The 52,219-nt window shown below is 30.7% G+C and overlaps 4 protein-coding genes across 6 annotated transcripts; 1 reads left to right on the top strand and 3 right to left on the bottom strand.

The window, feature by feature from the left end:
* The first annotated feature begins 2,361 nt into the window (after positions 1-2,361).
* On the top strand, positions 2,362-18,980 carry LOC129914594 (serine protease easter-like). 2 transcript variants are annotated; one of them, XM_055993915.1, is made up of 4 exons: positions 2,362-2,531; positions 13,883-14,661; positions 17,025-17,187; positions 17,273-18,980. In XM_055993915.1, exons 1-4 carry the CDS (start codon positions 2,471-2,473, stop codon positions 17,992-17,994), a joined length of 1,725 nt encoding a protein of 574 aa, XP_055849890.1. In that variant the 5' UTR covers positions 2,362-2,470; the 3' UTR covers positions 17,995-18,980. The 2 variants fall into 2 exon arrangements, with proteins under 2 accessions (XP_055849890.1, XP_055849889.1); XM_055993914.1 differs by lacking the exon at positions 2,362-2,531 and adding an exon at positions 11,880-12,115 and having other exon boundaries at positions 17,273-18,977.
* A 571-nt stretch (positions 18,981-19,551) lies between these two features.
* Positions 19,552-21,807, bottom strand: LOC129916033 (poly(ADP-ribose) glycohydrolase). Its single transcript, XM_055995794.1, has one exon. It carries the CDS (start codon positions 21,712-21,714, stop codon positions 19,714-19,716), a length of 2,001 nt encoding a protein of 666 aa, XP_055851769.1. The 5' UTR covers positions 21,715-21,807; the 3' UTR covers positions 19,552-19,713.
* Positions 21,808-24,635: 2,828 nt separating this feature from the next.
* Positions 24,636-34,979, bottom strand: LOC129913118 (serine protease easter-like). Of its 2 annotated transcripts, none has more exons than XM_055991624.1 (4): positions 34,729-34,979; positions 25,746-25,948; positions 25,501-25,687; positions 24,636-25,429 (listed from the first exon to the last, which is right to left on the bottom strand). In XM_055991624.1, exons 1-4 carry the CDS (start codon positions 34,799-34,801, stop codon positions 24,702-24,704), a joined length of 1,191 nt encoding a protein of 396 aa, XP_055847599.1. In that variant the 5' UTR covers positions 34,802-34,979; the 3' UTR covers positions 24,636-24,701. The 2 variants fall into 2 exon arrangements, with proteins under 2 accessions (XP_055847599.1, XP_055847600.1); XM_055991625.1 differs by having other exon boundaries at positions 25,746-25,918; positions 34,729-34,978.
* Positions 34,980-35,122: 143 nt separating this feature from the next.
* On the bottom strand, positions 35,123-45,050 carry LOC129914911 (uncharacterized). The gene is made up of 9 exons (XM_055994361.1): positions 44,845-45,050; positions 42,251-42,423; positions 42,012-42,180; positions 41,232-41,951; positions 38,112-38,297; positions 36,889-37,061; positions 36,643-36,826; positions 35,871-36,577; positions 35,123-35,256 (listed from the first exon to the last, which is right to left on the bottom strand). Exons 1-9 carry the CDS (start codon positions 44,906-44,908, stop codon positions 35,158-35,160), a joined length of 2,475 nt encoding a protein of 824 aa, XP_055850336.1. The 5' UTR covers positions 44,909-45,050; the 3' UTR covers positions 35,123-35,157.
* Between the last annotated feature and the right edge of the window lie 7,169 nt (positions 45,051-52,219).

Genomic DNA, 52,219 nt, shown 5'->3' with positions numbered 1-52,219 from the left:
CACACAAATTCTTTGGCACGCCACAAAAATTGATTTCCAACATCAAAATGCGTTGTTGATTATACTACTCCATATAAGTACTTTTATTCAGTGGTTTTTCTGTAGTTAAAAAAGTACTGGTAAAATAAAGAAAGAGATAGCTGCTTCACGTATTTTTATATACAGAAAGTATATAACTGAGTTTTTTCCCGAGCTCCTATCTTTTTTCAGTGGAAAAGAATTACTTCTTGTACCAGCGTTGCCACAAAGTGCCCGATCGGGCCATTTGGCCCCCTATTTTATAATTTGGCCCTTTGCCCGGGCCAATCAGAAATGGCCCACGAATCCAAATTTTAGTAGATTTATCTTCATATCGTGCTTAGTAATAATTAGAAGGCTTTACAAAATTAAATATAAATCATCACTATGCATCGAAACTACAATATGTTTCCACTACAAATAAATATTTATGTATTTGTATACTGTATTAATTTATCTCCTTTAGTAATTTGATTTTTCTCACGCATAGGAGTATTTCGATCACAAACCTGGACAAAATTATTTTTTAAAGTAAAACAATTTATTTTTGCTAAAAATTATTATTTATGCAATGAAATGATTTTTTTCCAGCAAAACTTTAAGAACGCTTGTGATAAGAAAAACTGAAAAAATAGTATGAAATTTCATACACCCAAAATGTGAAAAATTAAAATATTTAAAGTATTAGAGCTTCTAGAAAGGAACCATTGTGATTTTTAGGCTTAGTGAATCCAAATGCAATAAGTTCAATTAAAAAATTTCTTAAAAATGTTAATAACCAGTAAATAAAAACGTAGGGCGTATGAGTGATTTTTACTAAAAGTGAAAATTTCATTTGCAAATTATTTTGTTAATCGCAAAAATTCGCACCCGAATTTTGATATTAAATTAAATAAATTGCACGACTGGGGTCGCACGTACTTGCTCTTATGCTTAAAGTAACTATAATGTTAAAGCTTTTTATTCAAGAAATTTAAAATTTGATATTTTGAAGAAATTTCATAAGTAGTATAAAAAAATTAAATCTGTTTTTATAATTAATAAAACTCCGTTTTAAAATATCTTAAAAAAAAAAACAAATATGCCATTTTATTTCTCGTATAAAAAGGTATTTTTAGAAAAAAAATTTTGAAAATTGTAGGAGCCGTTTTTTAAAAAAATAATTTTTTATATATAAAATTTTTTTAAAATTTTTCAAAAAAAAAGTTGGTATGCCATTTTGAAGAAATAATTAATTTACACATAAAAACTAAATTTCAAAATTTTTCATTGATCCGTTTTCAAAAAATTGATTTTTCAAAAAAAAATTTTGAAATATTTTTTAAAAAACCAAAAATGCGTTTTTTGAAAATTTTCTAAAATTTTAATATTATCTTTGCTTACACACTTTTGTATAAAAATTTTCATTTAAATCGGGTTAATTTTGTACGAGATATTCAGAAACGAAAAAAACCGTTCTATGACAGGTACCGTTAATAACGGTACAAAAAATATTTTTTTTATTTAAAAAGTTGGCCCTTATGTGTAGTACTACACACAAAAATTTTAATCAAAATCGTTAGAGCCGTTTTTGAAAAAAATTACCTTTTCTATTTCCCTTATATGGCAGGTACCGTTAGTTTTGGTCATAAAAAAAAATTTCAATTTCCCCTCTAGGGAATCACCAAAAACTGCTAACTACCAAGTTTGAAGAAAATCACTTCACTCGTTTAGGCTGCAGCTCCAGATAGAGACAGACACACAGACAGACAGACAGACAGACAGACAGACAGACAGACAGACAGAATTGCCGGACCCACTTTTTTGGCATTCTCCATCATCGTAATGTCATGTAAAATTGTTATCTCGAGTTCGATTTTTTTTACGAATCCTAAACTTGCCCTATAGTACCTATATCGCAAGTAAAAAATAGTCAATGTTATCATAAATCTATGTTTCGAAGTAGAATAGTAGGGTAAACTATAACAAAGCACTTAGACTTAAAAAAAGCAATAAAAATATCTATATGCGGCAGACTCTTCTCTACTGTCATTTAACTGAACAAAAAACATGCCATTAATGCATTAAACAAACAAAAAAAAAAAATTGAACACAATTTTAAATAAATTGTAGATATTTTGGCCCACACTTTTGTAAAATGGCCCTCAAAAAATTCCGAAATGGCCCTCTCTGCTTTTTTCTTCGCGGCAACGCTGTCTTGTACGTACATATTTCACCAGTTTTTTCTGTAGTTCTACGTTTGCTGGGCATATAGGTACTTGATTTCAAACTGAGAAATATAAAACATCTTGAAAGAGCCGCATTGTAATTAGTCTTGTCTTAGTCGTGGTCATCGTGTAGCGAAACAAGTTCATTAAACTAAGGCTAAATTAAATTATAATTTAATTTAAATAAACAAATTGGTATTTCCCGGAAATTTAGTTTTTCATTCATTTAAAATTTAAATAATATTATGTGTAATAAATTAACGCATATAGTGCTTGGAATAGTCCTGATTTTTTCAGCGAACGGACGTAAGTGGAATTTTTTGTGATTTTCTTTAATGGTCATATAAGCGAAAACTCATTTGAAAAGAATTTAAATTACCTTCCGATATAGAAAAGAATTGAAAAAAATATGATTGCCCAGTCAAATTATACCTATTTGTTTAATTACACACCATTAAGTCATAATAACGAAACAAATGCGATTTATTGCATTTTGTACTCTTTTATATATCTTAATAATAAGATAAAATATTTAAAATAAGGTCTATTGTTTTAGAAGTACCTAATACTTCGTTTTCCGCTTTTGTGCAAAGTGAAAATTTACTTTTTGACAAGAATATCAAAGGGATTAGCTAGTGATCTTAGCACCATCTAGTTCTCACAAACAGTTTTGTTTGTTATGGTGTTAACCTACTGTAACGATGAATTACTGAACTACTTTTAAGATAAATGTCTGAACACACTACCTACTACTGCAAAGGTAGAAATGTGAACGCACCTTTAATAATTAAGAAACTACCCTCTGAACACAGCCCTGAGAGGTTCGACTGCTGAATATCCCTTGCTGAATATCCCAAAAATATCCCACTGGACTGGAAATATGAAGCGCCCCTCCTGGAAACTAAGTTTCGAGAGGCAGGGACGAGAGCCTTCGGGGACATTCTCGACTCTCGAGTCTCGGGGTTCCGGTATAAAAGGACAGTGTGGACACCAACCGGTTACAGTCCGGTACCAATTGGATGTGAGAACCTGCTCTATGCTGACGACTCGCTTACTTACACATCATCAATGTCATCGCTCATGGCTGTCCGGAAAGTAGAAGCCCACATCAGCAGACTCTTCAACTTTTACAAGAAATGGGGCATCCGCATCAACACTTCGAAATCGGAACTTGTCTGCTTCAGGAGACCTACCACTAATGGAGGAAGCCGCTCAGCAGGCGTATGCCGAAATCTAGTCCTGAAACTCCCTGACGGATCCACCATAGCTGCCAAACAGAACGTGAAGTACCTGGGAATCCAATTCAACGAGCTGTTAAGGTTCAACCCACACTCAAGGAACGTATTGAGGAAAGCCAACTGGGCCTTCCACCGCGTATACCCATTGATGAAGAAGAGAGCAGGACTAAGTCAGCCAACGAAGTTACTGATCTACAAGCAGCTCATAAGACCAGTCATCAGCTACTCCTTCCCAGTGTGGTTCACCATCTCGAAGACAGCCATGAAGGAGCTTCAAATATTTGAAAGGAAGATACTCAGGATCTGCACCGGCCTGCACTTCGACCGACAGCGGCGGAAATACTACAGGAACGAACATCTCTACTCCGAAGCCAACATGATGCCACTGGACAAATACTTAGTTCTCTCGGCGAAGAGACTAGTGAGGAACACCATCGACCACCCGAATCAGCTAATGAGAAGGATGACCACAGAACAACGACATCCAGAGCCAAGATACCTCAGCGTGATGGAAACTCTAGATGACAACATACTCATGGACAACGAGGAGGCAGTCTCGTTCTACGCTGACACTGGGTCAGCCTTCTACCGCGGCTAAACACCACTCCCCCCAACCCACACCAAAACCACCATGGACAACCGGGAATGAACACCCTGAGAACGATAAAGTCAGCCGACTTTTAATTTAAATTTTTTTTTGACATGTACTTTATTATTTATAAATTGTTAACCCTAAGACACTGTATAACGTTAGGCCCCCTATGTGCCAACAAATGTAAAATTATCATAAGTTTATCATATTAGTTATAAGTCAAAATTGTATATATATATTGTTCAATAAACCAAACTTAAAACTTAAAACAACCGGTTACAGTTTAATTTTGAAAGTGAAAGAGTGCAGTACAAAAGTGAAATAAAGTGTTGGAAATTGTTAGTAGTAAATAAAGTGAATTAAACGTGAGTTTGTTTGAGCGAATAATAAAAGTAAATTGAGTTGAAATAAAGTGTGTTCTTATTTGAACGGAAATATAAGTGGAAATTAAAATAAACGACATAAGTTTTATTGTGAACCCGGAATAAAACTTTACACTACTAAGAGAAATTGAGTTTCTGTGAATTAGAATCATAACTTCAATAGCGTGAAGACAAACTTTTTTTATTTTAAATTTGAAAATCCAAGAAAACATTTTCATTGAAAAGCCTGGTACGCAGCTCGCGCTAAATTTTAGCTCCCATACAAATTATCGAAAAATTTTATCTGAGCTAAAATGGATCCCATACAAATTATCGATAACTTGTATGGGAATTTTATCTCAGCTAAAATTTAGCGCGAGCAGCGTACCAGGCTAAATACATTAAAAATAAAATAAAAATTTGTTTTTTATACAGCTCTTTTTTGATAAAAGCGGAACTTATTCTGCGGTCGGCAATCTGTCCTGGAATTTATGTCCAATGATATCCAATATCAGATAATAAAAAAAGGTAAAACACTACCAGGGAAATTTTTTGTACCCATTCTTCACTGAATTCTTTCTGACCATCGCGAGAGCAATAGAAAACTAGAATGTATGTACAATGTACATTGTAGGATTGTTGGCAATTTTATTAATAACCTTATTCTCTGCTATGAAAAATTATGGTCAGTGGAATCATACACGGAATCTTCTCACCGCAATATTGCGTCAAAATATAGGGTAGAGTTGCTAGTAGCCGGCCCCTTAAGGATTCTGTCTCATAAAATAAAGCACAGAACGTCAAATATCAACATTTTCGAATAATTCTTGAAATAAAATGTACTTTATTTATAAATTTTTCGGTATGGTTAAAAAAAAAGGTAATAATAGTTCCCAAAAATATTTTATTTAAGTTTTTGTATAAAAAAGTCTGATTCTCCTAATTCCGGCCTTTGTTTCCTATTTTCGGCCATCTAGTGTCCCATTTCCGGCCACTGACTTTATTAGGTTAAGCTTAAATAAATTGAATGTTTTTGATTTAAATTTTTGTGTTTTAAGAATTTAGAAACAATTTTGATTGTTAATAAGTTATAACATCAAATGATTTAAAAATGTATTTATTTTTTCCCATTTTTTAAACTTTTATCAATAAAAGGGGGCCGAATACAGGAAACTCTTGAATTTCAAAGCTTTTTTTTGTGTTCTATCTCCGGCCCCCTTAAAATTATCAAAATTCACATCTTTTTCCTATTTAAAACCTATTTTATTTGAAGAATAATATATATTTAATAAGAAAAACAACATTTCAAAGCATTAGTTCTGAAATTGTTTCCACAAAACACTAATTACGATAGTAGGTTTCGGCAGTAAAATTACAAAAAAACCATACCCGATTGGATCACTTCACAAAAAGTTATTTTTTCTAAGAAAACTGAATAACAAGAATAATAAGAATATTGTAAGTTTAGGAGAGATATTTAAAAGAACAGCATAAGAGCAAAAATTTGGAATAAATCCTACGAAATCACTAGATATAACGATTTTTCTGAAAGGTGGCCTGCTACTGGAGAGGGCTGGAATTAGGCAACTCTACCCTATTTTGTCGAGTGAAAATGACCATTGCATTGCAAGATAAAAAGTAAACCGTTTTGAGCAAAATATTATATCCCAATATGCTCCAAAGAGAATTTTGAAAGATTTTTTCTGCCGGCCCCCTATCTCAACAGGAGCATATAAACGAAAGACTGTGACAGGAGTCGCGGCTGGGTTGGGGTCAAAATTCTGTATGTACAAAAAATCGAATTCCAAAACCCTGTATTTTAAAAATCATGAGAGCATATAGGCTATAATAGGCTCACATCACACCCGTTACATCTTATTTGAGATAATATTATCACAGACAGCACAGTAATTAAAAAACTTTTAATATTAGAAACAATGAAACAAATTGACATCCTAAGTGTAAATGTATTAAAATACTTAATTTAATGCATATGTAAATGAATAAGAGAGAAAAACATAAAAAAATATGCTTATGCTCTCATGGAATTACCCATATTTTATTATTCAAACTTCTGTATTCTTAAATTCTGTAAATTAACTTAAAATTATTTTGATAATGAAAAAAAATGAGTACTTTTTTTTCACTATTAAAACAATTTTGCTTGTACAGAATTTTGGAGAACAGAGAACCTTAAAAAAAACGTTACTATACGTGAAAATATAAAAAAATTAGCTACATAGTTCTCGCATTTATATACACATTTACAAAAATACGATATACCTACATACGTACGCATCTAATGATATGTAATGATAGCAGGCTCCATTTCCATTTATCTTTGGGTTTTTAACCCAAATCTGACTGGAGAATTCCTAAAAAAGGTTAAGAAAGCGAAATTTATTTGTCAATGTGATTCCCCTATACGAACTTTATAGTCCAACTTTCTCCACAATATTTTATTTAAATAAAATAAGTTCCGTAGGTTTTAAACATCCATAATATAAAAAACCCAAAATTACATATTTATCGTTCCATTTAGATAAATTCGGTAGGTATATTAAATTTAAATGAAAAACAGCAGTGGTCAGAAAAATATCCCTTGTATTGACCGTCATTATATTATTATAAAAGTTTTTGTTGACAAATTTGAAAAGTGACTTATTTCATTCTCATAAAATACCGACAGATAAGTACCTACTAAAGGAGAATGGGCATTTTGGACGTTGAGCGGCCATCAATAAAATTGGTATCAAATAAAAGAATTATAACCTAGGAAAAACTTTTACTATGGACGTTTCGCTGTATTGCGTTTAGAATGCAAGATAATGCAGTATTAGTAGTATTAATGCATTGTTTAATGTATGAAGGACAAATTGATTCATATTTTAATTTCGAACATAAAATATGATGCTCTGTCAATTTCCCTGAGTCTGAAGACATTAATCTTGAAAATACGACCAATACAACTTATAATATAAGATTTTTAAGACAACCACTTCAAGATTTTGTTCGAAAGTTTTCAAACAATTCAAACTAACAAAAAATTAAACAACGAAACTCTCAAAATAGGCTTGAAATTGTTGTTTTAAAATGCTTATAGTTTTGGTTCTAGTGGTTGGATATTCAAGATAAAATTCTTCAGACTCAGGGAAAATGACAGAGTATCATATTTTGCACTTAAAATACACAATTAAGTTATAACATTGAGGCAATATACACTCCTTTTCATCAGAATAGGTACACAACTTTTCAAATGTTCAGTATTCGTTTTTTCCTTACAGTGTAGGAAAAATAATAATTTTTTGATGTCAAGTCATTGTTTAAGATGTTAGCAGAATCAGAAAAAAAAAAATAATTCAAAACGTGTGGTTATTTTTCTTGTTTCTATATGGCAAAGCATTTCACATCGAAAAACTGAGTTATTTTTTTGTTTCATCAGAATAGGTACACGTAAAGAATGATGTCAAAGTGGTCCATGAAATTAATTTAAACCAAGTTCTTCTTAAAAATATATTTTACTTATTTTATTTTTTGTATAGTGGCGTTTTTATTCATAAAAAATAACAAAACTGTCCAGGAATTGCATTGTTAAATTTCTTTATGCAATCTATCTGAATCTCTTCCGTAAATTGTTAAATGGTGGATTAGGAAATATTTTTGTCTTAAAATCGACTTTCATAAATTTTATCAGTACGGGCTAGCCATTTTCAAACATTTTCAACAAGGTTCATGGTTGTTTTCTATGGCAGATACTGAAGTACTTCCTTAATTTTCACTTCCTCCCAATATTTTACAGAGCATTTTTTGTGGTAGTAGGCGTGGTCCTGTTGAGAAATTCAGTATACTGGTTCACAAATACTAGAGAATTAAGGAAAAGTTCCTTGAATACTCATTTACAAATAATAGTGACCATTCTTCACGTTTCAAATTCATTATTTGTATTATCGTAGTAGATTATTTTCTTACATGCCTTAACACTTCTTTTTTAACAATGAATTTGGTCTCAAAATGGTTTCTCCTTTCGCAAAATGTAAACTGATAGTTTAACTCACCAAAGACATCAAAATTAAATGTTCATTAATCCAAAAATAAAAAGAAATACCACTCAACTTTTCATGTGGTAAGGGATTTCAAAAACCTTAAACGAATACAATTCTGTTCTTGGTTTAGTGATATGGTGTCTTTTCAAAATTCAGCCATTTTAGAAATTTCGGACTAATGACCATTCTATTTTATGTCCTAAAATTACAAATAACAACTGTTTTTCACTTTTATTCTTGTCGTTAATCCACCAAAACTGGTAGCACATTTAAAAATTTACTAGTCTAAGAGTTTTTTTTGCATTTTTTTTACCATCATTCATTTTTTTGTACTCCCAGAATGTTTGTATCTAAAGTCTGGATAGAGCATATTCACAATTCGTAATTTTTTAACCATACCAGTACTGGTGGATCCTTCATTGTTTGTTTTATTTCTTAAGGTGTTTTCACCAAAATTTAGCGATTTTAATCCACCCATGTTTTTCAAAATGGTAGTATGATTATTAAATTAGACTTAAGAAAGTCCAGTTTTATGTTTAAATGGTAAATTTGCTCGAAATCCACAAAAACATTAAAGATAACAAGGGTGTACCTATTCTGATGAAGATAAAAATAAGTTAATTTTTCCTCAAAAAATACTTTACAAGAAAAACAATGGGAAAGTTATGGTCCATTTTAAAATAATTTTAGCCGTTGCTTTTCTAACATCTTAAACTATCAAAAAACAATAAAACCTTGTTGGGTCACGCACCAATATTGGGGACAAACGGTTAATGAACATTAGAAAAGTTATGTACCTATTCTGATGAAAAGGAGTGTATATAAAGTGTTAAATGCAAAAATGCATTTTATCCGTTTTTGAAGTACACTTCGCGTCACTTGAATAGAAACAACATTTTTTCTGTAGAAAATAGCGATTGGTGCTTTGGTGAGGTAACTTAGTAGATTTTTGGTTTTGCATTTTCAAAGAGGAACTTTTAACAAACAATGTTGTAAAAACAAAAAACCCAAAACAGAAACCGTATGGCTTCTAGTTGCGTTTTTTCGCATTACCTCACAAAAAACAGTGTTTTTTTTGCGTCACTTGAATAGAAACAAGCTCTTAAATTAGATAAAAATGATGAAAAATCATGGAAAACACTAATTATAGTAAAGCAATATTAAGCTTTGACATTATTTGCACATTATAACCAATTATGGGCTACGAGCTACCAATAGGCACCACAGAAAATGCATAAATAGAATTTAACATTGAAAATGCACTTCTACTGTATACACAATCGTGGACCTAATTGGAGAAAGTGATAAAAGTGTTTAGTAACTTCTTACAAATTAAGAAAATGACATTTTCTACAATTTAAGGATTGAATAAGTGAAATAAACTTTCGTTTTTATCCGGAATGCATCTGTTTTGTTTTTATTGCGTTGTTTTTTCTTGAACTATCCTTGTGCAATCTCTAAGACGGTTGTTCTTCCACGTTCCTAAACTTGCCAAGAGCTTCTACCATTATTTCTTTGTAAAAGTTAGCATCTGTTTTTGAAGCGTGAAGCTTCAATTTTGCTATTGCACATCATTAAAACAAAGCGTATTACTATAACACATTTTAGTGCCCTGTATTGGCGATGCGATTAAGGTTATTCTTTTATAAACCAATGAAATAGGGCTAATATTAACGTGGTCCATCTGAGTTGGTATGTTTTCCTTTAAAAAACCACTCTTTACCCCACTACTTTTCAGTTCGAATGCAACTATAAAATAGTTAACTTTTTTGTAATCTTAGTAGAACTTAAAATGTTGTTATTTTGCATTTTGAGGCTTTTTTTAATGTTGTGCACCTTTTATAACTTCCAGGATGGAACACACCAACACGTTTCCATCGCACTATCACCACGTTTTTGACCGATTTTAGCGGCAAAGTGAAGAAAATTGCAGCTAGTTTTTAAGTTATTTTTTTCTCTGCTCGTGACTTGGGTCTCACCTGTCTTATTTTTTGATTTGATCACTAGTTTCCGATATTTTAAAAATGATCTCATCCAAATTTGGCAAATTTTCCAATATCTTTCTCGATTTTGCATAGTGCAGGTGCATTTCCAATGTTAGCTGCTATTTATGCATTTTCTGTGGTGCCTATTGGTAGCTCGTAGCCCATAATTGGTTATAATGTGCAAATAATGTCAAAGCTTAATATTGCTTTACTATAATTAGCGTTTTCCATGATTTTTCATCATTTTTATCTAATTTAAGAGCTTGTTTCTATTCAAGTGACGCAAAAAAAAACACTGTTTTTTGTGAGGTAATGCGAAAAAACGCAACTAGAAGCCATACGGTTTCTGTTTTGGGTTTTTTGTTTTTACAACATTGTTTGTTAAAGGTTCCTCTTTGAAAATGCAAAACCAAAAATCTACTAAGTTACCTCACCAAAGCGCCAATCGCTATTTTCTTAAGAAAAAATGTTGTTTCTATTCAAGTGACGCGAAGTGTACGTCACAAGGATAAAACTTCTGCACAATATTAGTAAACCTTAATTACATCAAAAAATAACAAATTCATTCCTGGCAGCGTAACGTCCACGTTCCATACAAACTTGCCCATTCTCCTTTAAATTCAAAAAGCTTTTTAATTACTGCAAGAACAAGATTGAATTAAGTTCCTTGCAAAATTTTAATAGCAAGGTGTTAAATTTTAATGATTTGAATGTTTAAGCATGTAAATCATAAATAAATCTAAATAAAGAGTATCGATGTTAAGCATATTATATTCCCTTTCTCTTTTGTTATATAAAAAAGAGAATCATGAAGAGTAGCTTAAATGAGTCACTCACATGTCACATCACATCATTCAAATAAAAGTTATTCTCTGGAATAAGAAACTTCTATCTTATCTCAATAGAGGTCAGGCATGGAAAAGTCAATACAATTGTATCGAATTCTATACAAATGGGTTTGCTCGAGTACAAAAATACAATTTTTTGTCTAAATTCGATACAATTTTTTAATCTGTGTCTTCACAGTTTGTAAAACTAATTTTTAGTTCAAAACTGAGCCATTACCTGAAAACCAAAATTGCACTTTTGGTCCCCACGGTTTTGCATTTTTTTTTTTTAATTTTTTAATACTTGTAGTCTTTTGTGAATATGTACTTTTTTCCATAATTATTCATACCGAAATTAAATAAAAATTACTCTTTTACGCAGAAAATAGTGAAATGTATACGCAAAATTTTAGAGTTTTTGCAAATAAAATATTTTGATTAAATTTTATTATATTTTTCGTGTGAAAAATATATTTCAATACAATTGTATCCATTTCAGTACAATTAAAAAATGTAATTTTTCATCACTGATAGAGGTATCTTATAATAAATGATATTATAAGACTGAGAAATACTTGATCGTGGACCGGTGAAATTGTAGATAATTAGTCTTGTTTTAGTCTTTGCTGATGTCGCGAAACGAGTTCGCTTATTTTAAATTTTTATTAAATGTCATAAGTTATTATTATTAAAATAAACCAGAAAAATAAGTTGGTATTTCCCGGAATTTGATTAAGTTTTTTTTTTTTAATTCAACCATAAAATACCAAATTATGTCGAATAAATTGATGGTAGTGATGCTGGGAGTAGTCCTGATTGCTGTGTCATTCCCAGTGAATGCACGTAAGTGGAATTATTTTTTGTTTATTTTCTTTTGTGGTTTTTTTTATTATTTCATTAATCGGCAAATTCATTTGAAAACAAAATAAAAAAATTCGGAAATCAAATTGCATTTTGACTCATTTTATTTACGAGAATGAATAAGTTTAGGTACAATAACACGATTTTTATACATATTGAATACCTGTATTGTTGATATACTTTGGAAGTTGGAAAACAAGTTTTCTTGAAAGAGTTCAAGAAGTATCATAAATGACTGTGATGAGGAAGATACATAGAATACGATATTTTGTGTTCTTTTTAACAGCAAAAAAAAAGTGTTTTTGTAGGAAGAAGAAATGCGTTTTTTTAAAGTTAAAGTTAAGGAAGCAATTTATCATTCAAGCTACTTAACAATTTTAAGATTTTTATTGTAGGTGATAAAACTGTAACTGCATTAGAAGTTAGTACTAAAGAAAAAGTTTTAGCATTTATTTATTTTACTATCAGATTTAAAATATCTTTATGTCTTTATGTCAGTCTGTCTGTATATGTAGCTATACGAGTCTAAAAAGATGGGTCGATTCTCTTAAAACTTGGTATGCAACAGTTTTTGGAAATTTTACAGAGGGGTTTTCGGAATTAATTATTGTTTAGAACAAAAATACTTCTCATATTCTAATTTAAGAAAAGTAGGTATATCTAATTTTATTATAAAAATTCAACTATTAGTTTTTAAGAGTTCTATATTTTGACGAAAAATGAAAATTTCTTAAAAAATCAAAATGAAGAAAATAATAATAATTATTACCTATTACCTAATGTAATAATGTAACATTATGATTCAAGGGAAATGTAGTGATTTTTAACGGAATTTTTTTTTTGTTTCATTTCTTGTAGAACGTCTAAACACTTTTTGGAACTTACTACAGAACTTACTCCCTCTTCGAAAAAAAACACCCTTTCATCCAAAATAAGGGTTGCCCATCAATTTGTTTCCAATAAAAAAAACGCCCTTTTAACCATCACATTCTTATAGGCACTTTAAGGCTTTTAATCTTAAATGTAACATTAATGCACAAGTTCAATAGTGTACCTTTATTTTAACATAGTTTTTGAAATAAATTCACGTTTTGTCTACACCAAAAAAAAACACCCTTCCACCCAATTTTTTTTTTGCATCGATCCTTGATCATATTCAAAACTTTTTGCCACATTTGGGTTGCTGACGTTTTTCCCAAGACAAAATCCCCGAAGATACAATCCCCAAACCCGCAATTCCAAAACCAAAAATCCCCAAATCCAAATTTCCCAAACCCAAAATCCTCAAACTCAAAATCCAAATCCGAAAACCCAAAATCGCTAAACCTAAAATCCCCAAACTTGAAATACCAAAACTGAAATCTCCATTAGCAAAATTTGGATTATTTTTGTTTGGAGATTTTGTCCAATGTTTTTTTTTTTTTGAAAGATTTTGTAGGACTCCCTCAAATTCTTCTACAAATTCACAAAATAATATGCATCTCAAAAGAATGTCAATGTATTTGTATCTGTATTAAATAACGTCCATCATTTTGTTTGTGATAATATTAGTATATCTACCCCTTTCTTACTTTATCTTGGTTTCCCGACTCTAAAAGTGTGCGTCTTTTATTTCATTTATTTATAAGAATTACACTCCGAAAATACACATACATACACAAGGCATGCATTAAATAACTCAATAACTTTATAAAACGTTTGAATATATCATTAATAAATATTTTTATATTTAATTATATCTTTTTTCAGAAATAACTAAACTCTTTCCGGTTATAGAAGAAGTTTCAACAAAAATCTCTGAGCTTCCCATAGTGAATAAATTTTTCAATGATCCATATTCCCCAAAAGTAGTATATCCACCTCCTCCAGGTGTAAAACGTCCAGCAACATCATCAACAGAGCCAACACTTTCAACATTGCCGCATCTTACAACAAACGATGTTGTTCCATTAACTACAACTTTTAAAACACCTATTTCTTCAAGTGGAGAATTAATACCAAACTATTTAAGTTTGGCGAATGCTTTAAGTTCAACTACTGAAGGACCTCTAGCTTCAGAATCGATTCAAAACAAAATAGATGAATCAATTAGTCTGGCAAGTGAAATTAGCACATCAACTGAAGGAGTTGAAAAGGTTGTTGAAATTAAACAAGAGACTACAAAAGTTATTGGATTATCATCGACTACAGAAGGATTTTCAGAAATAAATCAGTTTGAAGAAACAAAAACTGATAAAATAAATCATATTGAAGAAGGAAATTTGAGTGCAGAAGCAAGTCTTGATAAAACAACAAAGGGACCTTTAACAGAAATTCAACCACCTACTGAAATTACAACAACACCATCAACCGTTTCAGAATCAACTCCTGCACCTAAATGTACAACGCCGATTGGTAAACCTGGTGAATGCAAAGACATACGTCAATGTCCTTCGTTAATAAGTTTATTAATGCGTGAACCATTTTTGGTGGAAAATAAATTATATCTTCAACGAAGCCAATGTGGATATGAAAATCAAACTGTTTTGGTAAGCTTTTTTTATAAAATTAATTTATTTCTAAAGATAAATTACTTATTTTATTTTACTATAAGTATGTAAATGTGTATGTATTAGTCCTTTCTTAAAAATGAAACAAGTACGACTTTTATTGTGGGAAAAATATAAATTAAAAAAACCCACATTTATTATCTCCGTTTCCGAATGAACTAACACACGACCTGCACGTCTGAAGGACGTAACAAGACTTAAGATAAAAATACATTTCAAACAAAAATTTCAAAGATGGTTGTCTTCAGCGCTGAATTAGGTGTTGACTTCAGTGCTGACATGAATGGCCAGTGTTGCCATTCGTAACAGTGTACTTTAGGAGCATTTGCATAGAATCGGGTCACTGTGGTGTATGAGTACTTTTTTTTTTTTAAGAAATTAAACGGCTTTATAATATGTACTTACAAAATAATTTATTTCAAGGCCTTTTTTTTGTGCACATAAAATGTGTGCTTTAAGAGTCTGAAAGACATAACGCGTCTTTTTTCTTCAGCAATTAATTCAGAAATCAGTTCAAGAATAGAAAGTATTACACATTCTTTTTTCTTAAATATAAGAGTATCATTTTAAATTGATAAATTGTCGTTAAATTTGAAATTGTTTATGGAATAAATAAGAGCAATATTTAAGTGAAGGCAAGGAAAATGCCTAGAACATTTAGAAAAGTTTCCAATACATAAATAGATATTTGTTTGTAAATCTTGATGTAAATTGATACGAAAAATACTGTGCATGAATATAGCATTGTAGCATACATATTAATTTCATAGTAAAGTAAAACAATTTTTTTTTATTATTAAATTAGCTAAGAAAAAAATTACTTCTGTTGGTAACTCACGTTACATATCGTCGGGTCGTCGGCGTAAAGCAAAATTGTTCTAAATCCACTTTTTACGGAAAATGAGTTAATGATGCAGTTTTACTAATTTGAAAACAGTTTTTGTCAAAAAAATGTCATTCCGCAGATAATATAATTTAATGGGACATACAACAATATAAAAACAGGGAAGTAGCCTTTTGAAAATGAGCCCGAGTATTCTTGATTGTTCAAAAGTCCCATCATATTTTGTTTTAAGTCCACTTTTTATTTAAGGAAAAAATGTACTTTTATAGGAATTGTTCTATGTCCAATTTTGGGTTTTTATTTTTAAAAAATATTTAAAAATAATATGCACCTACAAATGAGGAAAACTTTTGTATGGTTTATTCAAGAAAAAAGAACAAACTTTATAAAAAACATAACTTGAATGGCGAACGAGCAGAAAAATGTCGCTTTAAACCAATTTGAAACTTAAAAATCGTCCCCTGTAAAATTTGCTTTTTGTGACTTAGAACAATTTTGCTTTACGGCGACGATATGTAAATCCGACACAAGTCTTAAAAGTGCGACAGTATAGATTTTGTATGTAAAATTAAGAAACTAAATTTATTTTTGATGAAGATTTCATACTCATACTAAGTTTGCTGAAATACTAATTTATTTGAGCAAACATAAGGGTGTATTATTGTAATCGTTACTCTTAGAACCATTTTGTTCTCTGTGTGCTTGCATTACGTTCATGTGGAATTCTTTTTTAGTTGTCAAATTAATGCTATAAAAATTCTTTTTAATCACTTATTCTCTCTAAATTAAATTTCAAGCCATAAGGGTATATAATAAGTAATTAGATTCATTACCTGCCGTCAAATTTTTAACATAATTTCTAACTTCGAGTTTTTTGAAATCTGATATCATCTTTTTAAGCAAATAGCTGAGTTAGAATAGAATAGAATATATTTATTTATCTCAAAATGGTTAAACATATTATGTACATTATTTATAAATGCTTTTTTGAGGCATACCATTGCTGAGTTAATTCAAATTAACTGCCAGTTCTTATGCGTTTTTCTTTAAGTACTTCTCTTATTTCTTCACATTTCTTATTTATTTATTCCAAGTTTTTTGAACAACATGTACGAAAATATCTATACGGTTTCTTCAAGTTCGAGAAGCATTTGAAGTGATACCCACAATTTAACGTTATCATCGATATCTTTTTAAAAAGCCTTCTCATTCATATACAGTTTCTTTATGTTTTATTTGGGATGAAACCCAAGAATCCAACCGAGTCTATTTTTTTTTTTTTGGGTAGGGGGGTGTTTTTATAGAGGGCTTTATTTTTATGATAGTGACGTGACCTAGCGGTGAGCTGGAAACGAATCATCTGGCTGTAGAAAAATCGGCATTATTGATATCTAAGCTCAAGCTCTTTAGATTCCATGAAAATTTATTTAATATAAATAATTATAAGAATCTATCGGTTTTCATCTTAAAATTACATAATGTGTTATTATTTTTTCAGGCATGCTGCCCTGACCATGTGCCAGCTCCAATAGAGTCTCCAAAACTGTCTCTTTTGCCCCAACCTCGCAAGTGTGGTTCTATGTTTCTAAATCGTCTCTATGGCGGTTATACTACTGATCTTGATTCATTTGGTTGGAATGCTTTGCTAGAATATGCCAAAGGTAATATTTGATTTGGAAAAGATTATATTTAAAATCTAAACAGTCATATTTGATTACTAACTTTAAATATTATTTATCATTAAAGGTGGTAACGAAAAAGGTTTCCATTGTGGTGGTACCTTAATAAGTGACCGTTATGTTCTAACAGCAGCCCATTGTGTTACCAATTTGCCTGAAACTTGGACCATTCAAAGTGTTCGTCTAGGTGAATGGGATTTAGAAACCGAATTGGACTGTTCATCTGTTGGTAACTCCCTCGATTGCAATGACCCGCCTGTGAATGTTGCGATTGAAGAAGTTATTCCCCATAAAGATTATTCATCAACATCTACCAATCGACTGAATGATATTGCACTCATTCGTTTGTCAACTCAAGTCAAACCAACTGCCAATATTGAACCCATCTGCTTGCCATATGGTGACAATAAGTTACATGCTTTCGATGATCAAAGTTTGGATATGGTTGGTTGGGGTGTAACGCCAGAAGGCTTATGGAATACTTTTAAACAGAGAACGAATGCTCAAGTGATACCGTTGAATAAATGCCGGAGTAGATATGCAGAAAGAAATATTCAACTCGAATCGACGCAGTTTTGTGTTGAAGGTCGTCTGAGAAACGACACGTGTCGAATTGATTCTGGTGGACCAGTAATAAGCTTTGATACGGCTAATAAGGGACTTGGCAGTTTCTACCTTGCTGGAATACAATCGTTAAGTCCGACTCCATGTTGGGCGGAAAAATTACCTGGGGTCTATACAAGAGTCGCTGACTATTTGGATTGGATCTTAGAGAATATTCGTGCTTAATTTATTTGTAAGCTAATTTATAAGATGTGTACTTAAATATAGATAGGTATTTAAAAAATGATTTTATATTTTATAAAAATTACATAATGTTAAAACAGTAAAACGTGGTGCAATGTTTGTAGACTATCATGCTAGGGGTTATGGATTCAACTTCGGACTCGACGACCTACATTTTTAAATTGTGTTCCACTCTCGTTTGCATTTTAAACGATCACTGAACCGAAAAGATAAGTGGAATTAATGAATATATTCATTGGGACAATGTATGATACATTACACTGGTTTACAAGGGTTTTGTTGCCGAAATAAAAATATACTTTTCTGAAGGTTTTCGGTGTGCTGAACTCGAATCCGAAGTCAGAAACAACTAATCAGCTCTCGTTTTTGAGATATTACCGTTAGAAAATGCAATAAAACGTTTTTTTGAGTTCTTCGGACCTTATTCTTTTGTATAAGGAAAATTGTTTGAGCATATTTAGCAACGGTTTCTATAAGAACTGTTTTCCATCTTTCGATACCTGTTTAAATCTTTTCAATATCTTTTGTATTGCCCGAGACATCTTATAATGAAGTTTGTGGGTTTGGCTTCATAGATCATAGAGGAGATAATGACGTTTTTAAATTTATAAAAATACCAAACAACTGAGGATATCTCGGGCAGTAAAAAAGATATCGGAAAGATTTAAACAGATTTAAAAAGGTGGAAAATAGTTCTTATAAAAACCGTAACTAAATATGCTCAAATAATTTTACTTATATAAATGAACAAGGTCCGAAGTACTGCATTTTCTAACGGTAATTTTTCAAAAACGGGAGCTGATGAATTTTTTTTTTGACTTCGGATTCGAGTTCAGCACACCGAAAACCTTCAGAAAAGTATATTTTTGTTCCGGCAAAAAAAAAAAAGTTTAATTTTGCTAACCAGTGTTATTATTTGTCCAATGAACTCGTTAATTAATATCATGAAAATTGATAATAGTTCATAGATTTTATGAACGTACATAAAATCGTTCGTAAAAATTTCTCGAACGAACGATTCTAAGAACGCGTTTATTAAATATTAAAAAGGCGTTTATGGAATCAATGAACACGTTTATTAAAATTAATAAAAGCGTTAATTAAAATCAATTTTTGATATGAAGATATAAACAAAAAACCCATTTTTGTGACCTTTGACCCACTATAACGGGTCAAGCGAACAGAGGAACCTTTCAGGACTTTTCACAGATTGTAAACCACTTCAATACCAACCTGTATACCAAAAATCAGCCTGTTACGAATTTTTTTCCTTGAAATAATCTATTTTTCCTGGACTATATACCCAAAAAGTAATTTTAAACATTAATTTGATGATGAATTTGCATTTTCCTGAGAACCGATATAATGGTTTCTGGAATCGAATCGTAACCTCAACAATTACATTTTTTTTCCCAATTCTGCAAAATTTATATAAATTTGACTCAAAAACTTCAGAAAATTACCTACCTCTAAAAATAACTGTGGAGTTATTCATTTTTTTTTTACTATTAAATAAAATCCAACATCAACTTTGTCTATTACTAAAAATGTTCGTTTATTGTTCTAATAACATCAATTAACAATTTAAAAAAAAAAATATAAAAAGAAGAACACAAACTTAAAAGCTACAATTTCAAAAATACTAAGCTCAAACAATTCGTCATTTAAAGTCTCCTTAAAATATAAAATAAAGTGCGTCCACTAATTGAACACAAGATTTTCCGATGTACTAAGTGATTTTGTTTTTTTAAAATTTTCCGCATCTCCTCGACGTCTTTTCAATGGACTATCTCCAGTATAACACCTATCTAACATCTCCAACAAAGTAGTTTGTTTAAGTTTCGATTTTTTTTCTCCTCCTGCTACCTTCGGTGGTAACCCTTTCGGCGATGAGGCTTCTTTTGCCTTGCTGGTTATAGTATCTTCATCTGAATTTGTATCATTTGCAACAAGTTCGGCTTCCAATTTCTCCGCTACAGCTGCCAACATATCTTCATCATCTTGATCGTCGAAAAGATCTGGAGATAAAACTGATGGTGTACTATTGTTACTACTAGTCTTTGTGCTTGTCGTTCCATTTTGATCTTTCGTTGGAGTTTTAACATTTCCACGTTGTTTGCTTGAGCTTCCTTGACCACTCGAATTCCTATCAGTATGACAAGTGCATATAAAATCATACAGCGCACTCGGCGCTAACTTCTGCTCCTGGAATTTCTTCAAATACCTCCACAACTCCTTAACTGTGACATTATTCTCAATAAAAAACGTATGAATCTGATGAACAGAATCTCGAAGTTTTTCATCACCAAATGTAAAGTAAACTAATGGCCTTTTAGCCACCGTACATGCCATCAGCTGCAAAAGAGCCTTTAGAGTTGCCTCTCCTCCAAACGCTCCACAACCCCAATTACCCGATGCAACTCCAGGCGCAATCGAGTCGAGAGGATGAAAAAACCCAACATAAGCTTTATTCAATTCTCTAAGCATCAAATCCTCTCGATATTGATGGGATGGCTTGGCAAATGGAAGTGCATCAATTGCAACAATATGGACACTTTTCCTCCGACTACTATCAAGCGGAGTATTGTCCTCAAAGTTACCATCCCAAATAAATGAATTCGAATAACCCTTATACTTGCTATACATCTCACAACCGACCATTATCAGAGCTTCGGTTGGCCGCAGACATTCGGTAAAGAGTTTACTTATTAGCAATTCTGGGCAAATACTAAATCGAATCTCTTCTTGAACACAACCATGCCCCAAGACTCCTCCGCCCAGGAACTTATTTGCAAAATCAACTTGCAACAATCCACGTCCCTGATCTTCAATTGTTCCACAAGAAGTGATATGCAGAGGAGTCACTGCCAATGGGGCTTCAATGTGTGACCAATTGGGCAAGTCTGAGGCGGGAATGTTGCGTCTTATGAATGACACAACTCCCGTTGGCGTTCGACTACAGACTCTTTTGAAATAGTGGCAAATGCATTTGATTTTTTCAATCACAGATTGTCCAGACGATTGGAAGAGTCTATTAAAGTTTATATCGGGAAATGTGCTATACTCTGATTTCCGTTTGGTTGTATTTCGCCTGGGAAATGTACAGAGAAATGCATTTGCCAATAAACAAGCTACTTGAAGTTGTGTCAGCGAAAGTGACCGATTTTGTCCCTGCTTTAGCAGTGGAATGCCACATTGAACAATTGAAGGGAGTCGCAAAGCCAAGCGAATAATCTTTGGAAGTAAATGATCAAAAAACTCTTTTGATTCGTCTTCATCGAGTTCTTCTTCAAATAATTTATGCAAAGAACGGAAATTCCATAATTCACTATATTTAGAATTATAAGATAATATAGCTTGTTCAAGTTCTTTGCTAGTTTTAATGGGACGTAATAAAGCTTGTTCGACCATTTTCCAGCGGCGTTCAATGACAACATTCCCATCGTCACCAACAATTGGATATTGACTTTTGTTGGAACATGGCAGACGTACATGATTGGCATCCCATTTGTCTTGTGCTTTGAGTGGACGTGGGGCTTCGCTGGAGTCGCAACGAATTGGGAAATGATAGAGAACAGTGTCATGGTCGGAGGGACGAATTGGTGGAACATGTTCGAGTTCGAATTCGTTGAGATAGCGATGGATTTCGTCCATGGAACAGCCGCGCCATGATAAATTGTTATCATCGATTGAAGAGTCCATTATTTTGTTTTTTTGTAAAATATAAAGAATTATTATTAATTTATTTACAAAATCTATAAATTTTTATGCCAGTTTTGAAGTATCCGGAAAAATTTTAGTACAAAATATGACGTCTGTCAAGTGTCAAACCAGCTGATGTAGAATTTTTGTCATGTCAAATAAAGTTTTCTTATGGTTTAGTATTTGGGAATGATGGAAAACAACAGTGACTCAATAGAACTTTTTTGATACAAAAAATTTGACTGAAAAGTGTTTTTGAATACTTTAACCCTTTGACTGCCAAGCTTTTAAGTGCCATGATATTTCATATTGACTGTCACTCGAAAACGTACGACATGCACATGGCAGCCAAAGCCTTAATCATTGACTTAATATATATGGACGTCTAGAAGCCAGCTCAGGTTGGTTCCACTTGTTTCTTCCAGATACTAGCATCCTAACCAAAAGCGGAGAATAGGTGCAAAATTTTTGACAATCGATATTCGCGCTTTAGATAAAAAATAAACAAACGAAAAATATCAAAACTATTTTTTTCCAAATACTTTGTATTTTAAGCACTTAACTACTAAACGGAAATAATTTAAATTAAAAACACCGCCATGCTTGTAGTTTGTTTTGTTGATCAAAAAATGTAAACACAAATAGAAAAAAAAAAATCAAGAAACGAAAAATAAAATATTAATTTATTTTAAGTATTAAACCACTTAAACGTAATAAATATAAAAAAAAAACTGAAGAAAAAATCCGCACCGCCATGTTTGTAGTTTCTTTTGTTTATGTTCTGTGAAGTGCGAATGCGAAAGGAACAAATAAAGAAAAACAGAGAAAGCACTACCTTTTGAAAACAGATGTCATTCATAAAAACTTTCCTCTTTTCGCCGTCAAAGAGGTTAGGGCGTTAGTAGAGCTAGAAAGAAGTGGAATCGTGTTTTTTCAATTTTTGTATGGAAAAGTCACACGACTAGCAGTCCATATACAGGGTGCCTCACAGTCACCGCCCCAAATGAAAACCATGGATTCCTGAGGTCATTTTAAGACGAAAAACTTAAGAGGTAATTTTCTCGTTTTCGTCCCGTTTACGAGTTACCACGGTTTTTATGATTCTTGCTCTCTTGTCCTCTAACTGGCCTTATCTGTGCCAAACTACGTTTTATTCGAATGATTTTTTTTACAACAAATCAAGAATTTATTACAGTTTTAGTTTGTCTCAAAACTTTTTTTTCTGTGGAAACCGTTTCTAGCGATAAACGTTTTTCAACGTTTCTAAAATACATTTTCTTCCAAAAATAATTCAAATTCAGAATTTATAAATTAAGAAATTAGGGGTATTCATGTAACGGTGTAAACTCTTGGTAAACGTGGTAAAATGATAATTATGGTTGACAAACAGGTATACCCCATATACAATTTTGACACTTTTACCAGGTTTACCATAGTTTCATGAACACCCCTATTATGATTTTGAACGAGTGAGTTTTACTTGAACAGAGAATAGGGCTATTAACTTATTTTATAAACAAATCCAAATATTTAAAACATAACCAAACGACAAATAAACAAACTTCAATTGATATTATGTTAAGTTGCAAGCTAGAAATCTCTGAAGAATGGGTACGGTTGAAACAATTTTTGGTATTTCGTCTATAGTAGCGCCTTTTGTATGTTGACTTATAATGAAAGTTTACAGATTGAAAGAGGGGATTTTATCTACAAATGGACAGAGTCCATTTGGTTCCCAGAGTGTTATTTTGAGTAGTACATCAAATTAAAGGAAACAACGAAGAAAAATATACGAACAAAAATATTTACTTTTGGCTGTCAAAATATAAAAACAGCCTCCCTTAAAGAACTGAAGAGCGCTATGATAGAAAGAAGACTGTGGGTCGCATTGCAACCTGTTACAGATTCTTTCACCCCCTTGGAACCATCCTTGTATCACTAACTGTTCTCGAGATTTTGGCGTTGTTTCAACCGTCCTGTGTTTCAACCGTACCCAGTCTCCCCTAAACTTACTGGCGCTGATTTTAAAACATTTAAAACTTTCTCTAAACCAACTTCAAAATGGGAGTCCACTCTTAAAAAAAATTTAGAATGATAGTCAACTATTTGATAGTTCAAAACGACTTAAATCATATTTTGTTTATATTTTTTAAGTATTCTTTTCTCTGTTGATGTTTTACAAAACACTACAGTAAAAGTAAAGAAAATTGTTTTTAAGCTAGTGTAAATGAAAACGACTTAAAGAAGTAAAAGAACATGCAATAAAAACGATACTGTTTCACAAGTACCTACACATTTTTTCGTAAGCTTACCGCCGATTTCTGAGTTCAACCCGGCGAACCCCACAGGGGAATCACTATAGTATTAAGCAGATACGTGGGAGAGGATTGAGGATCCCCTCAATATCGACATCATATCAGCACCAAGTTAAAGGAAGAAGAACCGAAGTTACTGTATTTTATAAAAGTACCGTTGGCTAAGAATCCTCGCTAAAATTTATATTTGGGGGTAATGAACAGTTAGAAATAGACTTAAAATTTTAATATATTTTCAAACTAATTTTGTGATGGTTTTTCAACTAAAAATCTTACAAAAATGATACTGAAAGCTTAGGTTTGCCTTGAAAAAACATTGTGATACAAATTTCCCTAAAAAACTGCGCTAACAAAAAAAAAAAAAAATCATTATACTTTTGCAATTTCGCAAAAAGTGGCCAATATATCAAAGGCTTTATGTTGGATTTATACGAGCGGTGAGCACTACCCGATAAACAATTTTGTTTCTATAAAGCTTTACAGTTGTTGCAATTGTTGCTTCTGTAAAGCATTATAGAAGTAAAATTGTTAGTAGGGAACCTACATCCACTGCACCATTGCCACCTGCGAAACATTTATAACGAACAAAATTTAAAGCCTTCCAAATATTCTATTAGATTACTTTATTTTTTACAAAAATATACTTCGTCTTTTTGTAAATTCAAACAAAATTTATGGTTCAATATTTTGCTGAATCCAATCAGTATAATCACTGACTCTTGTATAAACTCCTGGCCATCCTTGCAATCCACACGGAGTCGGCCCAAATGATACTACTCCAGCAATGAAATAGTAAACTCGCTGTTTATTGGACGAATCCAATCCAATAAGTGGCCCACCTGAATCACCACGACAAGAATCAATACCTTGTTGGCCACCAGCACACATTTGTGTGCTTCCTAAATCGACACTGCGTTGGCTATAAACACGTTGGCATTCATTCAGCGGTACAACTGGAACTTCAGCCTTAAGTTTAACATTACTCGATGTTCCGTGTTCTGTTTTTCCCCAACCGGAAACATCCATTTTGCTTCCATCAAATGTTGATCGTTTGAGGATATCTTTAAGTGGCAAACAAATTGGTCGAATGAAATCGGTATAGTCTACGTTACGTGATAAACGTATCAAGGCAATATCGTAGGGTTGACTTTTTGATGAAGCTACATATTGTTCGTGAGGAATAACTTTCTCGATTGTGACATCAACATGAGGATCAGCACAGTCTTCAAAACCACGAGTGTCTACTTCACAGTCACGATCTGTTGCAGTGTCCCATTCACCTAGACGAACTCGGGAAGGTTTCCATGTTTCAGGTATGGCGCTTATGCAATGCGCAGCTGTCAAAACATATCGGTTGTTGATCAAACTTCCACCACAATGATGCCCGTTTGAATTTCCACCTTTAAGTATAAAATAGAAAAGTCAAGGCTTAAAGAAAAAAAAAAAAAAAAAAAAAAACAAAAATTGCTACCTTTATTATACTCAATCAATGCCATCCATGGGTATTCGTCAATTTTTGTTACGTTGCCACCGTAAATTCGGTTTGAAATAACGTTACCACACTGACCGGGTTCGGGAAGATTTGATCGCAATCTTGTTTCGGTACTATCTGGAGCTGGTGATGGTTGAGGCCCAATTTGTCGTTCTGGACAACAGATCTAAAGAGAATATTTTGTTATTTTAAATTTGTAATTTTAGACTTCTACGCGTTCTTACTAAAACTTTTCCATTATTTGAGCCACATTGGCTACGTTGAAGGAAATTTCTATCAGCTTCTAATAATGGTTTTTTAGTCAGCAAATTATAAAGATATGTGCATTGTTCCAAGTGTATGCACAGAGCACGCTCTGAATTTGGCGTTATGCATCGTCCATAGTTAACAACATTTTCTACGGGTAGATCGGGCGGATGATAAAATTCTTTTTTTTTTGATAAATTTTAATGCAGCATAGAAAAATATAAAACAAAAAATATTTATAAGTTTTATTTAAGAACTCTTTTACAATACATTATACTAGTACCTTCCCTTGGGTTATTTACAATATTAAACTCATCGTAGGTAATAATATGTAATAATATGAGTCACAAATAAGTTACAAAATTATCAAAAGAAAAAAATTCTTGATGGTTTATTGACAATTTTGTTTTTAATTTTGTACCTAATTCAGGGGGCCCTTAACGATATTAGGCAATATTAATTCAACGGCTCACAGAGGAGTATTCCACCCCAAAATCCGGTCATAAGTGAAAACAAAAAAAATCGCATTCGACCCGTTATTTTTTGCTTTTCGCATTCCTCAATACCCATGCTAACTAAAACCGGTTTCAAATCATAACTGTTGACCCCCTAATCCCCAAGATCTTATTCTAAATGTAGTCGATTTTATAAGCTCAGGCCACAAAAGCTTATTTTGTTTTTTAATCATTAACACTGCAGTCTATTTTTTATTGTGATTTGTGATAATATTGTGAAAAATTTTTGATGCATGTCCAAGGTCAAGGTATGTACTTTATGTAAATACAGAAATTTCCATAGGGTAAAAGCGGGTGAGATGGCGCGGCGGGGGAGATGGCGCACTTTAAATATCTTTTACATTTATTGCTCTAAAAATGTATGAAAAATATTTTTAGATTTCTTTAAATATTTTAAATCGAAGTAGCCAGTATTCGTTTCTTTATCTGTGATACAAAAAATAAAAAAAAATTTCAAAGCAAATCATGTGATGATTTTTTGCGAATTTTTTGTTCGCCCTTTTGTTTTTGTTCCGATATTTTGTGAGTCGTTGGGATCTAAGATGCCCTTGATACACCAATACATACAAGAGAGTATAAGTTATGCATTGCGTGTGAAATCTGAGCTCTAGTTCTATCTGCTTTTTATGGGTGCTTACGAATATGAATTATGCGCAAAAAGGTGAGATGGCGCAGTTTTTAGCGGGTGAAATGGCGCATTCTATACTAGAATTTTTTAATTGAGTATAGTGTTAGCATGTGCCAAATCACCCTGAAAATATTTTTTTAAGTAATTCAGCCAAGTTCAAATTTTATAAAAAAGACGACTAGTTGCATTCTGTTATACGGCATGCATTGGTGCTTGACTCCTTCACATCGTTCAACCATTTGTGCAATGAATTTGGCAATAGAAACCTAAAACAAACTCATGCGCCATCTCACCCACCCTATAGGGGGAGTTTTTTTTTTTTTTTAACTTTTTTTCTACACTTAGGAGCAAAAAAACGGAATCAAATAAATTATATTATATTAAAAACAAAAATTGCCATGGATAAAATATTTTTATTCAAAGTCTCATGGTCTCATTTTAAAGCTTGTATTTTTTACTTTGAATTGTTGGTAAAAACATAAAAATGCGTACGATAGGGTTACCGCTATCTGTCAATAATTTGCACTTCATTTTTGTTTTAATGTTAAATTTTCCAGATACTCTCTGTTTCAATTTCAGTTATTTTTTTCAAACGATAGTATTAGCGTTGTCTGTCAATGAATTGCACTTAATTTTTTTTTAATGTTAAATTTTCCAGATAATTTGTCTTTTAATTTCAGTTTTTTTTTTTCCTTACATACTTCATTTATGTTGGATGGATGGAACCAACGAACGGATTTTTGAGTTCTTAGCATTGACTTAAAGCTTTTGTTTCAAGCTTTTCAGTGGTACCATTATCATTCATGTATGTCGATTACTTCGCGACCAATTATCGTTTTTACAGACCGCAAAATTTGATTCCATTTTTTTGTTCCTAAGTGTATATTATTAATTTAAAAATATAAATTTAAAATATAAAATTCTGTAAAACAAACAATACGTTGGATATTGAATATGCATTGTTAGAAATATGAAATGTGGTTTACTTTGAAAAGTATGACAAAAACAAAAAAGGTATGCCATCTCACCCGCTTTTACCCTATATTTTATTGAAAATATATTAAAAATTGAAATGACAAGAGTGCATAGAAAAACGTGAAAATTTATGAAATTTCCGGTAGAAAAAAAGTGTTTTTGTTATAGTCTCGGGTATGATCGGGCAAAAAATTTTCTTATATATTTAACTGTACATCTTTGTCATCTCATGCACATAAAAAAAATGTCCACATGTGTCCACCTTTTATTTTAATGGGTTTTTTTAGTCTTGAGGTATTTTTAGTCAAATTGACTTTCTTTGCTTAAAAAACTACTTATTTTCAAATTTTTGTTTTCTTTAACCTGAAATATGAACAATATTTAAAAATTTCATTTAAAAATTAGTTATACCTAGTAATAAATTAAATAAAATTGAAAAAAAGAAACTTACTTAATTTTTTTTTAACTAACCCGAAAATTTTTTTCAGTGTAACTTTTTAATGCATTATAAGTTTTAAAATAATGTTTTAGGCCAATTCCAATAAGAAAAACATTAAAAATATTTTTGACCGGGTTTTGAAGTCGAATACTCCTGTGTGCGGCTGAATGATCTTTCGTGTTCTTGTTAATCACATTGATGAATGTCAAAATCAATCTGATTGTTTTAGTTTATGTTTACCAAGAACCCTACAAAACAAAAAGTTTTGTTCTTCTCTTTGTTTTATGATAAAGAAAATTTTTGAGTTAAAATGTTATTTAATTTCTATTTGGGTATTTTGAGACCTAGGAAAAAATTAAAAATCGCTTTATTTGCAAGTTATGAACATGCACTGTGGCGTATACGTGCTTTATTTTAAATTTATTTATTGCCTTTTTTTAAACTGCATGTGCAAGTGTGGATTTCAATTTTCTTAAAATATGTTTTGTACATATGTGGGCAAGATTTTTCTTCAGAACGGCATGCCGCGTCACACCAATTTTTTTGGAAAAATGTTTGAAAATGTTTAAAATACAAAAAAATACAGTTGAAACTTTATTATCCGGGATGATCGGCACCGAGCCCATTACGGATAATCGAAAATTCCAAATATTAGAACTTTTTTTTTTCTCGAACAGTTTATGTATATTTAAGTTTTTATAAAAAAACATATTAAAAACAAAAAAACCAAAACAAACATTAGATACTTGTAAAAAACACAACACATATCCCATAATTTTATTTTTGCGTGTGCTGGATCGAATTGAAAGATTTTTTTTGGTTCTGTTATCATGTTACGGATAGTAGAGTTTATTACTTATAGCAGTGTTTAAATACATAAATACATTTCCTTAATTGCCGAGAAAGAAGATAATAGATCGTCCCGGTTAATCGAATCCCGGATAATCGAGTTTCAACTGTATGTGTATACCAAAAAACAATTTTTCCAGTCAACTTTTTTAACTTGCGGTATAGTTACGGTGACCATATTTCCAGAAGAAAAACCCAGGACACATACAAAATTTTTCGGATCGTTTTGAAAATCTTGATTCTTCAAAAACATAAAAATAAATAAAAGTTGAATTTTTTTAAAATGCGTTTTCATAATTATTGCTTCATTTTGATTTCTTAAACAATTTTATGGGAGCATTTTCGTTGAAATCATTTAAGTCGTATATAAAATAAATAAAACGTTTTTATACTTAATAGCTGCGTTCCTTTGGAAATATTTATCTACTTTTTAGTACTTAAAACTACTTTGATCTACTTTGCTATACTGAAAAAGTAGTTCAAAGCAGCTTTAAGTACTAAAAAGTAGATAAATATTTCCAAAGGAACGCAGCTAATAAGTACTGTTAATCACTTCTAAAAAAATATTTTTTCAATCAAAATCGTGAGAGCTATTTTTTAATATTTTAAATTTATTTTAAATGATTTTAAAATTGTTTAATCTTTAAATAAACTTCTAACATGTCCTTAAAATGTTTTAAATTTAGCTGGGTTCTTAACTCTTCTGTTCTTTATTCGAAAAAAACTTTCCCTGATGGAGCTTTTCAACCTGGCAAATATAAACTGGAGTTAAATAATTGACGACAAATTTTAAAAACTAAAGCCTAGTCTAGAGGCGAATTGAAACTTATATAACCAGCGCAACGAAATCGTAAAAGAAAATTTTACTTTTCGTTGCACATTACGTAGTAGAGTTGGGCACTTTAGTTCATTTGAGTGATCGATCACTTAAGTTCAAGTTACGCTACTGAACTAGTTCTGAACTAGTTCATTTTAGTTCAATTTATTTTAATCACTTCGGTTTTGTTAGAATTAAAAAAACAAAATTAGTTTGTACAAACTATGTATATCCAAATTTATGTAAAATTAACGCATTCTACATAATAAAACATATACAACCTAAAATAACAGATATGTAGATATTTTATTTTCTATAAAAATTCTTAATTTCATTCATATACTTGTTGAGCTTTCTGGTTCCTGGCGAAAGTCTTGAAGAAGTATGTACTTTTTGCTTCCATTAAATCGAAAACATAGTAATGCAAGGACCAAGATGCTACTTTTTTTTTTGTTCTTGCTCAGAAATAAGAGTAAGTGGTGCTTGAAGAAGAAACGCTGATAGATACTAGCGCAAGCGACCTTTTGTTTTACCTACATCTAAATCTTGAGGTAGAACAGAAGAACTGATTTCGCTCAACAAAAAATTGGATGCAATTTCATATGCACTTTGGCTTCTGCAAAGCTGTCGTCGTATAAGACTAGGAGACAAGGACCAAATTTGAAAATTCCCTATACAGGTGGGACTTCCTTTCACCCAAAAAATATATTAAAAAAATGATAATGTAAAGTGAGCGCAAGCTGTTTTGTAATGTCATATTACGACTGCTCTAGGTTGCTGTTTAGTTTGTTGAAACAAATCTTTTTCGCTATTCGCGAACTAAATTGAACTAAGTAGGTGAACTAAGTTCACTAGTTCACCAAGATGAAATTAGTTCATTGAACTAGTTCGTTCGCGAACTACACAAGCCTACTACCAAGTACCGTTTTGAGAAATTAAGTCAAATCAAACGGATGAATCAATTTCGTCGAAACTTTGTTTTAATGTGCTGATTAATATTTTATTTTTAATGGCATGCATACCAAATTTTTGTATAGACAAAACTATTATTCAAAAAAAAAAAATTCTTTGTTTTACAAGAAACTGAATGGCAATTTTTTTTTAAACTCTAAACCATTTAAAAAAATTTTTTACCTTCAAACAAAATTTCATACAAAATTATTATAATATATATAATTATATAAAATATTCAAGAATAAATATATGTAAATCTGTTTTGAATAAATTGATTTTTCAAAAAAAAAAAAAATTAATATTTTTAAAAAGTCAATAAAGTGTTTTTTATTTTTTTTTTTGGTCATATGACTACCAAGTACCGTTAATTTTGATCCTACAAAAAAATTTCAATTTCCCCTCTACGGAATCTCCTGAAACTAACTGAAACTACTAAGTTTGAAGCAAATCGTTTCACTGGTTTGGCCTGTAGCTCGAGACAGAGACAAACAGAAAGACAGACATAATTGCGAGACCCACTTTTTTAGCATTGTCGTTCTTTTTTTTTTTAATTTTTTTCAAACGACCATTAAATTTCGCTGAAATGATTAGTACAAAAGGATTTATTTGCCTTGATATAAATAAAAAATAAAATTTTGAAAAACAAAAAATGGAAAAATCAAATTTTTTGATAGGTAATATACATAGGTAAATTAAAAATTATTCCTTATTTCATGACCTTTGTTGAATTTTGAATTAAACAAGCCCACATAGAATAACATATTGGGTAAATTAAAAATAAAATTTTAAATCAAATTTTCGAAAACGGGGCTTTGAAGTTTTTTTTTTTTTTTAAATTTAGGTTTGAGGTGGTGATTAATAACACTGTGCTAGTTCAAAAAATCGACAGATGGCGCTCCTATCTACTAAAGATAATTCGAGTATGCTGAACACGATGGCGTCCTTAGTGGTTAAGAGTCCCACACCACTTGGTGTCGAATACTGCCAAGTGTCTTTTGAAGATTTCCTCCCGTCAAAAAAAAAAAAAAAAAAAAAATCATTAAAATTTCATATAATCTATATAAATTTGAGTGCATTATTTTTTTTATTTTATTTAATGGGGTTAGGCCATTCAAGGTGTTGAAAAAAATTCCCTTAATGCTGTCAGGCCAGGTATTTGAGTGTAACTACAAAAACTGTAGGTATACGCAAATATCACAAAAAAATGTCTCTACAGAGAATCTCTGTACGTGCATTGTACAAAACGACACACAGCATAATTTTTGAATATGTTCACTTTAAATTTATGACAACTCTTTAAAACACTAGATATCCCGCGCAGAAAAATGTAGGTACGAATTTTTTGATTCATTAAATAGATCAAACTTTTTAAGCAATTGAAGGTTCCAATTTTAGGGAAAAAGCCTACTTGTGAACTCAAACGCTTCCCAAATTTGAATATTCCAAAAATCCCGTATGTTTTTCAATGAGAAGTAATGTTTAAATATTTGTAATAAATTTTAAGTGAAAATGTTCAAAACCGCTTGAGCTGCGCTTTTTGCCGTTGAGCTGCGCTGTTTGCCGTTGAGCTAGATACTTTTTTTTTACAAAGAAGACTACTCAGATTCACTTTAAAGACGCTAATTTGTTATTTTCTTATGATTTTTTAAAATTACACCCAATAACTGCCTAACAATATATCATTATGCACTCCAGAACTTCGTTTAATAAAAAAAAAATGCCTATTTTTTTCAGCACTTTTAGAGCAAAAAAATTGATATGGCTATTTATGTAGATTAAATGAAATTTTAAAGATTTTTTGTAAAAAATAACATTAAAAAAAGTGTCATTTTATTGGCCATAAGATATAAAAGTGAAATAAAAAAATTTGAAGAAAAACTGAGTAAAATATGAAGTTTTTTTTAAAAAGAGAAAAGAGTTTTTGTCAAACATGTATGTTTAAAAGTTTCAAAATAGTCATTTTACTGATTAAATATCTTTTACAAACTGTTATTCTACTAAAAGAATCAATATTTGGTCTATAAACGTCAATAAAAAACCAATAAATGCCAAATACATAAGGGGCTTTTTGATGATTTTGGACTTAAAACAGAAAATTACAGAGGCCAAAATCTTTATTAACTGAGCCAACTTTGGAAATTATCGAATTATCTTTAGTAGATAGGAGCACCATCTGTCGGTAAAAAAAAGTTCCATTTTCAAGCACAGTGTAATTACTATAAAATGGCATACCAACTTTATTTAATTATTATATTTTATTTTTTTTTTTTCAAAAAAAATATTTGTTTTTAGGATATTGCTCCAAAGAATTTGATTTTTTTTCCTTCTTGAAGAAATCATATAACATACTTCTGATGGAGCTTAAATTCATTTAAGATGTGAATCTGATGAACGAATTTTATGTTATTTTTTTCATAAACAAACTTGCAAATTTGTAGGTACCTACATAAAAAGTTTTAAGAATATTAGCAACTTGATCTCTATAATAGGAAGTTCCTTAAGATTGAGGTCTTTAATTTTGGATCCAGGAATAATAATAATCGAAAATGTAAATTCAATTCTTATTTCATACACAATTTGACATTTTTAAACACTGGGTAAGCCAACAAAAATGCCACACATAATCGTACAGTTGAATCAATGAAAACCAAAATGCAGTTTTATTAAAAAGGTACACACTGGACAAATTCGTATAGGTAGCTGAAAACTGCAACATTGAGAGGTAAATATTTTAAGCATGGTACCTATTTAAAAAAAAAAACTGTCTTGGAAATAAAAAAAAAAAAAAAAATCGAAAGCAAATTGCCTTAGAATGTGGGTTTGTTATGATTTCTCATAAACTAACAGGAGGTGTCAGTACTTACATAAAATACTATGTCAACATTAATGATGATTAATCTAAATCTAAATTTATTTTAAATGTTTTAAATCAGAAAAACTAATTCAAAGCTTCTGAGAAAGTCATTCAATTATATAAGAAAAATTTAAAATTATTACACTTTCTTGAAACTTCAACCTGTTCTTAAGAAAGCCGGTTTTTTTTTTCTCACATTGAATAATATTATCTAGACATGCTACCTACATATATACATATATCGGATTCTTAATCTGCCTTATGATCTTTTTGTTTTGTTTGCAATTTATAAAAATATCTCATCAATTGAGTTAAACACAATAAAAACAGCGCGAATAAAATTATAATCAATGTTTTAAATGTTGTATTTCTGGTAATTTCACATTTCGATTCCTAAGAAAAATCCCCTTATCTCTATAGTTACCTATACTATACTTGACAACCTTGCATTGGACTTAAGCAAAGTGTTGTCATTTGTCATTATATTGGCTATGTTGTATGTCTTTATTCTTGGTTTGTTTACATTATCGAGGAGCACGAGTGTGCTCTTGATTCCTCAATATTTTACATTTTTCTCAGAAAGACAAAAAAAAAATGAAGAATGGAGCCCCACTTCAAGACAAGTTCCGACAAATTACCAATGACTAATAGGTCAATAATACATAATAATACACTATTAAAATGCAAATAAAATCTGATTATTTCAGGGAAGCTATAGAAAGAATGATATGAATCTAAAGAACGTTTGATTATCTCGATGAAATGATGCTTATTTTAAAGATTAAACAAAAAAAAATGCAAATTAAAATGCGATGAGGTAATGTTAATTATAAAAAAAAAATTAATAAAATCTGGTTTTTCATTTTTAATTTAATGTTAAATATAAAATAAAAAAAAAAAACAACTTTGGTTTTTTTAGATTTAACTTACGTGCACTGGTCAGTGATATGAAACTGACAATTACAACAGCCGCAATACAAAAAATATGTGATTTCCTTATCATCCTGCAAGGCAGCGCAATCAAGTTTGCAAAAAAATAAAATAATATTCTGACTTCTGGTATTAAACGTTGATTATATTTTACATATATAACTTTAATTTATATTTCTCGTTGAAAGAGATAATGTCAAGACTACGAGTGAAACGAAAATCGAAAGACGAACCGACCAAGACTAATCCAAGTGATTCTCTGAATGTGGCTAAGTAACTGACAGCCAGATAGACCACCTCCAAGACCCAAACTTCATTGATTGCAAACTGACTTTTTAATATTTACAGAGACTTATTCTCTTTTGACAGAGAAACCGGTAGCATTTTGATGTTGTAAAGAGATATATATTTAAAGAGAATGATGAAAAGCTAATTTTGTATTGAACTTGATCTTGTCTTGTTGCTTTGACTTACCTGAATTAATTTTGTTACGTTGTTAAAAACATCATAACACAATCCGAAGCCAAGCTTAAAGAAAGAGAACAAGCTTTGTTGTTTAAAGAAAATATATGTACATTAGGGTGGTTACTGGTTTTTTAAATTTCCGTTGGTAAGTTAGTTTTATTTTTTTTTTTTAAATAATTAAAAATAACATCAAACTAGTTTTTCAAAGCAACATAACAACATCTTTAATGAATTTGAATTTGATGCATTTAAAAAAAAAAAAAAAAAAAAAAACAATTCAAAATCATTTGAGCAGTTTTTGAAAATTTATTTTTTTGTAAATACATTTTTGAAAACAGTTTTTTTTTCCTTAAGTAGGTAGAAATTGTTAGTCAACACCTTAAGCCAAGATATCAAAAAAATCAATGATTATGAAAAATAAATGGTTACACTAACAATGAGGTGATTTACCTTTTTGTTGTTATTGTTTTTTAAATAAAGCTATTTCAAGGAATAGTTTTTGGGAAATTTATTTTCAAGTTAAAAAAAATGATGCTTTCCGACAGGGTGCAAATATACAGAATGTAATGGAGTAAACTACAATTAGTGGAAACTTAAAGATTTGTCTTTTGCAACAAAATTAAAAACAAAATTTAAGGTTCAATATTTTGCTGAATCCAATCAACATAATCACTAACCCTTGTATAAACTCCTGGCCAGCATTGCGATTCACACGGATACCGTCCAAATGAAACTACTCCAGCGATGAAATAGTAAAATCGCTGTTTATTAGAGGAATCCAATGCAATAAGTGGTCCACCTGAATCACCAGTGCAAGAATCAATACCTTTTTGGCTACCAGCACAGATTTTTGAGGTTCCTATATATATATTGAGTTGGCTATAAACTCGTTTGCATTCATTCAACGGTACAACTTGAACTTCAGCTTTAAGTTTAACAATACTTCGTGTTCCGTTTTCGGTTACTCCCCAACCGGAAATATCCATTTTGTTTCCATTAAATGTTGATTGTTTGAGGATATCTTTAAGTGGCAAATAAATTGGTTGAATAAAATCGGAAAAATCTACCTTACGTGATAAACGTATCAACGCAATATCGTTGATTAGCGTTTTTCCATATTTTTCGTGAGGACTTTTTAATGAATTCACATATTTTTCATGAGGAATTAATTTCTCGATTGGTACATCAACATGAAGATCAGCACAGTCTTCAAAGCTGCGAGCGTCTGCTTCACAGTCAATATCTGTTGAAGTGTTCCATTCTCCTAGGCGAACTCTCGAGAGTTGCCATGTTTCGGGAATGGAGCTTATGCAATGCGCTGCTGTCAAAACATATCGGTTGTTGATTAAACTTCCACCACAATGATGTTCGTTTGAAATTCCGTCTTCAAAGATTACAAAAAAAAAAAAAAAAAGTTAAAACAATGAAAAATTAAACAAAAATATTTACCTATATAATACTCAATCATTGCCATCCATGGGTATTCGTCAAATTTTGTTACTTTGCCACCGTATATTCGATTTGAAATAACACTACCACACTCACCGGGCTCAGGAAGATTTGTTCCCAATCTTGTTTCAACACTAACTGAAGCTGGTGGCGGAGGTCGAATCTTTCGTACTGCACAACAGATCTATAATAAAAATGCCTTGCGTTATATTAAATTTGTATTTTTAGTTTTACACAGGCCCTTACAAAAACCTTCCCATTTGCATAACCACATTGGCTACCTCGAAGAAAAATTTTATCAGCATCTGGTAATGGTTTTTTAACCAGCAAATTATAAAGATAAGTGCATTTTTCCAAGTTAATGCACAGACCACGCTCCCAATTTGGTGTGATGCATCGTCCATAGTTAACAACATTTTCTACGGGTAGATCGGGCTATAAATTCGATGCAACATATAAAAATATAAAGTAATCTTAATTTAAAAGTCGTATTTAAGAACTCTATAACTTCTGGGGTTCGTTAATTTGAACGTGTTTTTTTTTTATTTTTGTTTGTTTGTTTGTTTTGGCTATTAATAGTCTTCTTAAGCATTGTAAATGTTGAGTTTTTGAAAAAAACCAAATTGATCACCATGGTGTATACGTACTTTTTTCTGTTTTTGTAAAAAAAAAAAAAAAACAAATAAAGATAAATACAAAAAGTGCTAAAATTTCATATAAAAGATAAATCGTTTGGATTCCTTAAAATGTGATCGATGACTCAAAATATTCAACACATTTCATCAATAAGACGTTTTGATTGATATTCCATTACAAACAAAATAACAAAACAAATTTATAAAATCTCTATGCATTAACGATTCACCTTTTGCTTACACAACCATGAAATTAAACAAAAATGTTTCCAAAACAAAGTCTTGCCGGATTCACAAAATTGCGAGACGACGAGACGAGAGTGTTGCGAGAGTAAAATTGATATCTATATAGTTTTCGATGGTTGGCCATATAATGTCCTTTTTACACACATTCTTCTATTTCCTGTCCAAAATACACAATTACCCAAACAAATCTTAACCCAATTATAAAATGGCCTACGATTTAAATGACCAAGAAAAAATCTCGTCTCACTCTTGTTTATGTATGAGTTTTTTTTTATACAAATCGTTTCATCAAAATTGAGGTTTTCAAACTGAGGACTCAGGAATAATGACGAAGCATCATTTCTTTCTTACAGGTTGGAAAAGTTGTGTTTTCTTACTACTGGCATATCGAAAAAAAAAAAATTGTTATGGTTTCTCTTATAACAAAAAATGATATGAATCTAAGAAGCAATATTGATTATCTCGATTAATTGTGGCTTATTTTAAAAATTAAACCATGCAAATAACAATACGGAAATGTTAATAACAAAAAATAGATTATTTTGGTTTTTAATTTAAACTAACCTTAGGTTGCTTTACTTGACTTACGTGCACTGGTCAGTGATAAGAAACTAACAATTAGAACAGCTGCAATATAAATTCGTGATTCGTGATTCCTTATCATATTAATATTCTCGTGAAAAGAGATAGTGTCAAGACTACGAGTGAACACAAGTAAAGACGAACCGCCGAAGACTAATCCAAGTGATTTTTTACAGTGCCAGATTGAACCACCTTCAAGATCCAAACATCATTTTTCTCAAACTCACGATAATAAGTATTATGTACAAAAGAGATAATTTGAAGGGAATGAAAATAATCAAAAATAATAAAATTTGAGTTGTGATTGTTATATGCTGTTACAAATGTCACAACACTAAACGAATCTAAGCTCTTAAAAAGTATTTGTACATAGAATTTCTTTCAATCTTGTAGACATATTCCTTTTTCGTATACAGTCGAACCCGCTAAAGGTCTCATGAAACAATGAAATAGAAAAGAGAATAAGCGTGTTGTGTCTTTGTTTAGAAAATAAAATGCACGACTGGGGCCGCACGTACTTGCTCTTGCAGTTCAAAGCACATTTAAGTTAGCTTACTTGTAGATTATAAGAGCTGCCTCTATATAAAATTTTAAGAAATTTGGTTGATGTAGGGGAAGAGACGGCATGGAGGCCAAATGTTAGTTAAATAAATTTTTTTTTATTTGACTTGACTTTATTGAGAAAAACTAAAAATGCAGTTTTACTGCAATTACCTTGAATATTACGTATGCAAAATTTTATCAAAATCGTTAGAGCCATTTTTGAGAAAATTGCAATAACTCCATAATGATGTACGGGAAGAGCCGACATCCGCGATTTAAAAAAATGAAAAGACCATATTTCCACTATCCGTATTTTTTGAGAAAAACAAAAAACGCAGTTATGTTAGATCTATGTACAGCATTACGTGTGTTAAATTTAATCAAAATCGTTAGAGAAGTTTTCGAGAAAATTGCAATAACTCAAAAATTTTGTATGGGAGGTATACGTTCTAAGCGAGATATTAAAAAACAAAAAAAAACCAACCTTGGAAATTACGAAAAAACCATCCATACCAAATTTCAAGAAAATCCTTCAACCCGTTTAGGCTGTAGCTACTTGTACAGATGGACGCACGGACGCACCGACGCACCGACGCACCGCCGCACCGACGCACAGACCGACGGACGTCATGACGAAACCCACTTTTTTGCACTTCTCCATCATCGTAATGTTAGTTTTGATTAAAACCTCAAATTTTTTTTTTGACACGAAACCAATACTTGCCCTATAGAGCAAGTAAAAATAGTATTAAAATAAAAACTGTTTTGGGAGTATAAAACTTAAAAAAAAACTGTTAATTCTGTGTATTCCAGTTGTTATTTTTTGAAAGCATGTTAATGAAATTAGAAGATAAAACAAAGCAGAGCTCGGGGGCGAGGCTAAATTTGGGTACCTTTTTATCTCTTTATTTTTCTATTTAATTTTTATTTTTTTTTTACTTGCTCTATAGGGCAAGTATTGGTTTCGTGTAGAAAAAAAAATCGAGGTTTTAATCAAAACCAACATTACGATGATGGAGAAGATCAAAAAAGTGGTTTTCGTCATGCCGTCCGTCGGTCTGTGCGTCTGTGCGTGTGTGCGTCTGTGCGTCCATCTGTACATCGAGCTAGGGCCTAAACGGATAGATGGATTTGCTTGAAACTTGGTACAGATGATTTTTACGTAATTCCCTAGACCAATTTTTTTTATTTTTTTAATATCTCCATTTTAACGCATACCTCCCATATAACGTTTTCGAGGTATTGCAAATTTCTCGAAAACGGCTCTAACGATTTCGATCAAATTTGGTGTGCGGAATACTCTTATTGATTCCAACAAAACTGCGTTTTTAGTTTTTCTCAAAAAATGCGGAGAACGGAAATATGGCGTTGCCGTTTTTCAAAAATTGACATATTTTTTAAGTTCATATATTTCATCAAAGCATTAGTTAATTTTATTCAAAATTTAGAGACATAATTTTGAAGTGTCAAAAATAAAAAAAAAATTTAAAAAAGTTTTTGAAAATAATTTTTTTAAAGTTTTTGAAAAAAAAAAAATAATTTAAATTTTTTTAACTTGCAATTTTTTTTTTGATTTTTTTTCTCGACACTAAAGAAAATATTAAATTTTCAATAGCTATTTAAGATAACGATACTTTGAATTACAAGAGCAAGTACGTGCGACCCCAGTCGTGCATTTTATTTTATTTTACTTTTAGTTTTTGTTTTTTTTCCTTTTTGAAATTTTTTTTTTTTCTTTATATTATTTTTGTCTTACAATTTGTGATACTGTACACATGAATATATTTCCGTTGAAATTTCGCAAGCATTTCGTTGTCCTGATGGAGAATGTTTTCACTAGAGCCCAAATGAGATGATTTCGCAACAGTGTATTGAAAATTCACACATGTAGCAATTTTATCTTTAAAATGAATTCTGTAATAATTTTAGATTTAAAACGACCGATTTATTTATTTTCTTACCTATATACATTTGTATTTACATCTAATCTACTCCAAAAATAAATCTAAAAGATAATTAACGCTGAAATAACACATGACAATACTGCCGTGCTAAGCAAAAAAGGCGCATATCCATTTTTGTACATAGTTTTGAGATAAATGCATTTTACTGAAAAAGGAAATAGGTAGTTGAGAATTTTGTGTGTGCTCAATTTCAAAAGTTATTTTAAGCAACTTGTAGTAAGAAATATATATATTATTTTACACAATAATAATATAATATTCAAGCTTCCCAAATGTGTAACTAATTATTTTTTTTTTTTTTTAATTCTAAGAATAAGTAAAAAATGCATTTTTCTATATGGGAATACAGCGTAGTAATATCGTTGTGCTTATTTTTACTGACTGTTTTGAGCCACTTGGAATTGGAAAAGCGTTGTTTTTAGTTAACAGATAAATGAGGCATTGTTACGGGATGTCAAATATACCCTTAATTCAATTTTGGATTTTTGGCTCATGCGCCCTTTTTGCTTAGTACGGCATATTTCAACTAACAGCTTGATTTCGGTGATACTTATTCAGAGACAAGGCAGTTGTCTTGACAAAAATATATTTTTTGGTTTGGTAAATTCAAACAAAATTTAAGGTTCAATATTTTGCTGAATCCAATCAACATATTCACTGACTCTTGTATAAACCCCTGGCCAACCTTGTTCTCCACACGGATTACGCCCAATTGATACTACTCCTGCGATAAAATAGTAAAATCGCTTTTTAATATAGGAATCCAATCCAATAAGAGGTCCACCTGAATCACCACGGCAGGTATCAATACCTTGTTGTCCACCAGCACACATTTGTGAGGTTCCTAAATCGACATTGCTTTGGCTATAAACACGTTGGCATTCATTCAATGGTACAACTTGAACTTCGGCTTTACGTTTAACATATATCCGTTCTCCAACTGTGTTTCTCCAACCGGAAATGAACATTTTGTGTCCATCAAAGGTTGATCGTTTGAGGTTGTCTTTAAGTGGCAAACAAATTGGTTGAATAAAATCGGAATATTTTACGTTATGTGATAAACGTATCAAGCCAATATCATAGAGTGGACTTTTTGAATGCACATATTTTTCGTGAGGAATTAATTTCTCGATTGTAACATCAACATGAGGATCAGCACAGTCCTCAAAGCCATAAGTATCTACTTCACAGTCACGATCTGTTGTAATGTTCCATTCACCTAGGCGAACTCCATGCAATTTCCATGTTTCGGGTAAGTTGCTTATGCAATGCGCTGCTGTCAAAACATATCGTTTATTGATTAGACTTCCACCACAAAGATGTTCGTTTGTAATTCCACCTTTCAGAATTAAACAAAACCAAGAGTTAAAAAGGAAAGAAAAAGAAAATAAATATTTACCTGTATTATACTCAATCAATGCTAGCCATGGGTATTCGTCGATTTTTGTTACGTTGTCACCATTAATTCGATTTGAAATAACATTGCCACACTGATCGGGTTCGGGAAGATTTGTTACCAGTCCTGCTTTTGAATTTGGAGGTCGAATTTGTTGTTCTGGACAACAGATCTAAAAATAAATTGCATGGTGTAATATTATATTTGTTTTTTGTTTTTGTAAATCTTCAACGGGTTCTTACCAAAATGGTTCCATTATTCGAACCACATTGGCTACGTTGAAGAAAAAATCTATCAGCATCTAATAATGGTTTTTTTCGCAGCAAATTATAAAGATCTGTGCATTGTTCCAAGTTTATGCAAAAAGCATTCTCCATATTCGGTGTGATGCATCGTCCATAGTGAACAAAATTTTCTACGGGTGGATCGGGCTATAAATTTGATGCAACATATAAAAATATAAAGTAATCATAATTTTAAAGTTTTATTTACGAACTCTTCCTTCCCTTGAGTTCTTTACAATATAATACTCATCGTAGGTTATCATATAAGTCACAAATAGGTTTGTAACCTATGTAACCAAAATACAAAATCAAAATACAAAAATCTCAATTCAAAAAAACAATACAGCAAAATGTCAATTTTTAATCTATAGAGGAAGAGGTTGACGGCCGGGTTCCCATTATATATAATTTGCTTTTGTCCCCCCAAACATTCTCTTTTTAAGGAGAGGTCTTAGGTTGATGGTTTTGGTTAGCGATACGGCGTATACGTACTTTTTGAAGTGAAAACTTCTTTAGTATCGTAGTGATTTGAAACAAGATGAAACGAAAACGCGACACGACTTCAACTTGTTATAACTTTTTTGTTTGTATAGATAGATGAATGAAGTTTGTACTGTAGATAGGTAATTAAATAAATTATAATTGTACAAAATTTCAATTAATTTCATATTCAAAATTCGGAGATAACGGTAAAAACATGTTCTTTTCCAACACACGTTATATCTTTTGATCTAGTGCACATACAAACTTGATTTAACTTTAATACGCATGCTGATAACATAAGCTTTTATTTGATATATCTATCACACATAACGTTACGTGCTCTACAAGTTACACAATCTTTAATTAAAAAAAATTTAAAAATACCTCAAAACACCTGTGGAGATCTGTTGGCGATGACCAGCTACCAGTGTTTGTAGGAAATACCGTAATCTCAGTCTGGAAATTCGACATTGTTGACTTTAAAAAATTCTAACTTCTCTTGTAGACATCTTTGAAATAAGATTTATGCATCATTATACAAGGTGAAACAATAAGCTTGCACATGGTATAAAATTTTTTATAGGTTGTCAAACAAAAAAATTGAATTAATAGCATGAGAACATAAAAATAAATGTTTTTTTTGCTTTTTTTTGATGAAATTTCATCGTGTTTAAAAAATTCTAGCTCTTTTTGTAGATGTCTCACAGACTTGATCGATATATATATTTTGAGCTAAGACAATAACCTTTCAGATGGTGTAGGTTGTTATAGGTTGTTCGGGAAGAAAATGGATTTAATAGCGTGAGAAGATAAAAATACGTGTTTTTCGCTTTTCTTGATGGAAATTGATCGAGTTCAAAAAATTCTAGCTGTTTTTGTAGATGTCTCATAGACCTGATCGATATATTTATTTTGAGCTTAGACAATAAGCTTTCAGATGATATAAAATTTATATAGGTTGTCATACAAAAAACATGGATTTGAAGGTGATAGAATAAAAATAGGTAAATTTTTTCTATTTTTTTTTTTTGCAAGAAAAATGATTTTTTAAGGTTTCACTTCTACCACGTGTGAATTGCACACATGATTTTTTTTTTTTTTTTTGTTTTTATAATTTTTTCTAGTCTTTAGTTAGAGAGAAAAAATTAAATAAAAATCGAAAAATTATAAAACATTTTGGGTTGGGGTCGAAATTCTGTATGTTGCAAAATTCTGTATTCAAAATACTGTATGCCAAAATACTGTATGTCAAAATTCTGTATGTGCAAAATGCTGTAGGAACAAAATTCTGAAAGTCAAAATTCTGTATAGCAAAATTCTGGTTGGTCAAAATACTGTATTTCAAAATTCTGTACATCAAAATTCTGTAAATCAAAATTCTGTAAAAATGCTGTAAAAAAATATGGTTTTGATCCACGCGCGCGCGCACTTTTTTACATTATCAAAACTATATTTTTTTACAGCATTTTACAGAATTTTGATATACAGTATTTTGCCGTACAGAATTTTACAAAACAGAATTTTGCATGTCAGTATTTTGTTCATACAGTATTTTGACGTACAGAATTTTGTATTTACAGTATAATGACGTACAGAATTATGGTATTACAGTATTTTGACCCCACAGAATTTTGTCGTACAGAATTTTGACAAGCAGAATTATGACCCGCTCCCAAACATTTTTCAAATTTTAACTGTAATTGAAGTGTACTGCCTGGAGAGAATTGTTGGATCTTATCAAAATGTTGTCGATGACTCAAAATATTTTACAAATATAAAGTTACCTTTTGATTGCTATTCCATTACGAGCAGAAAAAAAATTCCGTTTTCCTACACTGGCTGAGCGAACAAAAAAAAATGGTTATGTTTCCTCATAAAACATATATAAATGATATGAATCTGTAGAACATCTCGATTGACTGCAGCTTATTTAAGAAATTAAACCATACAAATCTCAATGTGATGAGGAAATAAAAAAAAATGGACCATTTAGGTTTTTCATTTTAATTTTCATTTTAATTTGTATAAAAAAAAACAATCAACTTTAGTTTTTTTTATGTTTGACTTACGGGCACTGGTGAAACCAAAAAAAATGAGAACAGCCGCAATAGAAATTCGTAATTTCCTTATCATTTTGCTATTCTCGTGCAAAGAGATATTGTCAAGACAACAAGTGAACAAAAATAAAGACGAACCAACGAAGACTAATCCAAGTTATTTTTTGACAGTGCCCGCTTTCAAAATCCAAACATCATTGATCGCAAATTGACTATAAATACAAATAACACAGACAAACTGTCTTCTGATAGAGAAACTGGAAGTTCTACCCGCTTAAAGTTTCATGTAAATTTGACTATAATCGCTTTGTGTCTGATATGAATTTCTATTAAAAAATTCATATAATAGACCAGGGTCGATAATTTTTGAAACAAAAAAAAATCATAGTAGAATGAAACCCATTGGAAAAGGAGGTGAATATGATGAAAATTAAAGGAAAAATAAATTACGGGCGAGCCGAGTTCGGGAAGTGGGTGGGTTGAGTTTTTAATGGTAAAAAATGGTATATCTCGATTTCCGGCAAAACTACAAGTCCTATAGAAAAAAGTTGTATGACAAAGTTGTAGGTAATACAAAGATCTACAACTTTTTTATCAACAATTTTTTCACATAACCTCAAAATTTATGTGAAAAATTAAAAAAACCGAGTTTTTGGTTTTTTATTTTTATCTTTTTCAAAAACAAAAATTTTTCTACGAAATTTGGTGAACACTTACCTTATTATATCTTAAATACACTGTAATTTATTTGATTTAAAATATTAATTTGTTCACCTTATTTTGACTTAATACCAAAAAAACACCCTAATTTTCAATCGAAAATTCACGTGTCAAAATATAAGCTTTTTTCAAAAAGTCGATGGGCATTTTGTTTGTTAAAATGTCTATTTTCTGATGGTGTAAACAAAAATTTACATTAGTATACTATAGAACATGTTTTAGTAAAATGCAAAAAATTAAAAAAGCTGGAATTCGAAAAATTTTTTGTATCATTGTTTACAATTTTGGCCTATTTATTCAAATTTACACTTTAATTACTCAAAAAACGTAGGATTTGATGTTATATTGATTAATGTTACGGTTTTTGAGTAATTTAAGTGTAAATTTTAATAAATAGTCCAAAATTTTAAATACTGATAAAAAGTTTTCGAATTCAAGCTTTTTGCTTTTACCGAGAACATGTACTATGGTATACTAATGTAAATTTTTGTTTACACTATTGGAAAGTAGAGATTTTAACGAACAAAATACCTACCGATTTTTTGAAAAAAGCTGATATTTTGACACGTGAATTTTCGATTGAAAATTAGGGTGTTTTTTTGATATTAAGTCAAAAAAAAAGGTTAAAAAATAAATATTTTAAATCAAATAAATTACAGTGTATTTAGGTTATAATAAGGTAAGTTTTCACCAAATTTCGAAGAAAAATTTTTGTTTTTGAAAAAGATAAAAATAAAAAACCAAAAACTCGGTTTTTTGAATTTTTCACATAAATTTTGAGGTTATGTGAAAAAATTGTTGATACAAAAGTTGTAGATCTTTGTATTACCTACAACTTTGTCATACAACTTTTTTCTATAGGACTTGTAGTTTTACCGGAAATCGAGATATACCATTTTTTACCATTAAAAACTCAACCCACCCACTTCCCGAACTCGGCTCGCCCGTAATTTATTTTTCCTTTAATTTTCATCATATTCACCTCCTTTTCCAATGGGTTTCATCCTACTATGATTTTTTTGTACTTTTTAATGTTTTCGAAGGCATCGGCACTGGTCTATAATAAAATTGAAATATTTAAAGAAAAAACTTTTTTTGGGTATATGCGTTTGGTTTTATGCATTGCATATAAGCTTTAAAAAAATGCTAATTCTTATTGTTTTGTGTTTTCAACGCCCGTCAATGAAATGAGTGTGGTACTGAGTAAATATTGTATAAACATAAAAAATAAGCTATCTTCTTCGTTGGCTCTAGGTCTATGTTTGAATTTTTAAATATTTTCGTCGACTTTTAGCGTGTGTTTGTTTACATGCTTTATCAAGACTAAAAAATAAAATAATTCTTTTATTCTTTAATTATTTTTTTTTTTTTAGTCTTGATAAAGCATGTAGACAAACGCACGCTGAACGAGACGAAAATATTTAAAAAATTCAAACCTAGAGCTAACGAAGATGATGACTTATTTATTTTAAGAAAAGGTCACGAAAACAGTAATAATTTAGTATAAACAAACTAGTACAGAAAAATAAAAAGAATAGTTCTTTAGGAAAAAACTGGAATAAAAATAAAAAATGATTTCGAGTTTCATCTATGGAAATTTAGTAATGTTACGATTTAACCGATTTAAATGAAAATTTTTACAGAACAGTATTTTAGTAATCTTTTAGTAACAATTTCGAATAGGTAACACATTTTGGATTTAAAATTATTGAAAATTCTATTTTCAATTCATGGTATTTTATGAAACTTTATTCTTTTGATTTTTTTTTTTCTAAAAATTCGTTGTTATTCCTTTTTTTTGGGTATACAAAACCTAAATTTATATATTTTTTAAATTTTGTTTAGCTCTAAAATTATCTGCAAATATTTCTTTGTGAAAGTTCACAAAAGACGGTTAATAACATATACAAATTTTGGAAAAGTTTTATTTTCTCACAAGGACTCAAAAGACTGTTAAAATTCAAATCTTAGTTTTTATATAGGGTCTTTCTTTTAATGAATTTTTTTTTTCAAAAATCATTATTAACGATACGAGTACCAGTCATACTTCGTCCTTTTTACCGACTTCCAAAAAGGAGGAGGTATTCAATTCGTCTGTATTTTTTTTTTTTTTTTTTTTTTTTTTTTTATGTTTGTTACCGCATAACTTTGGACTGAGTGAACCAATTTTGATAATTCTTTTTGTATTGGAAAGCTGATGGCTGCAGTGTAGTCCCATTTCAATTTCACTTTTAGCCATAGGAACTATTTTAAAAACCATAAAACCCAGTTTTGATCCATGGAAGTCGGTTTTGTTTTTTTGCTAAAAATGATTATTTATCAATTAATTTCTCGTAAACTAGCCGATTTCGACCAAAATTTTTATACAGAAACTCTAAGGTAATAGTTATAAAAAAAAACACATTTTTGGATTCTTAAACAAATATTTGATGAATTTTTCTGAAATTTCGTTTTTATGTATTGAAAAATATTTTCTTAAAAATAATATTTTCTGAAAAATGTAAAAAAAAAAATTGATTCATATAAAACTAATTTTTTTTAAACACGGCTCATATCATTTTCAATTTTTTTTTTTTCTAAAAATTCATTTTTATACAAGAAATAAAATGGTATACTTATGTAGGTTTGTGGAAAAGATCATTTTAAAATGGTATTGAATTAATTATAAAAACCGATTTAATTTTTTTACATTATGTATGTACTTACATGTAGGGTAAGGTGGTACAAGAGTGCGCACTTTAGACAAAACACCAAATAAAATAATAACAAAAAGAATTTAACTACTTTTTTTATATATGGTTTTTAGTTTATAATCAATGCAACGAAAAAAAACTTAAAAATGTTAACAAAAAACAATTAATTCAATAGTCACTTGCGCACTCTTATGTATACTATTGTTGTGTAAGAGTGTGCGACTTAGTTTTTTAAGAGCGCGCAGGGGCAAATTCGCACAAATTTCGCAGATAAAACTGCCTATCTTCAAAAATAAACAGTGCATTTTTCGAGCCATCACTCATTGCATGAGAAACATTCTATTCAGTCTTCGACTAATGGTTCCGAAAAAAAATCAACATATTCTAGTTTTTCCATTAACTTTTTTTTCGTCAAACTTGTATTTGGTTTCTATTTGGTAGGAATTGCTTTTTTTTAGCTGCTGCTTGCTGTTATATTGGCAAATGCCAGTTATTTTGAAGCCTCGGATAACATTGGATCCTTTTACTGCTCTTATAACCCGCGTACTCTTATACTTCATCATGGTGCGCACTCTTACACGTTCAGACATGTAATCGAAGAATATATATGTATGTATTTCACAATGCAATTTATGACCAAACTTATGTGTTCCTTAAATGTTTTATTTTTGTCGACTTTTCAATATCCCGTACTTTGTTTATTGTTATTCTTTGTAGTTAAGCAGAAAATTAAATTTGTTTATCAAGAAAAATTATAGAAAAAAAAGAGCTAAAAAAACTAAAACCTACCTAGCACCTCTGGTTACAAACACATTTGAATGAAATTTTGGCAGCAGATCAAACACACTAAGATCTCTCCAAAATAAGTCCATTTAGTCTTATATTCCCTTAAAATTCGCAGCAAATCGCTTTGAGCACTCTTATCGACCGCGCACTCTTATACCATCCTACCCTAATTCCAAACAATCAAATAAAACTTTCCCTAATTTTTTCAAATAAAAAGCCTTAACTTGTACTTTTTTTAAGCCAAAATATTATCTAGAAAAAAAAAAAATAGAAACAAATTCCTTTTTATTTTCTCCGTGAGTAGGAGCTGCAATTTCAAAACAATTCTATGAGAATGACTGAAAAAACGAGAGCTCAAATTATTCTTGTGCGAGACCGTTCCAACCCACATGTCTGATTTCCATATCTGTGGCCAACCCTAGAAAAACCGCCAGTTCTACGGAACTTTTAGTCTGGTTTTAGCTCGCACTACCTTTCTTCGCTTGCTGAGAATTATAGGGCTGTATGTAGTTTAATAATTTAATTAATTTTTTAACTAAAATTAATTTTTTAATTTAATTTAATTTTTTACAAAATTAAGATTTTTGGACGTCAAATATCTTTTAAACGGTTAGATAAACGAAAATGGTGTTAAAGGCCTTTTTTGTAGAGCGTTCAATTTCCTACAAGAATATGTAAAGAAACCTGCTAAAAAGCCGATTTATAAAAACATGATTTTTTTTAGTAGGAGGATAATATAAAAAATGGAAAATTGCGAAGCGAAGGACCTTTCCGTTAATACAAAGATTTCATATTTGGTGAGTATATTCTAGAGATGTCTGGCAATCTATCGGAGTATAAAGTCAAAAAAAAATTCGATTTTTTTGAACCAGCCTTGTGTTTATGTATATTTTTCTTAGTCAGCGATATGTATAAATACCCCGTTTATATGAGCAGTCTAAAAGGTCGGATTCAATAATTAGCTTTTTCAATGTGTGAATTGTGTTAAATAGTTAACAGCATGTAAAATTTTTGACACTTTTGAGGTTAATAAAAAATTTTCAGCTGTTAAAAATTTATTGGGCCTTAGACCGTGTGTAAATCGGGTTAAATACTAAGCCGAGAATATATTTTTGACACTTTTGAGGTGAAAGGATAATTTCAGTTGTCAAAATTTTATCCTGCTCTAAGAGCTGGTTTAATTTTTATTTTCAGAGAATACATTTTTTGCAAAATTTTTTGAGTATTTTTTTCAATAACTAATCAAAAACTGAAAATAAAGAAAGAAAATTGAAAAAGTAGTACAAAATTATGAGTGTATATTAGGAAAAATTTATATTTTTCAATATATTTCATTTTATTGATGATGAAAAAAATTGTTAGTTACCCATTAATGGCAACACAGAAATAAAATTCACATGACAACGCGTGTTGGAAGTTTGTAAATTGTTAATATTTATACTTTTTTTTTAAATCATCATTTCTTTCGATTTGCAGAAAAAAAATATTTATCTACGTTAAAAATGTATCCAAATTCACACAGCTAAATTGAGCTAAAGATAATGTTTTATTCACCAGACATTCAAATGTCAAAAATGTATCCTCTGCTAAATATTTAAAATATGGCTTTGTTTAGAGTCATATAGTCACCCGCATACAACAACTTTTAATTACAAATTTTTATTTTTATATGTACCTACACTTCTGGCTTAAGTTTCAAGAGCACCTTAAACAAAAAAATAAAGCAAATAAAATTGAAAACTTGGTAAGGTCAGTTTTTAAAGCCAATCGCTGTCATAAATTGCGACTGAATTCAACTTTTGTGTCGCTCAAAATAAAAGTGATGTAACTCCATCCAATTGCATTTCGATATAACAAACTTTTAAAAAACAGAATACCATATTACACTAAACAATATAAAAAGAAAAACCAGTAACTATCAAAAATATATTGCGTATTTGGAGTTGATTCCTTTTTATATTGAAAGATATTAACAAAATACGATACCATTGAACAAAAAACACACATTTAAAAAAAAAAAATGAGTTACCGATTACATTACCGATCGAATATATTATTAAAAATATCGATCGAATATATTATTAAAAATAAACTTTTTGCTAATTTTAAGTTATTAAAAACAACAGAGCGTGGCGAATTATTTGCCAATTAAAGAAGCAAAGTAAATTAAATGCACGACTGTGTCACGTAGTTGCTGTAAACTAACACTTATGTTAGTTTACAGATTTTAAGGGCTTCCTTTATATATATTTCAAAGAAATTTTGTCGATGTTGGGGAAGAGCCGACATTCAGGGCAAAGTTTTGTTAAATAATTTTTTTTGTTATTAGACTTTTTGAGAAAAACTAAAAATGCAGTTTTACGCCTGCAAAGTTTAATCAAAATCGTTAGAGCCGTTTTCCAGTTATTTGGTATAACTTGAAGAATTTGTATGGGGGTAAACTTTCTAATAAAGGTAGAAAAAGAACAAAAAAAAAACAACTTTCAAAATTCTATAAAAATCATCCGTATCAAATTTGAAGAAAATCAATCCACTGGTTTATGTCTGTGGAAATGTGTACATGAAAGTACAGACGCACGGACAGAATTCCTAGATCCACTTTTTCTTAATTCTCCACCATCGTAATGTTGCTTTTGATTAACACCTCAAATTTTTTTTTTCGACACGAAACCAATACTTGCCTTATATAGACCTAGTAAACAAAATTGCACACTCATGGTTATGGCTTCAGGTCGATGATAACATCTGGCCCACCCTAGATAAAATATCTAGCTACGCCCATGTGCATTGTATCGCCATAAAAACATCTCCGTTCATTAGATTATAATTGTTCTTGTGATCCAGCTAAAGCTATACAAATTTACAACATAAGACCCTTGAGCAATGAGCATATCGTAAACCATCAGCTGATACCTCTTGTAGTTCTTGTAGTTTAGTTCCTTGACACATATTCTGTAATCTTAATATTTTTTTTTTCTATTCGGACTCTGGCAACAGCTCAATCCATCACCTCTCATCTTCTTCATCGCCATGCCATCGATCGTCAATTGGTGCTTGGCTTTTTCACTGGGCGGGTCCAATGAGCTGATATTTTTGGTGATGGTGAACCCCCAAACAATAATAACTGATAAGAGAAATAAATAAATAAATGACGATCATGTTCCTGTCATATTTTTTTATTTTATGAG

Source organism: Episyrphus balteatus, chromosome 3 (assembly GCF_945859705.1).
Source record: "Episyrphus balteatus chromosome 3, idEpiBalt1.1, whole genome shotgun sequence".
NCBI lineage: Eukaryota > Metazoa > Arthropoda > Insecta > Diptera > Syrphidae > Episyrphus > Episyrphus balteatus.
The sequence above is the reverse complement of the archived record's forward strand: the minus strand, read 5'-3'. Positions and strand labels throughout refer to the sequence as shown.

Coding starts and splice junctions, on each gene's coding strand:
- LOC129914594 (XM_055993914.1), top strand. CDS start 12,046: ATGTCGAATAAATTGATGGTAGTGATGCTGGGAGTAGTCCTGATTGCT. Junction 14,662..17,024: donor ATGAAAATCAAACTGTTTTG/GTAAGCTTTTTT, acceptor TTATTTTTTCAG/GCATGCTGCCCTGACCATGT. Junction 17,188..17,272: donor TTTGCTAGAATATGCCAAAG/GTAATATTTGAT, acceptor TTATCATTAAAG/GTGGTAACGAAAAAGGTTTC.
- LOC129916033 (XM_055995794.1), bottom strand. CDS start 21,714: ATGGACTCTTCAATCGATGATAACAATTTATCATGGCGCGGCTGTTCC.
- LOC129913118 (XM_055991624.1), bottom strand. CDS start 34,801: ATGATAAGGAAATCACATATTTTTTGTATTGCGGCTGTTGTAATTGTC. Junction 25,688..25,745: donor CAAATAATGGAAAAGTTTTA/GTAAGAACGCGT, acceptor TATTCTCTTTAG/ATCTGTTGTCCAGAACGACA. Junction 25,430..25,500: donor ATTGATTGAGTATAATAAAG/GTAGCAATTTTT, acceptor TTATACTTAAAG/GTGGAAATTCAAACGGGCAT.
- LOC129914911 (XM_055994361.1), bottom strand. CDS start 44,908: ATGATAAGGAAATTACGAATTTCTATTGCGGCTGTTCTCATTTTTTTT. Junction 37,062..38,111: donor CTTATCACTGACCAGTGCAC/GTAAGTCAAGTA, acceptor ATCTACCCGTAG/AAAATGTTGTTAACTATGGA. Junction 36,578..36,642: donor AATGATTGAGTATTATATAG/GTAAATATTTTT, acceptor TAATCTTTGAAG/ACGGAATTTCAAACGAACAT.